We start from the raw sequence: 72,089 nt of genomic DNA on the forward strand, positions 1-72,089 counted from the left end.
AATTAGTGTTCATCACCTACACATCCTCCAACACAATTTAATAAGAAGTGCAGATAACTTGAGATTGAAAAGGAGTTCATGTTTTACAAGACAACGAACCCAAGCATAATTCTTACATTGTACAAGTATATCTGCTCTACAAATGCCCTAAAGTGCTTCATCCTCCTCTACAGTCGCCGGATTTGAACCCTATTGAACATTTATGGGAAGAACTTGACTGGAGGGTTCCATCAAGGCCTATTTCTTCTAAAGAAGGGCTGAAAGCAAGACTTCAAGAACAATGGGAGAAAATTCCTACAGAAAGAACAAAGAAAATTAGTACATTGCATGCCACGCCGTCTGAAAGAGGTTATTAAACAGAAGGGTGTCTTACAAGGTACTAATAATGACGAGCTGGATTAATATTCTTTGTTTTCAGAAAGTATCCAAATATTTTTCTTAGTTTTAGAAGTCACATGTCTTCGTTTATGTTTTATTAAGTAGAAGAAAATTAAGTTAATTGGAATTATGTTCAAAATGTTTATATGAAATGGGATACTTTTTGGGAAAAAATAAGAAAACTTATTTTTATGCATTTATATGTAAGTATATGTCATTAAATTGATAGTTGACGGATGTGCGAATATTTTTGTTACTCACTGTACTGTATGAACATGTTACATAGTTTAGAAATATAGCAAACATGTAAGACATTTATATTATAGTTAGATTTATTATAATACTATTGTGTTTACCTTCATCAACATGTCGACTATTTCAGGACTGGATAACTGTAGTTCACTGAAATGAATAAAAAGAAAGAAAGAACTTTAAATATTATTTGTAAATTTAACCCCTTAGCCGGTTTGCCGTACCCGTGTACGCAGCTCTCTAGGTTAATTCTGTAGCGGTTTTACGTGTACATGTATGCATCATGAACAATTGCACAAAACTGGCCAGATTTCGTAATCTATATGAGATATATTCATGCGATTTTTTTTTCAGTGTATTGCAGAGAATTTGATTTTTACTGCCATATGTTTGTAATATGTTTAAACGTTTCGAAGATAGAAATAAGAGTGACTTCAATAAAATACCGGACTGAAGGGTTATTGAACTTGCGTCTCTATTCCAAACATTAGGCGACTTGTGGCATGACTATTTTGATAAAGCAGATCGCCCTTGCGATACTTTGAAGAAATTACACGCGTTCAATTTTCCACAGACCTGAAGATATTTTACAGAATGTCATTTATTTGTTTTACAATTCATTTTTGGTTCTCAGATAAGTCAATTACACATATACAAATATTGTAACATGGAATCATGTATACATACATCATATCACGCACAATTTCGGCAATTTAGTAAATTCAAATGGAAATTAATTGAAATCAAAATACGGCTTCGTGGTCTAGCGGTAAGCTTTCGCGACTACAAATCGTGAGATTCTGGGTTCGATTCTCGTCCTGAACATGGAAATTTTTCCGTAACGAGACTAATACATTCACTGGTAAAACAAAATGAAGCGAAGTGAGTGAACACCATATAAATACATACGTTGATTTTTTAGTTCTGGCAACTATTATTTTTTCTCGATATAGAGCATACTTACATGGTTCTAAATTTTTCAAGCCTTCGATGTAATCACCAGCGCACTGTGGGCCAGAATTTAAATCTATCAGGAAAATATTCAAATTTGAAATGTTTTAAATAATGCTTTCTCGTTACATAATGTCGAAGTACTAAAACTGATCTTCACAAATCTGTATGCCATCAATTTATACCGAGGGAAATGGCAACAGGGCTGGCTGCTAAATGTGGGTAAGTGTAAGAACCCGAGCGCCGAGCACCAGACGGTTTATGACGGCAGTGATGTGAGGATGGTCTGTGTGTAGTTGATGTGGAGAAAAGTGTCTTTCTGTGATGGAAGTTTTAACAGAAGGTTCGTACTTCCTATTTTCATTATTCATACTTAAATTGTATACGTGAAATATTACCTTGGATGCGTCAAACATAGCTTTAAAATATTGCGGAATTTTGTCTTTATTTCATTTTAAATTAGAGGTATAGAAAATGTTGCACCAGGTGTCACCTTAAAATCTACATTAGGTTATAAAGCAATATTTAGAGTTTATTACAGAAGTTAAGGTTTGTTTGCATTTGCTTGACTTTTTTATGTTTGGGTTTTTTTTTTATTTCAGGGCTAGATCCCTATATCCATTCCACTATTACTCGAATAGACTTATATGAGGTTTGACTACTACAATGGGATCTACTCAAACTCTCACTGATTTCGTAGTGACAAAATTAGAAATACTACATTGTTCCAAGTATATTATACAGTGTGTCGAAAAAGTGGTGCGCACATTTAGAAGTAATTTAGAAAAACGCTTGAAGCAATGCTCCAGGAAAAAGGCAGGTCTTGGCGGAAATATTCGAAGTAGTCAGGAAGTGAAATCAAATTTCCCGAACGAGTTCTACAATAGATAAAAACTCGCCAAACGTCCAAGAATTTAATTCCATCTGTTTCAGGAGTGGGGTGACCTCGAAACTTGTTTGAAGAAAGTGACATGAAAGCAAAAATTAAACATGTACGCTCTCTGAAAGAGCAGCATTCTGAAATTGAATTAGTTCTCGTCTTTGCAGAGTTCAGGGAAAAGAGATGCAACATGCGTTCTATAACAAATCACACAAATGACTCCAGAAAGGACATCAAGTATATAGTAAATCTCCGATTTTGCCAAGACCATATATACCAGCAGAGGAAGCATTACAGTTTTTAATAGATAACAACCTCACTAAACCCAAATGAAATGTGCAGTATTACCTATAGGTAGGCCTACCTATACTCTCAGAAGAAGTCAAGAAAGACATTAGAATGTTACAAAGTACTGTGAAGATTATTCAAGAAAATTTTGACGAATTCAAACAATGCAGGATATCTTAAATCATCTTCTTGAAACTTCTGATCCTATCATATCAAGCAACGTTGTCTACTTGTAGCTAATATTAAGATTTAGTCGCTGTTATGATATTTTATTGGTTGGTAGTTGTATCATTTTGTAACCCTAAATTAAAGAAAAATACTTATTTTCCCATACATGCATTGAAGTTTATTTTCCAACCATTACTACCAATTCCACGAACATTTCTATCGTAGAATACCCTTTTTAAGTTCTCTACCGAAACTACCCGACCAGCACGTATTCAGCAAGGCCGCAACTCTAGACTCATGTATGTATGAACTTTTCTCCGCAATGATATCACAATCTTTTCGTAGAATATTACAAGATCGTCGTGAATCACAGTGTATAAAATGGTTATTAAGATTAAATACAAACCGTACCAATTACTGTTAACAATAAACAATTGTTTGAAAAGGAGAAAATTGAATACGGTAATGATTGCTTTTCATAATAGTCTGAATAGTAATCTGTAGGCCTATAGCTCAACTAATGAATTGTTTATGTTTGTAATTTTAAGTAATTTGCATGATATGTGTTATCAGTTTTTGTATATCTCAACTGACTGAATTGTTTATGCGTTTAAATTGAATTAACTTACTTGCTATGTATTACACTTTATAGCTTAACTAATGCGTAATCGTTTGTGTTTTTAAATTTAACAATCTGATTGCTATGTACTGTATATTTTTAGTAGATGTAGCTCAGTCGGCAGAATTACTGGCCTGCTGATCCGGAGCTGCGCTCGGGCTTGGTTCGGATCCTCTGTTTGGTCTAATTGTATGGTTTCTTCCGAGGTTTTCGCCAATCGTGGGGCGGGTGCCGGGTGCTCTAAGGCGAGTCCTCGACCTAACCTCACTTCATCCCATTTTGGTCTGATTACTTAGTTTTGTCCAAGGTTTTTCCCAACCACAAGGCAAATGCCAGGTAATCTGTTGGCAAATCCTCGGCCTCATCTCACTCGCCAATAAATTATAATCTTGTAAAATTTAGACTTGTTCCACATGTTATAGCTTCATGGCTAATATGAGGTCTATGGAATAAAATAAATGTAGTGAAATGAAATGAAATGTGATGAAATGAAATGAAATAAAATAAAATAAAATGAAATAGGCCTTTTGCTAGGTATTCACCAAGTAGGGAATATAAATATCTAATTATAAAGTTTTAATAACTCAAAGTTCCTATTCATTTGAAATATACTTGTAAATTATCGTAAAAGACAGAAATTATTCCATTTTGAATCTTGCGTACACTACTTTTAACACTTGAATATAATTAATTGATTAACTATTGGACTTGCTCGTGTTAATTATTAACACGAGTAAGTCCACTAGTTAATCAATTAATTATAGAAATTATTGTTAGTTTCTAGTAGAAGTTAAACTTCTGCAAAACGTCAGATAAACACACATTTAAGAAAATGGAGTTTGTTATTTTGTACTTACAAAATGCCTTTTATTTGAAGTGTGGGAAAGAATGTATATTCTTATTCGTGTGCACAATAAGCGACTTCTATGAATTTGAATTAAAGAGAATTATGTGCAACTGCGAATACTGTTGCTATCTGGATATAGAAATAAATTTAATGTGTAATTGTTAATTATATTTAAAATTATACTTCCAGTATTAAATAGTACCTATTAGAACTTTCTAAAATATTTTCTTTAAGGACCAGTAGTTACAGATATAGTCCTGTTTATTTCTTCGGATGCGAAGACAAGCCTTGTAACGTCAGATAACCGAAAACAACTGTGAGCCACATGAAATTACCTAAGGAAAAAACAGATTGGCATTAAAGTATAAGCTGAATCGATGCAATACGTGTTTGGAATTTCTTACATTGGACTTGGTAGAATGTTGTACAATTTAGTGACATTAAAATAATAGTCGACATACATATGTATTTTACGGTACACGTATGAAATATGTGATCCTTATGAAAGACGCAGAGTATGGAATTATGATTATTGTTCCTAGCTTGTGTTGTTAAGTTATTGTACAAGTCAACGTAATGGCACTTCAATTGTCTTTGTAATTTCCAAGCTTCTAAACTTACATACCACACGTAGCTAAACCAAGTAAAGGTGAGTTGAGTTCTTTAGGGCCACACATCTTACGCTAACTCGTTTTAAATTAGAGCTGTTAAGTAAAACGAAATCCACTTCCTTTTCATAGCCTTTTCTTACATCGTACGTCCCTTTCATAGTTGACATAAATCTCTTTTACATATTTAAGCTCATAATTACTTAAACAGATTACAAAGTAACCGAAACGCGTCAAACACTCCATGTCGAGCGTCTCGTAGACTCCTCATACGCAAACAGTTATTCACTATCGATGATACAGAGATCAGTCGATTTATAATTTATGATTCTGAATATTTATATTTAACGTAGTTAAAGATATTTTCATTTCAAAATTTTCACAATTTACATACATTTCTGTAACTGTAGTACTTCCAATTCAGTCTTAAATAATTATTTATTATGCCAGTTGTTAAAGTATATTCTTTTTGGTCTCGTTTCACAAACACATGGGGGACAAAAAGATAACTTTACGAATGTTTATCCTACAATGTTGTTTCTACGAAAGCACAAGTTTACATTTAACAAATATTTAAAGTTGGAGCGGTTATAATATTTCAATTTCACGGCCGTCTAAGCTTAGAAGAATAATGACATAACTATCCTTGGAATGACAACATTTTTTATTCATGGTCGTCTATACCGACCATATAATGAACAAAGCGGATAGGAAAAGTTGAATGCTACATCTTGTTGGACTGAGCACTTCAATATAATTAGGATGAAATGTAAATATGTATGTTGAATTTGTTACTTATTTGTGTTACATGTGATATTTATGTCATGAAAGTTCAAGGTAATGGATTAATTTCTTACTGAATGAAGTTTGTACATTCAATATTGCATTTTCTTTGGCAGTGTGTAAAGTGATCACTTACTGTTTCACGCAATAGAGTTTTAAAGGCTCACTTTACGCACTGATAAAGTGTGTAAAATGCAATTTAACTACAAAACTCTCGTACCAAAAACTAGGAACTGGCACTCATGGTCAAACAATCCTAGATGTAGTCAAATAAATGTGATACTCATTTGAAGCAAATGAAGGCAACGATTACCAGAAATTTACAACTCTGAAGAAACGGACACAATGCTTCAGAAAAATTTATCCAATGAATATGACCACACTGAATCCAAGGCCCAAACATAGCATACTAAATGAAGTGCTCATATGTTTTATGGACAAAGGACCATAATTATCTTCAAATGCCGATAGTATCACAATTGCTCTTCTGACACCTGTCGTATCAATAAATCTGAGTTGATTTATTTGGAGCCATACATCCTACGCCAACTCTTTTTATATTAGAGCTATTCAGGGGAGACTCCTTTTAACATCGTAAAAATTTTCCAAAAAAATTTATTTCACTTCTTCAGAATTTATATTTTCATACTCTAAATAGAGTTAGTTCAATTCTGATTACAAATATGTTTCACTTCTTTTTTAATGAAGGCTGTAAGGAGGCGTGGCATTTAAAGAGCTGTCAAAATTATTTTTCATGAAAGAATTTTGTTTACAAATTTCTGATTACTAAACTAGTAACTTTTTGTTCTCAGTTGGCTCCCTGAAGTTTCTAGTTGAATGTAGAAGAAGAATATTTTAATTTACGTTAATATTCATTTTACTTTCAAACCCATTTTTCCGTAAGTTTATTTTTTTATTCAACAACAACTTTTTCATGTCAATCTTAATCAATTTGGATGAAGTTTTTATTGCAAGTATTTCTGAGGAAACAGCATGTTTCTATATATTTATTTTGTGAGAAATGGTGCTAGTTTTTTAGTAATATTTCTTTCAAGAATTAAAAGGAAAATGACATTCTTAAAATTTCAAAAAAGAATATTTGAAAGTGAATATATGAGATATTTTATAAACTGAGCGCATGCAAATGTTGCTCTGTGTTTTGTGAATGTAACAAGAAACTAAGCTTAAAAATTTGAATATTCTATTACGAACTTAGGTTTGAAAGCTTTTGTAAAAGAATAGAAAAAAAAAACAAAAAAAATTGAGATTTAAATATTTGGATGTTGTTAATCCTTTACATAATAAACATGCTCTGAAAGTTCTGTTAAAAAAGATTACGAAAAAAGTTGTCATTTTTAGTGGAGTAGAATAAAATCCTCTCTTTTATTTTGGCTTTCTTCATAATCCGTTCCTGCCTCCTAGGTTTTCCTTGTAACCGACTTAAATCTATATTATATTTTTGACATACATTGATTGAACACATTTCAAAGAAACCCACCACTTACTGTAGAAATAAACAATGCAAAATTAGTTAAATATAAACATATTTTTTGCAAGTTATAAAACTCAATATCATTTCTATTTATATACAAATAATTACCGACACATCAATTTCCAAATCACTGCAAAGTCCACTTTTTGTGCATTTAATTTTATTTGAAGAACAATAATTCTACAACATACAATGATGAGATAATTACAAGTATTATCAGAGATTTGCATTTGCCCTTCAGTCAAACCCTTCTTTCGTGCTGGCACAAATGTAGAGATTTCAAGCTGTGGAAAATCTATCTTGGGATTTAAAAATAACATTATCAATACTAAATGTTTGTGATCATACTATTGTTATAGTAGAGGAGGCAAGACCTGTGCTGTGACTTTATCATGTGCCGTGGAAATCACCAATGGGTAGAGAGGGAGAAAATAGGTTTTTGTTGGATATGAACTTCCTTGTCGGTAAATTTTTATGATATTAATCATAATGAAACAAATTCACTTTATGGTAGGCATTTTTACCACTACCTTCCAGCTCACATGCCAGATCTCGCCTCCTCATCTGTACTACTCTTGTTCACAGAGACTTTGAAACACTGCTTGTTCATGTGCAGATAGGCCTACTCTTGATAACATTTTAAGAATGTGTCATTCAACCTATAAGTTATGTGTAAAATATTCCTTACAATTTGTATAGCTTTTATTCCATTCCATGATGTTGCGAAGATAATTTTTGTCAAGTAAGTTACTCTTTTCTTTCATATAATAATACATTCTGCTTTGATTTGAGAAACATAAACATCATCCATAAGCAGTACATTTCTGCATACATTCATTAACCAACAGGTAAACTTACTTAACGCTTAAATCGAAAATAGAACAAGAATAAAAAACAACATAATTTCTGAAAATAAATTACAATAAAGCTCTTTGCTTAGTAAGATGGAATTTTAATGCTATGTAGTTTAGTAAAACTTCTCATTCGAATTACACGTTATCAGGAGACTTGTGGTCTTATACTTATTATATTTAACGCAGTCTAAAATATTTAAATCTACAATTTGTACTTGGAAATCTTTAAAGTGACCATTCATTTTAATAAAATATATGATATTTTAATTCAATTTTTAATACTTTTATGGAGTTTGCTGATAGCGGTGTTTTTATTTCTGGCATGCAGTCCTTGCATCGGGATATATATTATGCTACATACAGTATACTGCATCAGTGACAACTAAAGACCTTTCTGATTTGTCTATTACTGTAGGTGCTAAGTAGATAAAATATTGTTTTATTTTGTATGGTTTATTTTTAGACTTGAACATTTTTCATTATGTTCAAATATTGTTCACACCTAGCGATTTTCAGAAACATGCTGCTTAAAGTAGCTACTTATTGTGATAGAGGAAATAGGATGGCTCGTATTGCAGCTGAATAATATTTATTTTATTTGTGCGTAATAATTCAACTGAATTACTGAGAATTAAATATGTTAATTGGACGGAGTGACGGAACAATAGACCAACCAACAATTTGAAAAAAAAAAAAAAAAAAAAAAAAAAAAAAAAAAAAAAAAAGAAAGAAAGAAAATTGATGGCAAGCTAATTTAACACGGAAAAAATCAAGAATGCGATATCAGAATTTTGCTATTATTTATAAGCAAGAATTCGTTTATAGTATAAAATTCATTTATTTATTTTGCTTTGAAATATTAATTCAACTGCTAGTCTCTTATTAAAATCGGTTAGCCTTTATTGGTATTATTTGTGCTATTTTTTGTAATAGTACGAATGTTATAATACTTCTTGCATAATCTGTTTTATAAAAAAAGAGACAGATTTATTTCAATGGCCAATATCACGAAAAAGGTTTTTGGCGCTTGGTCTCCTATTACGTAACTCCGTCCAATTATGCTCTTCTCAAATAAATTGATTTTTATTCGGTTTTGTTAATATAAACCGTTTGTCGTATTAGTTGAAAAATTCACAAACTGACAGAACGGCAGAATAAAGGAATAATATTCTCAATATCTACCAATGACACATAAATAATCCACTTTCTTTAAAATAAGTGATTTCTCTCGCATCCAAAACTTTACAATTTTCTTCATACTTAAATATAGCATTTCATGTGTGATTGTAAAATTCACAGTGATTTCTTCTACAGAAATAAAATTAAGGCCTATATAATATATTTCATACAAAATATTCCAGTTCCTTGATGACAATAATGGAATTACTGTCATTATTTATACCCTTCTTAACTCATAATAGAATAATAATGCAAAGAGTAGAATCTAGATAATCGAAACTAATTTTTACCGGTGGTAGTTCGAATTATCAAACATACTCGTATGGAAATATTCTAGCTGAAAAAAAAAAAAAAAAAAAAAAAAAAGACAGTCTACATAGTAGCACCGTATAAAAATGATAGAAATCAATGTTCTTCTTTATTTCTTTCTTACTTTATCTCTTTCTTATTCGCATGAACGTCCCCTTTTATCTGACTTGCACACCTCTTCGGATAGGAGAGGAGATTCATTGGATAGCACATTATAACTCTCATGAATGTGAAATTCCTTGGCTGTGGGCTCGACATGATACAGAGAAACTCCTGAGATATCACAGGGCAATTACAAGACAACTGATAAACACTCAATCCCATATACCAAAGACACTCTTTTTTTCCGTTGTCCATACTGAGAATCGAACGTGGGGAAGTTCATTAGGAAGAGCACACACGTAGCTACAACGCTGCACAGAGATCAATATATGAAGTTCAGTATTCAAACTAACAGTTCAAATACACACAATAGCAAAACAATGGCAGTTGTATAATTATTTAATTTAAAATACCAACAATACACAATACAGACAGCTCTAGTTACGTATCTTTGCAACAAAGTGTAACGAAAATAATAATTGTAAGCTATCTTTTCTCGTTTTCTCTTCTTTCCTGTAATGTATGTACATCTCGTACTGTTTTCGAATTATCGGTCATTCATAATACCGAGGTTCTACTCTACTTTAAATATTGAATATTCATTTCAAACTTATGAACAATTTTTTCTTGTGTTTTTCCAAGTCCTCATACTAACTTTACCATCATAATGAAATATAGGACTATTGTCATAAACAAAAATATCAGACGCAGTCATCTTAAAATACATATGAAAGATTACTTTAGCAAGCAGTATTTGCAACATATTTCACAGTGTTACTCATAGTGATAGGTTAATGCATAAAAAAATTCGTACCACAGTATACAACGTCAACTGCAACTACACATGAATGCAAAAGAGAACTTATATTCTGCACAATATTTCAGGAGAGCAATGAATAACTAGGTTTAGCGTGATCTGACATTTATTTCAAGTAAGTGTAGTCCATTACTAACACAAATTTACAACTCTGAAGAAACGAATAGGTTGCTTCAGTAAAATTTCTCCAAGGAAAATGACTTCACTCAATCCAAGACCCAACAATAGCAAATAGAAAGAAGTCCTCATATGTTTTATGGACAAAGGAGCATATTTATCTTCAAACCCTCTTTGTATCCCAATCCCTCTTCTGAGACCTCTCGGATCAGATATATCCCTCAGGAGTTTTTCAGCAAGTCCTGCCTCAACCATACGATCTACAAATCCATTAAGAATTTCTTGCAGTAAAGGATTCTCTGCTGTAAAGAAAGTACGGTATTCTTCTGCCAAAATGTCGCTAAATGCATAGAACAAAGGTGTATTAGATATTTCACAAAGATGTACAATAGAGTACGTAAACATTGCTTCACTCATAACTAGAGCTGTTTGGGTCGTATGGCTAGAAACACTTAAAGCATCGTCCAATGACACAAAACTGTAGCAACGATCTTGAACATCGTGAAATTTGGACTCCTTATAGAAAGATGAAAAACCATGAAAAAGTAATTTGTAATCTAGGTCAACAAGTTCCTGAAGACTACTAATTTGTTTAGGAGATCCCGGTTCAATGGCATCGCGGATAACAAAAGCCAAAAACACTGTAACCACACTGAAGGAAAACAACACCCAGGAAGCAAAGAAAACACGAAGTGGAGTGCTTCTGGGCATTGTGTCCACACCTACACCTAAGATTATAGCCCATGATCTCATAAGACACTGTCCAACATTCTGGTAGCTGGGAAATTCATTGAGAAAACTGGGTTGTGCAAAACAGCGGAGAATGATAGCACTGAAAAGAATAGAGGCGAATGTAAATACCCATGAAGCTGTACTGAACACTCGAGTAAAGCTAGTCCACTGAATATGTTCCTCAGCAATGGGTAAGAAAAATACAAGTCTCTGTGTGTACAAATAGTGTGAAGTCAAAGTAGATGCACAGCGAGATATCATGTGCTCCTTGCCAGAAATTTTTATCGTAGTGTTTCGAGACAAACAGTACTTTTGTGGAACTTCCATGAAATCGTTAATTGTTTGAGATATCCTTAGAGTTAACATTCTCTCAACGTCATTACCAGAGATTGTCAAAATATTAAAACAGCAATTATGTATGTATTTGGGAATTTTATTCTGATAAGCATTGGAGTGCAGAATGAGGTGACCTTTGTTGCACTTGCCTAATAAGAGAACGTTTTGAAACTTACCACACTGACCAAATGGGGGATCATAAGGGAGCCAGGTGAGCACATCCGTGACACCTAATTCATGATTCTGTACGAGTAGCGTCACATCCTCTGTATTTAATCTGGCTTTCAATGTTTTCAGGACATTCGCCGCCTGTACACGTGTCGCAGAATCTCCCATTATTATTACCAATATTGGAATCTTGTTATTAAAAGTACAGAAGAGTTTCTCTTTACGAATAAATCTGTTCAATTCATTTTGTAGTTGCAATGGATGTTGCTTGCTGTAACGAACAATCAATATGTTACCCTGGCTGTTTAACTCTGAGCCAGATGAGATTTTAATTGACCACTCAGATGTTTGCTGAAGATGAGAAAGGATTGAAGGAATGGAATCATTGATGTCTTCGTCAATTGGAATGGTCTTTGGACTGAATGGTAAATTTTCTAGCATAGAGAGATTAAACTGCAAGCCGCGTACATAAGTCTTCATACCAGTACAAATGGGGCCTTTGCTAGTTTTGAATTCTTTCGTTTTAAGAGCATCAGCTATGCGGCTATATATTTTTTCAGTTCCATTCTGTATGTACGGTATATTATTAAGGAACAGTTGAAGTGTCTGACGTTTGGGAAAAATTTTCTTGCTCGTTTCCAGTACCGGTACACATTTGGCCAGATATTCTGTTTTGTCGTCTCTTGTTTGCAGCATTGTATGTGTAACTCCCAAGGCGAATATGAGAAGCAAAATTTTCTGAAAGAAAAAAAATATATGTATATATACTTATGTAGTTTTTTTTTTTTTTTTTTTTTGCAAAAGTGTGTAACTGAAAGGAAATACGTGTCCACCATGAACCTGACACATTTCATTTGGCTGCCAAAAATCAATGAATGGAAATAAGTTGGTAACATGCATTGCAATATGTAGAGAAACTGTGGAAATTTCGTTGGCTATTTTTAAAAACCCGCGAGAGAGGTTGTGCGTGGCGCTGCGGTAGCTTAAGTCAAAATGGCGACAGCGCAAGAGATAGTACAAGCGATCTGGTAGTATGCTGAAACAAATTCGGTAATTCAAGTGCAACGCAACTTTCGGCGCGTATTCCAGAAGGACCCACCATCATGGAACACCATTAAGACATGGAAACAGCACTTTTTGGCAACAGGAAGTGTGATGAAATTGCATGGTGGCGGTAATGTGCGCGTATCAGAGGAGCGTGTAGCAGCAGTGAGACTGGCGTATGAACGAAGTCCACGCAAGTCAGTTCGACAAGCGGGACGAGAACTGCAGATGCCGAAGTCCACGGTACATAAGATACTGCATCGCTCTCTTGGGTTTCATGCATACAAATTGCAGTTGATTCATGAACTGAAACCAGATGACGGTAATAAGAGGCAGGCATTTGCTATCGACATGTTACAGCACATTGATGAAGACCCAACATTTTTAACTCGCATTGCTTTTTCTGATGAGGCCACTTTTCATTTATCGGGCAAAGTCAACACACGTAATGCGCGTATTTGGGGGTCAGAAAACCCACGCTGCATGGTGGAACACATTCGTGTCAGCCCGAAATTAAATGTGTGGTGCGGATTGATGCACAATTTGATCATCGGCCCCTTTTTCTTTGCAGAACAAACAGTTACGCGTGTACTGATTTTTTTAATAAAACTTGGTGAGTTACTCTTGATATTGCATGCATTCTTTTCTTTTTACCCCAAGCAGTATGAATTATACAGCAATTTCAAATGTGTCAGGTTCATGGTGGACACCCTGTATAATTAATGTCATTCCCAAGACTTAATAAATAAATTAATTAATTAGCAGACCACATTATTAACAATAATCATGACTACAATAATATAGAAACAGATATGGAAATTTTACATATCACACCAAAAAGTTCACAGTTAAACATCTTAGAACAATACTAAATATATAAACATACAATAACATACCCACAACATATACTTAATACATAATTACAGTTCAATACCCACACATTAATCGATGTCATGATACGTCATAACACACAAACAGCCAGGCCCCACCATAAGAACAACATACCCCCCACCCCTACAACCGACAAATGCACATCGCAGAATTCAAGGTCACCAGTAGTTCAGGAGACACTGATGAAGACGTAACATCACGTCGAAATGGGCCGTCTGTCGAAGGTATATACCTTTTTTAAACATTTTAACGCTTTTTAACGTGTGACTAAGTAAATTTATGTTTTTAACAAACAAAGTGTTAACGTGAACTTTAATCAATGACTTAATAATTGTTTTGTGCAATCCTTTATATGACTGCATTTATAATAATAATTCTCATCCGAAGCAAGACATCCCATGAAGAGTCATAACCGACCAGCCGGCTGCTGTCTCGCGCCTACATGCCGAAGGAGAGGTGAATGATTATCCAACCAGAATGGAGATCTCGTGTGGTTAGCGCAATGAGCACTCAGCCGTTATAGCTGACTTTCGTTACCGGATTTCGCTACCAATCGTAGCTCCCCAAGTGCATCACGATACTGGGTATGCACCAGTCCTATACACTGGCCAAAATTTTATGAGAAAATTTCTTTCCCCATGAGGACTGGAACCAGCGCGAATTTCGAAACGCAAGTCCTAGGCAGAATGCCTTAGACCACGACGCCACGGCGCGGGACTGATTGTATTTATGAACATGTTATATAGTTCAGAAATGTAGGAAACATGTATGGTATTTGTTATTATCGTTAGACTTATTATAATATTATTGTGTTTACCTTTATCAACATGTCGACTATTTCACGACTGGATAACAGTAGCCTATTTCACTGAAATGAATAAAAAAAAGAAAGAACTTTAAACATTATTTGTATGTTTAACCCCTCAGGCCGGTTTGCCGTAGCCGTGTAGCCTACGCAGCTCTCTATGTTAATTCTGTAGCTGTTTTACGTGTAAGTTACATGTATGCATCATGCACAATTGCACAGACCTGGCCAGATTTCATAATCTATCTGAGATATTTTGATGTGATTTTTTCCAGTGTATTGCAGAGAATTTGATTTTTACTGCTATATGTTTGTAATATGTTTAAACATTTCGAAGATACAAATAAAATAGTGACTTCTATAAAATACCGGACTGAAGGGTTATTGAACTTACATCTCTACCCTAACGTGAGGCGGGCGACTTGTGGGATGAATATTTTGATAAAGGAAATCTCTCTTTCATTACTTTGAATGAATTACACGCGTTCAATATTCCACAGATCTAAAGACATTTTATAGAACGTGATTTATTTATTTTACAATTCATTTTTGGTTCTCAGATAAGTCAATAACACATAGGCCTATACAAATATTGTAACACGAGTTCTATGTATACATTCGTCATATCACGCACAATTTCGGCAAGTTAGTAGATTCAAATGCAAATTAATTGAAATCAACATACAGCTTCGTGATCTAGCGGTAAGCTTTTGCGACTACAAATCGTGAGATTTTGGGTTCGATTCTTGTTCTGGACATGGAAATTTTTCCTTAACGAGAATAATTATTTCACTCGTAAAACAAATTGAAGCTAAGTGAGTGTACACATATAAATACATAGGTTGATTTTTTAGTTCTGGCAACTATTTTTTTCTCGATACATAGCATACTTACATGGTTCTAAGTTTTACAAGCCTTAGATGTAGTCACCAGCGTTGCGTACAACGTTTTCCGAGGCATGGGGAAGCAGTTGGATCCCGTTAGCACTGCCTAGTCTGTTGATGGTGCGAATAGAGCAGTCGGTTGCCTGTAAAACATCTTCATCTGCTCGGAAGCGAATCTCGCGAAGGGGGACCTTCATCTTAGGGATTAAATCGAAGTCCCAGGGGCTTAAATCCGGAGAATATGGTGGTTCATAGAACACTTTCCAGCCCCAGCGATTGAACAATTCAGACACAACTCCTGCTATGTGTGTCCTAGCATCGTCATCAGATTATTTCGCAAAATCAAACAATAGTACTCCGTATTAACATTCTGCCTTGGGGGAACGGTATGCTTTAAGATCACACCATCCAAATCATAGGCAAGAATCAGCATAGCCTTTACATTGGTGGGGGGGGGGGGGAGTCTGCCGAACTATTGTTTTTCGTAGTGACCCGTGATGACGTCACTTGTCCGATTGGGGTTTCAGCTGAGGTTCATAAGATGTTGCCCATGTCTCATTCGCGCTCATAGCGCTGCAAGAGAGTACGAGAACCGTCATATCGCTGCCATTTCTGCATGTCCGTTAAATCATGCGGAACCCATTTTGAGGCAATTTTCCGCATTTTCAGGCTGTCCTTCAGGATGTGAACCACAGTCAAAGGTGCCAATCCTGTATCTTGCGCTAACTCACGAAATGTTAAGTTCCGATCCGTTTCCACTAAGCGCGGACACAGTCTGTACATGTTCGTCACTTCCTGGCTGGTGACCAGATCGAGTTACGTCCAACACACTTTCGCGTCCTTGTCTGAAGGCTCTAAAGACTGGTTTAAATGTGAATGCTCACATTTAAATACATTTATTTTAACAATATTTCCGTTATCGTTCTCGTTGTCGTTTCCGTTTCCGGTTTATTGTGAACCAGCCTTAACCCACCTTGCTACCGTTCGGTAAGGTAACGCAGCCGCATTGCAAGCCTCTTGCAGTCCTTGACGACACTAGTGTCGTGCGACCTCTAGCACATCGAATTTTTAAACAGCTTCTCCGTTCCTCTTTCGAAAACATTGCGACTGTATTCTGCGATCGCTTGCTCACAATTACTCCTCTCATTGTTGTCACTGTGGACGGACATGAACGGGGAAGCTTTGTGGAAGGGGAAGCATGTAAACAACCTGTGGTATAAACGATATTACATGGCTCCTTTGCACGGCAACGCTGCAGCATAGTTGCCACTACTAAAAAATCAACCTGTAGGCAGAAGCACTCCAAAGTTCAAGTGAAAGTTCTTAGAATACGTTCTATGTCTGAAATGTGGAAATTGTACAGTACAAAAACCATAAACAAGAAATAAACGAAATACAGTTATTGCTTATCGATTACCATAACATAGTGGCAACTGAACACTTATTCCTTCATAAATGTAAGTAAATCAATTTGGACTGTTGTTTGTTTAGTCAACTGTCCGAAAACACATCTGAACCTCACAAATGATACCAACAAGACACCACTTATGAGGTAACTAGGCCAAAGATATTGGGGTAGGGTGGCCAGTTCCTTTCCTTCTCCATTGCACACATCGTCAACAAGCTACATATTACACTAGTTAGATTTCAGATGCATACAAACAGTTGTTTTTCCCCTGACACATATCGTCCAATATAAGATGTACTGCCTGATAATTAATAGATATACTTTAAATACAAAATTTTAGCCCAATGAATTTAATTTAGATATTGAATCAAATTATATAGATGAAATTAAAAAAATTAAACCTACTCTAACAATGAAATTTGCGTAATCGAACACATTTGTGACTACTCTAAACATAATTTCTAACAATTTAAATTTTTAACGTTGATATCTCATTTCTAATTAAATGAAATTGAAGATTAATTCTTATAGCTTAAGCTATAATATGTTTTTATCCTACTGGATGTTCATTTCAAAGTGTGTCATGACGTCACTGTTGTGAGTCAGCGATTTGAAGCGAGTTTCAGCTTTTATTCCAGAGAAGTTGCTTATTAATCAAGGCGTTCAATCTGAACTTGAGAACGTGTACGGTATAACTTGAACGTCGTAGCAACAGATGGCGGTCTATACTGTCTGTGTGCTACCATAACCTCTTTCGAACTGTGTTTTGCGCGGCCAAGTCGTACGCAGGGTATTTGTTATCGGTTGCGTACGGTAACATTCGACAATACAAATCAAATGCTCCGTGTCCATGTTGTCCGTCGAAGTTAATGTCAACAAATACGTAAGTAATCGTCTTAACCCTCTCCCCATATCCCGACAGTAAGAAAAAAACCCACCTCAGTACATGTTTCCAAACAGTTCACATTCCTGCTGATACCGTACTTATCGGTAAGTACTCTTCAGAATGAACGCCGTACTTGCTAGGCAACTACTCTGACACAAAGGTTATACACCTCTGCGGAAGTGTAGGAAGATTGAGTTCTCTAGGCTCATCGACTAGCCATATGACGGCATACAGCGGGCCATGACACACTTTGAACTGAACACCCAGTATATACACCAGCGATGTCAGAGAGGGACTAAACGGAGCGGAGCTCTCCACTAGACTGGTTTCGTGCTCCGGTGTTTCCACAGACATAAGCAAGTTCAAGCTCCGATCTAGCTCCACAACCGGTATTGGAGCTTACAACTCTGACACTACTGATATACACTGTTAATATACTATCACTCGAATAACTTCTGAAACTGTACGAATTCCAGAAAAATAGTATTACAGAAAAATCAATTTCTAATGATGGAACACTAATTATTATTAATAGCAAAATGTTATACCCCTTTCATGCGACTTAGTTCTTGTAGAGCTCGGCCATTCGCGCTAAAGCAACGTTATCTGGTGGTAATGTTAAGATTCGGTCGCTATTAGTGTTGATGGTTTAAATATTACATCCATCCAGACAAAACAGTAGGTTTAGGCACGAAGATGATGAGACGCATGAACAAAGTCACGTGAAAAACATTATAATGATTGTTTAAGCGAAATAACACATATTCTAGCTAATACCTATTTGATATATTACACATACGCTCAAATTACCATTCACATCAATTACAGAACCCATAACCAGCTTAAGCCCTATTAGGATATCCTACAAAAACATTTCATTCGTTGTTGTATCATTTTGTAATCCTTAATGAAAGAAAAGTACTTAGATTCCCATACATGCATTCAAGTTTCTTTTCTGACTAATACTACCAATTCCACGGTCATTTCTATCGTAGAATACCCTATTTAAGTATTTTACCAAAGCTACCCGACCAGTACATATTCTGCAAGGCCGGAACTTTAGACTCGTCTATGTATGACATTTCCTTTGCAATGATATCAGAATCGTTTCCTAGAATATTACAAGATCTTCGTGAATCACAATGTACATATAAAGTGGTTATCAATATTGGATACAAACCGTACCAATTAATGTTAACAATAAAGAATTGTTTGAAAATAAGAAAATTGAAGACTGTAATGATTGCCTTACGTATTAGGATTCACCAAGAATCAAACTCAAAGTTTCTGTTAATTTTGAATATACAAGATGCTATCAATATATTTCCGAACTGCATTTGTATTTATTGTACCGTTAAACGTTATATGCGCATTTCACTGAAGATCACTGCTTCCATGCCTGTTGAGTCAGTCTATAAAACAGCGTCAGATTGGCTTTAAGAACTGAGCTTTTACACGTGATTTTGTGCAAACATGTCAGGGACCTATTGCGATTTTTCCTGGAATCTCTCCTATACGCCTTACGACTAGTATTCTTCTCTGCCTTTCAAGTGATGTATTTAGTAAATATATCGGGCTTCTCCCTGGTTCTAAATGACTTCTCCGTTTCTTATGTTCTGTGTGTTGCCTACATTCAGGGTAGTTCGAAAAATTATTACTGTATTGCTCTTTGTAAATTACTTAAAAGACAGAAATTATTGTTAGAGTATCCAGTAAAAGCTAAACTTCTGTAAAACTACACACGCACACTTACGAAAACCGTAAAAGTTTCAAATAGAGTTTTATATACTTCTTGTACTTACAAAATTCCTTTATTTGCAGTTTGGAATATATAGTGTATTGTTATTTGTGTGAACAGTAAGCGACTTTATTTATGTGTTTATTTATTTGTTTATCTATCTATCTATCTATCTATCTATCTATCTATCTATCTATCTATCTATCTATCTATCTATCTATCTATCTATCTATCTATCTATCTATCTATCTATCTATCTATCTATCTATCTATCTATCTATCTATCTATCTATCTATCTATCTATCTATCTATCTATCTATATCTATATCTATATCTATATCTATATCTATATCTATATCTATATCTATATCTATATCTATATCTATATCTATATCTATCTATATCTATCTATATCTATCTATATCTATCTATATCTATCTATCTATCTATCTATCTATCTATATCTATCTATCTATCTATCTATCTATCTAACTATCTAACTAACTATCTATCTATCTAACTATCTATCTATCTATCTCTATCTATCTATCTATCTATCTATCTATCTATCTATCTATCTATCTATCTATCTATCTATCTATCTATCTATCTATCTATCTATCTATCTATCTATCTATCTATCTATCTATCTATCTATCTATCTATCTATCTATCTATCTATCTATCTATCTATCTATCTATCTATCTATCTATCTATCTATCTATCTATATCTATCTATCTCTATCTATCTATCTATCTATCTATCTATCTATCTATCTATCTATCTATCTATCTATCTATCTATCTATCTATCTATCTATCTATCTATCTATCTATCTATCTATCTATATATCGATCCATCCATCCATCCATCCATCCATCCATCTATCTATCTATTTACTTATTTGTCTGTCTGTTTATTTAATTATTAATTAATTATTTAATTACTTAATTATTTGTTTATTTATTTAGTAAATATCAGGGAGTAACGGTTAGCGCGTCTGGCCACGAAACCAAGTGGCCCGGGTTCGAATCTCGGTCGGGGCAAGTTACCTGGTTGAGCTTTTTTCCGGGGTTTTTCCTCAACCCAATTTGAGCAAATGCTGGGTAACTTTTGGTGCTGGACCCCGGACTCATTTCACCGGCATTATCATCTTCACCTCATTCAGACGCTAAATAACCTAAGATGTTGATAGAGCGTCGTAAAATAACGTACTTAAAAATAAAATAAATTTTTATTTATTTATTTATCTATTTATTTATTTATTTATTTATTTCATGTTCTATGAATGTGAATTAAAGAGAAGAAGAAGAAGAAGAAGAAGAAGAAGAAGAAGAAGAAGAAGAAGAAGAAGAAGAAAGTTTGCTTCCCTTATGAAAAGGTTGCCAGATTTGACAAAGCGTATTACATATAATTTGGAAACAGACCTAAAAGGTAAAATGATATGCATTTGAAACGATGAGGGAATCGAATATACAAAATGTCAGAAAAATTTACACCTAAGTAGCGTTTGTGTACAAGTGCGGATACTATTGCTATCTGGATAAATTAATTAATTTAATATATAATTGTTAATTATATTTAAAATTAGATTTCTAGTATTAAAGAGTAGCGTAGGTACTTATAAAATTTTTTTTTTTGAAAATAGCTTCTTTATGCACCAATACTTGCATTTACAGTCCTATTTATTTCCTCGGATGCAAAGACAAGTCTTGAAACTCCAGATAACCGAAGACAACTGTGGGGCACATGAAATTACCTAGGAAAACAATAGTTTATCATTGAAGAATGTGATAAATCGATGCAATACGTATTTGGAATTTCTTACATGAAACTTGGTAGAATGCTGCACAATTTGATGACATTAAAATAATAGTCTACATACATATGTGTTGTACACATACGATATATACGTTCCTTATGAAAGACGCAGAGTTTGGAATTGTGATTATTGTTCGTAGCTTGTGATGTTAACTTGCTGTAAAGGTCAACGTAATGGCACTTAAATTGTCTTTGTAATTTTAAAGCTTTTCAAGCTCACATACGTAGCTAAACCAAGTAAAGGCGAGTTGAGTTCTTCAGAGCCGCACATCCCTCGCTAACTCGTTTTAAATTGGAACTGTTAAATACTGTAAAACGAAATTCACATTTTTTGTAGTTTTTTTCTGACATCGTATACTTTATAGTCGATATAAATCTCTATTACATAAATAAACGTACAATTACTTGAACAGATTATGCCTAAAATAAACGCAACGCGACAAACTAATCATGGTACAGCGTCTCGTAGACACCCCCTATGCAAGCAATTACTCACTATCTGCGATACGCAGAACAGTAGATTTGTGTTTTATTATTCTGAATATTTATATTTAATGTAGTTCATAATATTAACATCTAGACTTTTAATTTCAAAATCTTTACAATTAACATACATTTCTGTAACTGTAGTACCGGTACTTCCAATTCATCTTAAATAGTTATTTATGATGCCAGTTTTTAAAGGTTCTCTTTTTGGTCTCGTTTCACAAACACACGAGAGAGAATGTGGTAACTTTACGAATGTGTATCATACAATGTCGTTTCTACGACAGCACAAATTTACATTAAATAAATAATTCAAGTTGGAGCGGTTATAAGATCGCGATTTCACGGCCGTCTAAACTTAGAAGCATAATGAAATAAGTATCCTTGGAATGACAGCATGTTTTGTGCATGATAACTGTTTCATGGTCGTCTAAACCGGCTATATAATGAACAAAGAGATTAGGAAAAGTTGAATGCTACATCTTATTGGCATGAATACTACAGATGTAACTTCAATATAAGGGATAAAATGTAAATATGAATGTTAAACTTGTTATTTATTTGTGTTGCATGTAATATTTACGTCATGAAAATCGAGATAATGCATTAATTTCTTACTGAATGAAGTTTGTACAATGAATATTGCATTTTCTTTGGCAGTGCGTAAAGTGATTAATTATTTTTACGCACTAGTGTATTAAAGGCTCACTTTACGCACTCATAAAGTGGGTAAAATGCAATTTTACGCACTTTCGTAGGAAAAAGATATCTATCTTCTTTCAACCTTACCAAATTCTATCTCTGAGTTTCTTATAGGCACTGTTACGATTTGATAGATATGGTTGAGGTTAATGGCGGTGTTAGGTCTTGATAGCTATGGTTGAGCTTGTTGACGGCGCCTTAATAATTGCTCCTATCATTGTAACGGACAATCCCAGTCCTTGTATCAGTATACATTTTCTACGTACAATATATTATAATACTGCATTCCATAATGTCTGATAAGCAAAGTAAACATTGCCGGCAGAGGAAGGAAGAAAGATAATTGCTACTCAACCAATGGCAGAGGTCACATTTCACGCTTATCATCAAGTTGGGCGGTGTGAAGCGTTCTATCTCCGCCCAACTTCAAGATAAGTCTGGTCTGTGAACTCTACCATTGGTTCAGTAGGACTTATCTTTCTCCCTTCCTCTGTCGGCATTGTTTACTTTTCCTGTAAGGCATTATGAACTGCGCCATTTTTCCTCTAAGAGATTTCCTCAGTTTATAAGCAGTTTATAAGCAGTGACCATGCGGTCAGCACCATCTGACGGCAGGGGGTACTCGGTACTGTACTCGAATCAACCGAGTAATGACGTCATTGTACCTGATCCAAACCGAACCGCTCCGTCCCCAGCCCTATTCTGGTCACGAGACATAATCATATACTTTGTCTTTTCTTGATTTAATTCGAAACCTATCTCTTTACTTGCTTCCGTGTTTTCCCTAACAGTCTGTGGATTTTCTCCTAACATAGTCACGTCATCGGCAAAAACAAGGACCTGATGTAACCCGTCCAATCCCTTACCTTCTCTGTCATTATGGACTTCTTCTTCTTCTTCTTCTTCTTCTTCTTCTTCTTCTTCTTATTATTATTACCGATATTATTATTATTATTATTATTATTATTATTATTATTATTATTATTATTATTATTATTATTATTATATACAGTAATATGTACAGACTGTCAGTGTTCACTAGGCCCACTTGACAGGTGATATAGAGGATGAATTCCTCTTAAAAAATATTAGGTTTCAACCCGCCTTGGGGATAAGAATGATCTCCTGTCGGAAATAATTTGTCCTGCAGCAGAAAATATTTAAATACAATAGTACATATGTCATTGTCTGCTAGACCTAAGTGAAACACGTGAACTCTGTTTGAATTGGCCGGTAACGTCAGTGCTCCGCTGCAAGCACATTAAACCGCTAGATCCGAGTTGCTCAACAGTTCTACTCGCAACGTTCCCAGCTCTAATTTGCAGAGAGTATGTAGAAATTTTGTTTGATGTCGCAAAGTGACCGTATTTGAATTCAAGTCTTTGGAATTTTTGAGCAAAGTATATTATGTTCCTTGGTTTTTCTTGCATTTCAGTTTCCTTTTAGGCCTTTTATCCTCTCAGGGCCAATATTTTATACTAATATTAACCCTTAATTTAAACTAAACTCAGACACGATATTTTTTCTTTTCACGTGCTGCAACGATTATACTCATATTTACGTCAGATTGGAACGGAGGAGGTCATGATCTGAGCGAGATCATTAAAATATGGCAGCTGGCGGGGACGATTTTGAGTTATGGCTTAGTTTAAAATTGAGGGCCCTAAATACAGATGAAGGGGTTTTCGGTACATACATAAAAGGTATATTAGAAGGAGAAGAAACACTTGAAGATAAAACTGAAGCTCTGGAAGGTATACTTTCAGAGATAACGGTATGTTAACATCATGGTCGGACATTCTTTGTAACAAATGAGGTTAGATAAGTTGTGTAGTTTCATGTAATTGTGCCAACTTGATATGAATGAAAATGTATAATTACTACTTTTAATTATAATGATTACTTTAATTAGTGAGGTGTTTATATCAGAAGTTCAGTATGTATTGATTTTTGCAGGAAGATGATATACCAACACATTGCCGAGAAATATTGGAAAAATGGAAACATGTCTCACAGAATGCAGATGCGGTAACTGAAAATAATGCAGGCTCAGGTGAAGATATGGATGTGAAACTAGTTCGACTCCTTGAGTCACAACCACGTCCAACCACCGTACAACGTACATATACAGAGGAAGAACGTCGCATTCGTGAAGCTATATTGGCACAATACAGTCAGGTATCTAGTTTACATGAAACGGGATGAATGATAAGTTAAGGTACACCATTGTACACTAATAATGTCTCTACACCACCATCTCAGAGTTGCAAAATCTTGCGCAAGGGTTCGTCGTAATGGGAATAACAGTAGAGGCAACATCTGAAAGACAAAAGAGCGAATGACAGATTAGTACAAATGGAAAAGGATCATTATAGCATATGATATAGCGATATGCCGAGATTTGTGAAAAAGGTTAGTGTGGGTTTGATGACGGGTTACTTAGTGATAGCCCAAGGTCTGTGATACATAGCCCAATGGTCTGTGATGCTAAGCCCAAGGTTAGAGTGGGTTAGAGGAGAGGATAACTAAGTGACAGGGGACCGAAAAGATTTGCTTAATAGCATATTCTTTGCATCTATTGATAGCACTGAATAATTTACGTCATAGCACGAAAGTTTTGTAATAATGGCGTAGAAATCTATCTGCTAGACGGTATTTCGGTATAACGGACATGGTTTGGAGTAGGTGGGTAGGTTTGTAGCTTTCACATTGTGTTGGTAAAGAGTGCTCTTTCATGTTCTAGGTTATTGTAGTGATTTCAGACGTGCTAGAAAATGGTGTAAATTCACTTGCCATTTATCCTACTTTTCTCTTTTTATTTTCTTAGTTTCACTTGTATTATAGGTACCAGTTGCAAACGTTTAACGTTAAGCCATGTATACACTGGATGAGCCAAGCATGTAGTTGGGACAGTCGTGCGAGCATGCTGCAATCACCTCATGAGCCGCTCATCTCTATCCACTTCTTGTAGGTTTTTGCTGCGAACACAAGAATATTCGTCAGTTTCTAGTGGAGATGTTGTCTTGACCACTTGTGTAGTTGGTATGTGCCACAAGTCACGAACATGCTTTGCCGTTAATCGACATGTATAAAACTCAGAGTTCTATGAGATCCTTTTTTCTATAGTTTTCTGTCCAAGGGCTGGTCTTTCACTGCAAACCCACGATTCTCCTATTTTCCACCTTCCTTTCAGTCTCTGCATATTATCCGTACATTTTTATTGTTGTCTATCATCTCATATCTTATCCTGCCGCGAACTTTTCTCCTGTTCAACATTCCTTCCAGTGTATCCTTTACCCTTCGGTAGGCAATTTCTTCTTAGCCAGTGACCCAACCAGTTCCTTTTTAGTTTTATGATCATTTTCAGCATTATTCTTTCTGATCCACTTCTTCTAGCATAGCATCATTCTTTATTTTGTCTGTCCATTTCACATTCCATACTTCTCCGTCTTCTCATTTCTTATGCTTGTCTGTTCTCTTCACTTCGTAATGGTCTTTATTTCTGCCCCATAAAACGCCACAGTCCCCACAAAGCATTTCACTAGTCTCTTCCTTAATTTTTTTCCAGAGGTTCGCAGAAGATGTTACTTTTTCTATTAAAGCTTCCTTTGTTATTGTTAACCTCTTTTTGACTTCCTGGCAGCAGCTCATGTTATTACTACTTACAGTACACTCCAAGTATTTGAAGCTGGCCTCTTGTTTTACTGTCTCAGTTCGTATTCGCGTGTTTACCTTCTTTATTTTTCTTCTGATAACCATGGTATTTTTCTTGTTTGCATTTATCTTCATCCTGTACGGCTCACAGCTGTCTTTGGTTCCATTAGCATATATCCCTTAGTATCATCTGCTCTTCATATCATCAGCAAATCTTATGCACTTTATTCTTCTTGCTCCTACTATCACCCCTCGCATTTTCTGACAGTTCTTCATTAAATCCTCCAAGTAGATGTTGAGCTGGGTCTGAAGGTGATAAATGGCTTCCTTTCGTACTCCTTTACCTGTTAAACTTTCCTTTGGCATTTCTTCTACTATTGACTTTGACTCGTTTCATGTAAAGATTACTGAATAGCCACTTCTTTTTCCAATTCATACCAATTTCTTTGAAGATTCGAGAGACATTAATTATTTTATAAAGAACCTGAAGGAAAATGCCTCGAAAGAGATTGCCACTCCAACAGGACAAACAGAATATTCGTGCAAGAGTAAAATACTCGGTCTTCTGGCATCCTACTGAAGAGAGAGGGGCAAGGAGAAGTGATAAAAAGGAACCGGAAAACACAAAGCTTTTGTGTAAATGTAGATAATGATAATGATTTTATGAAATTGATTTGTGTTAGCCGATTATTATAGGTTATTCTGTGTGTTTGTATAAATTGTCATTTAGGCCTATCATGAAATAGAATTAGGATATGAATTGTAAATCACTTAATTATATATCATGTTTAGTCAATATTTCATTAGAGGTATGTAAGCTTGTTAATGTGCATGAAACTTATTTTTATATTTAAGTATGACTATTAATATTACTATTTTTGTCATTGTTTCATTGTGTTTTACTTCTGGTAGTGTGGAAGAGAAGGCCTCATGGCCTTAACTCTAGCAGAATAAATAAATAAATAATTTACTTTTCTACATATTTCAGTAGTTACATGAAGTCATGTACAAATAAAATTTTCTATGTTCTCTCTTGAGACTTCTAGAAAGTACAGTTCATACTAATGACCAGCCTCATGGTCTAGTGGTCAGAGCTTCTGGCTGTAGTTCATGAGGTCCTGGGTTCGATTCCCGGTTAGAGAAAGGAATTTTTCCTTAAAGGGGATTATTCCTGTGTTCGTCCATGGTCTGGAATTTATCATTATCATTATCATAATCATCCTATCACATCATCGGGGTAATGTAACTCCGCCTTCCAGGCACCCCAACCTCAGAAGTGGGTTACAATTAAGCCACGGCCAGGAGAGAAGACCAGAAATGTCGAAAGACAACCTGGTGGCATTGGATAAAAAAAAAAAAACAGTTCATACTAACAGTATGGTTCTGTACACCTTAAAGATGTACCACCAAAAAGACTTTCAATCTGTAGAAGATATCTATATTCTGTTTTCAAATTCTGAAGTGGTATTAAGGGGCTAGAAAAAGGATATGCTACGGTTTCCCATGAAATTATTAATAATGAACATAATTTTGTTTCGGAATATGTATTATATGACTTTCTTGTGTTAAATTCTATCGTACCTGGTTTACAAGTTTCGACCTAAGCCAGAAACTAAACACAATAGAACAGTATGAAATATACAGACACACAAAAATACACCCCAATGAAATTCTCAACACACACACTCTTTGACTCCACATTACACCACACGAACACACCCTCACAGGAAACAAAACAAGAGGCACCAAGACCAACAACGACCAGTTCTGAGGATGACCCGATAGGTCGAAACATGTAAACCAGGTACGATAGAATTTAACACAAGAAAGTCATATAATACATATTCCGAAGTGATACAGTGTTAAAAGTTGTGTAATCAAGATGTATAATTTTGTTTGTTTAAATGGCACTGTGTATAGGCTACTAATTTTTACTGCTAGCATTTAAGTTCAAAAAGTTAGATTTCAGGGAGGTCTTTATTTCCTAAATCATATTCGACTAAAAATGTGGATTGTTCTCACCTTGCTTGCAGAGTGATTGGCTCGCTGAATGGCTCGTAGGATGCTCACAGTGCACTTCTGAACTGTGTGAATGTGCTATTCTTGTTACATTACACGCTTGGCTTTATAGAGTACAAAAATTTTCATTTAGCGTAATGTGTCAAAACATTAAAAATGTATTGTGTATTTGTATTTCAGATGTCTGATCAGGAAGATGATGATGAACCAGATCGTCCAAACGAAGGCAAAGAAAATGGTTTGGTTAAAAACACAAATGCCTCTGTGGTCCAGCAAGCTGAAAAAGAAAAACGAGAAAAAGCAAAACTAGAGAGTCAGAAAAAGAAAGAAAAGGATAAAGAAGATAGGTAGGTGCACATATTTCGTGTATTATAATATTCTAAAACTTTCGATGCATCATTAAATTAAGGATTAAATACAAATTTTGTTTCATATGAAGAAAGTCTGTAATGACACATGGATGTGAAACTGTGAAATTGCTTAATCCAAGATGGTTGCGGCCACTAGTATAGCTCAGTCAGTTAAGTGCTTGTCTGCCGATCCAGTGTTGCATTCGAATGCGGGTTCAATTTCTGTCTGCTGTATTTACACATTACCCTGATTCACAAGGTCCTTCATCCATGCCTATATTCAAACACCCTTTTTGCAATGCTTGCTTTCATCAGCCATTATAGCTTCATGTCGTGATACCATAAACATCAGCATTAATTATCACGTGTTCATATAAATATTGATTTTGTAATAAACCTATTAACTGTTAAGACAGCAGTTTAACAAATATACCAACAAAAAAAAAAGTATTTAGCTCGAGCAAATTTTATTTGGGAATTGTTAAATATTTTCATGTATTTTATTTATATTACTTTCACAATAAAACATTTCCCTATCTAGAAATACAATGCTCGAAGTAACACGTATTGTGAGTATGAATGCATACTTGTATGACATTGTTTAATGTGTTGACCACAGTCTACTATATACAGTCACGAAGCTTGAGTTTTGAGGGTGCTAGAAACAATTGACTGTGACGGTTCTATTTTGCATTGCCTGTAATGAGGCGATATTAGCGATTCTAGTGGTGAGCAACTATCTAATGTTTGCATATTTACTACATATTGAGCTTCGCGACTGTATATATTAGACTGTGTTGATTGTGATTCGTGTAAAACTTTCTTTTTAGGTATAATCTCTGAACTTCATTTGATAAGTCTCTTACAAAGTATTTGTTTTAAGATTTGTCCTGTAATGATGTATCGATGCACTCGTTAATACTATTGGTTCTCTCTAGTGTGAACAAGGCCTTTGTTTTGAACAGAACATTGCAGAGTTTGTTGGGTTGTGTAGACATAACAAAAATATTTTTCCTCTCTCCTGGCCTGTCTCAGTTGAGGCTTGCTTCATACTTTTTAGTTGTTAGAATTAAGTTTTACTTATGTGAATCATCTTATTGAGTAAGTCATTAACAAGTAACGGAGCCACCGACGTGGCTCATTTGGTTAAGGTGCTTGACTGCTGATCTGAAGTTGCATTCTGGTGCGGGTTTGATCCCCACTTGGGCTGATTACCTGGTTGGGTTTTTTCCGAGGTTTTCCCCAACTGTAATGTGAATGCGAGGTAATCTATAACGAATCCTCGGCCTCATCTCGCCAAATAACATCTCGCTATCACCAATCTCATCTATGCTAAATAACCTAGTAGTTGATACAGCGTTGTTAAATAACCAACTAAAATTAAAAAAAAAAAACAAGTAACGGAGTTACTGTATGGTATGGATAATCGTTGTCTTGTGTATAGTTGCTTGTGAAAATAATTTTGCAACAATTCAGGTCCTTTATGATGTGTGACTGAATTTACTAACAGTTTATTTTCTTTAACTCTTACTCAATGGACCTGAGTGATATATGCAGTGCTTGTCTTCTGGAGAAGAAGTGGTGGAACTCTGTATGTACATTATAGCGGACAGGGAGATGATTACTGTCCAGTGCATAGGAATTTTGTCGTTTTTAATCTCATTTTCGTTCAACTTTAAGATTTTCTAGGCCTAAGTGGAGTTCAAAGAAAACTGATGTTAAAAACGTAACTGTTAACACATTCCATGATGAAAAAATACAAGAAAAAGGTGCCGAAATGCTGTTCCAGCATATTCCATCAAAAAAAAAAAAAATGCATACGAGGGTTGGGGCGTAAGTCATGGCAACTATTTTTTTTTTTCAAAGGTAAGGGTCGGTATCACAAAATGTCATGTCACACGGAAGCCGTGCAGCCATAGGGTGTCCACAACACAAGATGGCTCTGTGCTTATCTTTTTTAGAACAGAGAGTAATGTTAAATCAGTGGTCAATGTAGCGCCATGTAGGATGGATGTAACCCGTGTTGAACAACGCTTCTATATCAAAATAAGCATTCTCCATGGGAGGAATGCCAGAGAATGCCACAGAGAGTTGGTAGAAGCTGTCGGGAATAATGCCCTTCCATACTGGACAATCGCGAGGTGGGTAGCAGCTTTTCAGCGAGGATGCGAAGCAACCAACGATTGGCAATGGGCAGACCGACCAGTGAGTGTGCAGACTGATGTGGCACATAAAGCAGAGTGTGTAGGGCGACTACTACGGTGCTGGAGTTGGGAAGAATTGGAGCATCGACTATACTCTCCAGACCTTTCTCCATGTGAATTTGACCTCATACAGAAGATGTGAACCATTATGTGGTAGATGGTTTGGGACACGAATGGACATTGTCAATGCTGTGCAACAACAGATGACCAGATTCACACTTGGTGAGGAAAATGGTGAAACAGATGGTATGTGGCACCTCCGACATCGTTCGCAGTGTGTTGGCAACATTCCAGGAGACTACTTTGAGGGCCTTTAGAACGGGTATGTTTGCTGTAATGATTTTGGCACAGGAACCCTGTAATGTTATAACAACGAACATAATAAACATGAGGAGCAAAATGTTGACATGTTGTTAAATGTCTTACATTTTGTCCATTCCTTGTCCTTTCATCTGTACATTTTACAGTTTCCACCAACACTCGAATTCTCACAAAAAAAAAGTTGTCATGACTTATGCCCCAACCCGTGTGCACACGCGTGTGTGAGTGTGTGTGTGTTTTTATTGCTACAGGTTCATGTCAGTAGATTTACTGGCATGTAAAAACTCCCACGGGACAAAATTCCGGCACACCAACGACACTGATATAACCTCGGCATTTGCGAGCGTCGTTAAATAAACTATGTATTATTACACCTCTGAATGACGTTGTTTGTGTGAGCAAGGGTGACCAACTCTTCCATATTTTCCCGGAACTCCCATATTTGAGCTAATAATTTTTTGGGGTCCTTCCAGCTCCCATATTGATCTAATTCTCTCATATTTTTCTTAATCAACCATGATTGCTAATTTTTTTATGTATTCTTAATCTTTAGATATATAAACTGACATTAATATTGATAGTTTAGTGGAAACCAAGCAATATAATTTTGTTCCAGTGATCCTGTAATCTTTGATGTAACTGCATAATTGTAAAAATTTCCCCCCCCCCCTTCCCAACACAATAAAAAAAAATGTTCTGCAGCATCTGTTGACAAATATAAATAAGTTTAAACTAAGATACATGCATATTTTAAAATAATATTGTACTCAATATTGTGTCTTAAATCATATTTATATTATAATCAAATTGATAGCTTTGTATTACAAATATAAACCATTCCATCAATGAATCCTGGCCTCGCAAAAATATTGCACTAAAGTTTGTCATGGTTAAGTCTCCATATTTTTGTTGTCAGAAGTTGAGTTGCCTGATAATGAAAGGCGAAAGTAACAAACTTTTTGTTAGACCGTGTCCCAAAGCTACATTTACAGCTGAAGTGAACTAGATAGTGGACAAAATAGCAGGATGTGAAGTCAGAAGCCAGGTTCCAAAGCTACATAATGCATAGCAATCAAGTCCATAACAGGTAGTAAATGAAAATGCTTGCGTGATTGATGACTTGTTCACTAAACAAACATGGATGCCTCATCAGCAATTGGAGCTATAAAATCTGAAGTTGCTTTGGAAGTAAAATGTAGAACAATATGTTAACTTTCAACAGCTTCAACATTGACATTGGTACTCCGGTACCTTCTTTACATTTTTTTAATATTGTAATATTTTAGGCCCTTATCTTTTCCATATACCATAACTCGTAATGAAATTACATTAGCATACTGCCTTCTTAATTCAATGTTGACCATGATGTGATAGTTTTAAGAAAAATAGAAAAATATATTATAAAACTGATTTTTAATATCATGTATTGTGGGTCCCTATCACCACGGCATGGCGCGTCCTCAGGTTGCGGATCGAGGAGACGGCCTCCAGATATGGAGGGTAGCTGCGAATATATTGAATAAGCAGTCGCGGACAGCCGATGAGGGGTGGTCCTCCAGCTTGGGGGTTGGGCGAAGGGCTAACAACCCATCACCGTAAAAAACAGCTTGTTACGAATCCTTCAAATAAGCCTCGGAATGGGACTGATTCTCTGGCACGACCACAGCATGAGAGAGGAACATAGGTTAAGGGTGTTTGTGAATAAGGTGCTTAGGAAAATATTTGGGGCTAAGAGGGATGAAGTTACAGGAGAATGGAGAAAGTTACACATCGCAGAACTGCATGCATTGTATTCTTTACCTGACATAAGTAGGAACATAAAATCCAGATGTTTGAGATGGGCAGGGCATGTAGCACGTATGGGCGAATCCAGAAATGCATATAGAGTGTTAGTTGGGAGGCCGGAGGGAAAAAGACCTTTAGGAAGGCCGAGACGTAGATGGGAAGATAATATTAAAATGGATTTGAGGGAGGTGAGATATGATGATAGAGACTGGATTAATCTTGCGCAGGATAGGGACCAATGGCGGGCTTATGTGAGGGCGGCAATGAACCTCCGGGTTCCTTAAAAGCCAGTAAGTGAGTAAGACTATGAATACCGTGAGTTTTAAGAAAAATAGACTATGAAGGCCGTGATTCAAGCATACATGTTCAGAGCTCTCTAGTGAATAGTTTACTATTCAGCTAGTTGCTAGTCACTAGTGTGTATTATGGACTTGAGCTTTGAGACACGGCCTTAGTATAGGCTCCTATTGTTACTTTTCTTCAAGAATGAAGCACTTTTATATAACGAACATGTGTTCGAGTTTGTTTATTTCAGGAATTATTGTTTTGCTGATTCACGTTTGCTGAAACTTGTATGTTTACTTTTAAGCTTAGTTTTCCATCATTAATAATAATACCACAGTCTAGTATATACAGTCACGAAGCTCAATAGTAAATATGCATCCATAGATAGTTGCTAACCACTAGGATCGCTAATATCGCCTCTTTACAGACAATGCGAAACAGTACCGGCACAGTCTATTGTTCCTAGCAACCTCGCAACTCAAGCTTCGTGACTATATACTAGACTGTGATAATACTTACAACAACAACTTACAAATGGCTTTTAAGGAACCCGCAGGTTCATTACCACTCTCACATAAACCCACCATCGGTCCCTATACTCTGCTAGATTAATCCAGTCTCTATCATCATATCCCAACTCCCTCAAATACATTTTAATAATCTCCCATGTACGTCTCGGCCTCCCCAAAGGTCTTTTTCCCTCGGTCTTCCAACTAACACTCTAAATGCATTTCTGGATTCGCCCATATATGCTACATGCCCTGCCCATCTCATATGTCTGGATTTAATGTTCCTAATTATGTCAGGTGAAGAATACAATGCATGCAGTTCTGCGTTGTGTAAATTTCTCCATTCTCCTATAATTTCATCCCTTTAATAATAATAATCATAATAATAGTAATAATAATGATAATAATAATAATATAGTTAGGCTTGAATTAGAGCTTAGGCTGTATCTCAAAGCTACATTTTCAGCTGAAGTGACCTAGGTAGTTGTATACAATGCCGGATGTGACGTCAGAAGTCACTATCCAAAGCTACATAATGCACAGCAACCAAGTTCGTAGTAGCTAGTAAACGAAAATGCTTGCTTGATTGATGACTTGTTCACTAAACAAAATTGGATACCTCATCAGCAATTGAGGTTATGATATCTGAAGTTGCTTTGGAAGTAATGTAAATATAATCTAGAATAATACATTAACTTTGAACATTACCATTGTTAGTATATGTTCAGGACCTTATCTTTTCCCCATAACTCATAATAAAACTGCGTTAGGACACTGCCTTCTTAATTCAGTGCTGCACCATGATGTCATGGTTTTTAGAAAAATAGTCTATGGAGACTGTGTTTCAAGCATACATTTCCGAAGCTCCCTAGTGCATAGTTTCCAAGTCATCTAGTTGCTAGTCACTAGTGTGTAGTATGGACTTGAGCTTTGAGACACAACTATAGTAGACATGTTTCGACCTCGTAGTCTTTTTCTAAGACTCTTTTTATCGTCTGTGGTCTTTCAATTTATATGTTACTGTTGTAATATGTGTTAGACGAAAAACAATTGTTTGTATGCATCTGAAGTCTGATTAGTGAAATATGTAGCTAATCGGCGATGTATGCATTGGATGGGGAAAGGAACTGGCCATCCTACCCCATTATCTCCTGGCCTAGTTGCCTCATAAGTGATGCCTTATTGGTGTTACTTATGAGGTTCGGACCTGTCTTCGAACAGTTGACTAAACAAAAACTATTATAAACATTTTATTTTGTTTATTCTGAAAATATGTACTATAATTATTTTTGTGTTTTGCTTTTAGTTAATGAATGGTTCTAGCTTTAATTCTTATAAAATTCACAAATTTCTCTTCTGATTCAAAAGTGTTATTGTTTTTATGAAAAGCTTAATTTTAACTATTTTGTCCACCTCCATCTCTTTGTTTGCAATTCGAACTTCACTATCATACAACAGACTGGAAAAGGAAAATGTATTGCATAGTTTTAGTCTAGAATACAGTATATTAAAACTAAGCTATAAAATATTTGTTACATTTGAATATCGATGATGAAAGATTTATTCAGAAAAACCATCAGCTTTCTAATGAGGGTGACTACAAGGATCCAGAACCTGCAGAGATATACTGAATGCATTGTATTCACAGTATCACAGTTTAAATTGTTATGTGTATTTCATATTAATGAATTTGTTTTGGTACAGAGAGAAACAGAAACAGCAGCAGCAAGAAAGGAAGGAGAAACGCAAAACACAGAAAGGTGAAAGACGAAGATAGCAAGATGGTGCAGAAGTAGCGTGTGAGTGTATGTGTTGTGTCGTGTTAATTTATTACTGTTGGATCATGTGTTCTAAAGCTAGCAATTCTAGTTTGAAATTCCAGTGCATTGTTGTACATCTGCATTAGTACAGTGATGGGCACAGCTCATTTGAGACCTCACCTGAAATAGCAGAATTAGATATATCATAATTTTGGGGCTCAGATTTCTATCTCAGTTTCTCACATGAAAACTTCGAGGTTAGCATTTTTTTTTTTCCAGAATGTTTTTCAAAATGTATTAAAGGTATAATTATAACATTGTTCATTGCACGTCTGGCAATGTCCTTGTTGCTGAAGGTTGATGTGATTAATATGGTAAAAATAGTTTCCATATATGCAGAAAACTGGTAATGTCAAAGGAGAATGTGCAATTTACAGTTTGCTGCTTATCGTCTTCCATGTATGATATCTGGTTTTAGAAGTTTTCACTATTTCCAGGAGTTCCATTGATCACTATTCATATTTACAAGGCAGTATTTTAATTAGAAGTTACTGCAGTAGTAGCCCAAGGGTGCTTGGGACAGGGAGTACAAAATATATAAACAAAAAAGATACTGTAACAAGAACTTGTCAATTTTCAGTGTATAAACCATCATCCAGCAGTAAGCTGCCACTACACATCCAGTGTACATTGAATTTAAAAGAGCAATCATTCTGTATTATTATTATTATTATTATTATTATTATTATTATTATTATTATTATTATTATTATTATTATTATTATTTCCCCAGCATTCTCCAGATTGAAATACCGTAGACTCTTACTAATCTGGCCATTCCTTGCACAGAGGGGTGCCGAATTACTGAGAGTGTATAAAAATGTCGTTAAATTTAATATTATAAGGTGCACCAACCACTCCACTTGCACCTCTAAATCGAAATTTTTTATAGAATGTTCCACATGTAACCAGCACATCTCTATGTAATTATATCTATACAGAGTGGATGGTAACCTCTGCACCAAAACTCTCATTAGAGATCTGAAAAATCTGGTAATAGATATGAGAGATTTGAAAAATCTAAATAAGTTTTTTTCTCTAACATTCACCATTTTAGAGGAAATTGTTATGTTTCTATGAAGCATTTGGCAACATCATGACTACTGCAATAACTCTACCAAGCACGGTCTGCATTCCTTACCTTCCCCTCCCCCTCTGCTGTACTCAGTCGGTGATGCGTGACAGTGCGCTGCTTTGCAAGGTTTATTTTAACGATTTTCGCAATTATTCAATTTAAATTCTTGGCTGAACAGTTTGATATGCAAAAAAAGATTCAGAACATTAACTGTTCAGATTATTTTTATCTATACTGCGTCGTGGTCTAAGGCATCCTGCCTAGTACTTGCATTACAGAATGTGCACTGGTTCGAGTCCTCATGGGGGGAAGAAATTTTCTCATGAAATTTCAGCCAGTGTATGGGACTAGTGCACAGCCAGCATCGTGATGCACTTGGGAAGCTACGATAGGTAGCAAAATCCAGTTGCGAAAGCCAGCCATAATGGCTGGGGGGAATCATCGTGCTAACCATATGATACCTCCATTCTGGTCTGGTTGGATGATCGTCCACCTCTGCTTCAGCATGTGAATGTGAAGCCAGCAGCCAGCTGGTCGATCTGGGCCCTTCAAAGGGCTGATGCCACCGATTATTATTATTATTATTATTATTATTATTATTATTATTATCTGCTTGCATAGCAATGAGCCATTGCTCTCAGGTCATTACCGCAATAGAGCGCTGCAAACATTGGGAAAAAACTAGTGTAATAAAAGTTCTGTTACATTTAATATATAGAATCACCTCTTAAATTTTGGTGCATCGGTTCCCTTCCACCCTGTCTAAATACTTGTATAAGTAATACAGTGTAACACATGGCACTGGTGCAAATTTCTTAGAAAACTATTACATTAGAAGTAATAGAAAGAAGGAGGCTGGATTAGCAAGAGTCTAATATAGTTCACCATCTTACTCACAAAAGGCATGTTTTTACTCTGTGCAGTACTTCGAGGGACAGGTGGCAGGCCTTTCGTATTAGATGATATGATGTTAGATGAGATGTGAGGGGTTAGTCAGATTTAGGAAAGGATCTGATCTATTTTTGTATTAATATCAAGAATACCTGATTATCAAAAACAAGGTAATTTTTCTGTGAGAAGTAATATTCTAGTAGTTCTTTTTTTTTTACCTAATTTAAAATTTTGCTACAATTCAAGTAGTTGATCAGTTTTCTTGTAGAATAAAAGAGATGGATTGATTAGAAGGGAGAGTGGTGACATCTATTTTTATTTAGTCTGTGGAGCCAAAAGACGGTCCATTTACTTCATCCTGCAATTCATGGCATTTGTAACGAGAAATTAACATGATGCAAGCCACTGGCATAGCTCAGATAGTAGTGTGCTTTCCTGCAGATCTGGAGCTGCATTCTGTAATTTCCTTCTTCTTTCTGCTGCTATTATATACACGATATTGAAATTTGAAAAGATGGCAAGATAAAAGAAGATGTCCCAATACTGCCTTCTACATAAAATATACCAGAATTGGAATCCATAACAGAATATTGGAAACTGTTATACTAACTATTCATCTGATGGTTTTGGTATAAAACAATATATGAACAATTTTGCATTCACATCTTATAATAAAGTAACCTTGGTGCTCGAATGATCTCCCATTTTTTAATCAGAACCAGAAAGGAATGAATTTTAAGGATGTTAAAGTCCTTAATATGACTTCTCAAAGAAAAAGTAGAATGAGGGACAAATGAGTGTATAGATTTATGGCGTAATGAGAGAGATGAGTGTATAGGTTTATGGTCTGAAGTAACTCTCTTTCCTGAATGAGACAGCTTCATACAAAATTTACTGGTCATTTCTCATCTATGTCAAAATTCATTCCCTTATTATAACATCAGAGGTAATGAATTTGTCTAACAACTGCCTCCATCTCAGAATTGAAACTTCTCCTATTACATACTACAAGTAGAGTTCAGACGAGTCTTTGTTGACCACATCTATAGATGTTTACAGCCATATAGAAAGTAGTTCATTCCCTTATGGTGATATTGGTTCTTGTTATCGTTATTATTATTATTATTATTATTATTATTATTATTATTATTATTATTATTATTATTATTATTATTAATAAAGGAGGTCAAGCCATTTTGGATAACATGATTTTTCAAATATTCGATGAAAAATATTTTCTGTAAAAGTAGGAAGGATGAGAGATTGTTAAGCATGTAAATTATAAACAAAAATTCAATGAATTTAATATTGTACTTGTACATCAATTTTACATCCAATAATCATTTTACTCGACATCACACTCGCGTAAATAAAAAAATAAGACATGCCGATAACACGATAACTGCAACACAACTAAAATGAATGAGAAATTTAAAACTTACCTTCAATACATACACCATAATCCTGTAATTACTGGGTAGGTAGGAAGAGTGGGGAGGCGAAAAGAATGTATCACTTAACAGACTGGCCATGCCCAGTTACTATACAAAACAAGTGTTTGGGGGATGAAGGTGGGAAATAGATGTAGCATCGCTGTGAGGATATTGACACTTAAATTTGTAGCCATGCTATAGGGAATGAGGAAAATATTGCAAGGATAAACAAAACGTTGGCTTTCTTCTTCTTCTTCTTCTTTTTTTTTTTTGCGCTGTGTTACTGAAGTTCGGTTAAGAGGAGTTTTTACTGTATTATTATTATTATTATTATTATTATTATTATTATTATTATTATTATTATTATTATTATTATTATTATTATTATTATTATTATTTGGATTATGTATTAGTACGGTCTGTAAATCATAAAGCACTGTAGTACATGTTTTTGGTGGGGGAAACCATGTGCAAGAACACATAACATGTGGGTTACGAAGTTCTTATTCTTTTGGATGTCTAACTAACATATCCAATAAATATCCTGATGTATTGTAACATTTGTCCCCCTCTGTAGCTGTGTGATGTAAGGCATAAGACTCTGGACTATCATTATAGAATGAGCTCTGGTTCGATCTTCACAGGAGAATAAATTTGCTCATGAAGTTTCGGCCAGTGTATGAGAGCAGTGCTCTCTCAGAATCATGATGAATTTGGAGATCTAGAGTTAGTAGTGAAATGTGATATTGCAAGCCAGCTATAACGACTGAGAGGGGGATCATACTAACCAATGTTGTACTGGTGACAGACTACAGCGCTAATCGCGATTACCGAAAATGTGGTGACACACTAGGTCACGCTTGGTCCCGTCTGGTCAACAGCTGAATTACCATAGAGGAAATAATTTTCTCTATGTACATACGTATATGTTTGTTTCCCTCCTGGACAACACCTAAAGTTCATACTTTCTTTTGATGTTTGTTCATTGTTTTTTTTTTTTTTTATTTTTATTTCTTGCAGCTTGATATGGAAACTTATTTGTTAAAATTGTTATATGCTTTACAATGTAAACTGATACAATTTATATCATTACTACAGTATGTATATTATTTTGAAAAGAGATTTTATAACCTATAAAATTTATATCATGCCAAAAATTTATATTATTTTGTAATAAAACATATTTTTAAATTAAACTATAGCGTCGTAATGGAGACTGAAATTGAAAATCTGAAAAAGAAACCAGTTCCAGTTTGTAATCCAGTATTTATTGAAATGAAACATCTTTCAGCAGCCTTCTATTGCTCTCTATATATATGAAATATGAATAATTCGTCTATTATTTGTGAATATATTTCTTTTTTACTTTTCTCACATCTGCATTAAATTTCTCCACTACGTCTAATAGTAGCCAAATTCATTTTCTAGCCATTCATTTTCTTTTTTATTTCATAATACAATAGAAGGGGTAACAAAATTCCACAGCAGAAGCTACCAAGACTTCCTAAATAATATAAATCAAGGTGATTCGAAACCAAAGATTACTAAAATGTTACTTTCGTCCACTGGGCCATGCCTCAGCGCAATTATTAGTTCTGAGAACAGGATTTAGCTCCTGATCGTGATCAGGACAGTGACACACTACAAACCCGATCGCGATTAGGTCGATAATCACGATTAGTGACTGTAGTCTGTCACCAGTATTACACCCATACTGGTTGTATGATGATTGACATCTGCTGAGGCATTTGGACATGAGACCAATAGTTGGCTGGTAGACCTTAGTACTTCATAGGTTGTCATACAATAGGATTTAATTTTTTAACAATCTAACATTGGATAAATAATTATACACCATCAGGATAATTTGTTATTGTCTTCCTATACACTGGGTCACAATACGTTGGCACATTATGTTGGTACATAAACACTTATGTCAACCTGATGAATTGAGAACAACTAGAACTAGAACTAGCACTAATACAACTAGAAACATGAAAATCCACTACATACACTGTAAAATACTACAAATTTTAATTAGGTTAGTTTAGAGTAGGGCAAGGTTAGGAGAGGAAATGTAGAATGGATAAGTAGTTACAATCATGGAGTTGTTATAAACTCTGATATTTTGGTTTCTTGTCATTGGTAACGTGAGAAATGTAGTCCTTGCTTTTACATTAGAATTAGTCATTATCACTCACAATGCAGTCAATGACAACACTAGAAATGGTACTTGAACTATATTTTTCACCATCTCATGAAATCTTTGTTTATTAGAGAAGTGCACTAAAAAGTTCTCAACATTCATTGATGTAATACATATCTTATGTATAAAGAATTTTAATATGTGAGAAACACTTCGTATACACTTTCATATATTTCTTATTCCTGCACTTGTGAAGTGAAAAAAAAAAAGTAGTACTGTTCCATCCGAGTGGTTATGTCGCATCCTGGTTTCCCCCCCACCTGTTTCTGCTCGTCCTTCTGTAAAGGCTTGTGGATGGCCGGTCTTAGCTATTTCCTGAAAACATTTGTTAATGTTATATAACTGTGTAAAATAATTTAAAGGAAAGGACCCCTGTTAAGTAACTGTCACGTGATTTCCTGTGTTTCAGTGACCCTGCAACATAGTCACTCAGACGGACAGTAGTTTTATTACTTTTGGCTGGTATTCTGGTCTGTTGCAAGTTTGAATTCCTTTCATTTAATGAGAATGTACTAACCTCATTCTTTACTAATTCGAGCAACAAGTTTGCATTCCTCTTCACATTTAATTCATTATATTTTGTTTTTAGAAATCGATGAACTCGTGTTTTATGTTATTTTAATAGTAACAATTATAAAATATTTAATTATATTCATGGGATAAACTGAAATTGAAATCTGAGCCCAGATATTGATGTATCTGTTGTGGATATATTTTTAAACTGCAAATAAAGATTTAAATTTTAAGTCTTGAAATTTTAAGGTACAAATCAAATTGTTACACCTGTATCCATGTAAAATAAAGATGTTTATGTTTTTAAACATAGTTGGATAGCAGGGTACAAATACGGTTATAATTCATATTGAAGAAAATATTGTCACTTTTGACGAACTCTTCTGATTCAGTAGTAATGAAATGTGTGGTCCAAACAGCTGTGTCCATTCTGCCTAATCGGCCCAAGAGGCTGCAATTATATGGCCAGCTTTATCCCTCGCCACTCCCTAGAAAAATGTTCATCTGGCAGTGTCTTGCCAATACTGTTGCTGATGTGACATTAAAGGGTTGATCCCAGTTCTGTCATGTTGCAGCTCTGTTAAAGGTTGAAATTAAGAATACATTTCCATTATTCTTCATTCTTATTTCAGTTTAAGATCAACTTGTTTGTATTTCAATGAAATATGATTGACTCATTTTTCTTTATTGATTGATTAATTTCTCAAGATTCTGTACAGCTTTGTATTAATATATTTGCAGAATTTTCATTAATAATAGTAATAATAATAATATCATAATTAATTGATGAACTAGTGGACTTACTCGTGTTCGAGTAAACTGAAAGTTCGAGATGACGCCGCGATCTAGTAGGCTCTGATGATGGTGCGTGAAGCACTGAAACAGCTGTAAGCCGGACAAATATTACATATTTAACACGAGTAAGTCCACTAGTTCATCAATTAATTATATTCAAGTGTTAAAAGTGATGTACGCAAGAGTCAAAATGGAATAATATCATTATTATTATTATTATTATTATTATTATTATTATTATTATTATTATTATTATTATTATTATTAAACACTTGGAATAACTTGAATAAGCGTTTTTTTGCTTTAGGTAGAGTGTATGCTCTCTATTCCTGCAAGAATGTTATATGTTCCTTCTACATTAAAATTATTTTCAGACGATTAGGCTGTTACATACATAGCAGAACATACAAAGTAGTGTTGCAAAGAACATTCTTTTACTGAAGGAGTACAGAAGTAAATTACAAAGGTACCTTGTTGAGCGAACTAACTGAATTTATGAATGTTGAAATTAATTTTTTGTGTTTAAAATATGTAATTTTGTGATTTATAAGTTTGATTAACGGTAAAATAAGAGAATTGTAATAGATTCATCTCAATACTAACAAGAAGAGGTTGTTACGTCTATGTCAAGGATTTATTTTGGGATTTTTAATATATATATATATATATATATATATATATATATATATATTAAAAATCCCAAAATGTGGTGAATAAAATCTTGAATTTTGGTATAAAATTTTGCTGTTATTTCGTACAAAAGAACATAATTCGCTGTTATTTAGCATTTAAAAAATATGACTTCGTGACCCTCTTAGTGCAAAATACATTACTGTATAATCCTACAAAGACTTAGATGTCTATATCATCAAGGGAATCTTAAAGTTTTATTTGTACATTGTAACAATACCTACTTTAGTTTTTCTGTTGACACTTAGAAACCATTCCACAGTGGTTGAAGCATGACTTTGAATGCACTGTGAGCGAAAATGCATCTACTCCGTAAGATTTTCCACGTGCTGCCGCCCACGTAACCTGCATGAGATGACAAGACCATGCTTCAACTATGGTGGAACTGTTTCTGCATGTTGTGTAGAGAAATTTGTATAAGTGTCTCCCATCCTCTGTGTAAATAATATAAACTAATAGACACCACAGAACATTCAGGCTATTTCTTCTTTATATTAAAAAATAAAGTCACTTGAAATCTGACTTGAATTTACATTCAAAATTCTGCATTGAAATAGGATTTGAATTTTAAATTCAAAATATTGTCCATAAATGTCAATATTTGAGCAGTTTAAATTAAAATTTCATGAAAAAAGCCAATCTGTAATTTAGTTTAACAATGCATACATAACGTACATATTTAGATAGATACATACATACATACGGGCTATTCCATATGAAATCGATCAGTAAAAAACCTCGCATTTTTTATACTCTAATTTTTTCCCTACTTATACAAGGTGCTGAGGGGAGTGCATTTTCAAAAATATACTGTCGAAAGTCAAACGGTTTTCGTATTATTGAGCGACAAATTTAGCATATTTTAAAAAACCAAGCCTCTTTCAGCGCTCAGAACTCTGGAACCATTTACTGCAGAACATTGAATGCGAGTTTATTTTGAAGCTGACATTTGGTTATGTTAAGAAGTAATCCATATTTTTATTGTACACAGAGAGACAGATAATCTGATTTTACTTGCTTTTAGGCTTTTTGGCCATTTGTAACAATGTAAAAAAATATTGAGAAAAAACCTTGCATTATTAAAAGGGATTCAGCATTGTTTGCTTAGTGGTATGGCAATAAGTTTCGAGGGTATTAATAGATTATTATTTAGACTTGAACGGTGCAGTACTGCATGCACTGGCCGGGAGCTGAAGATAAGCGAGCGTTGGGCGTCATTTTACTCCTGTGTTTGTGAAAACCTGTGATAAAGCTAACACAGTCATGCGCTGCTAGACGACACATCACGTGTTTGTCTCCTGGCCTTGCTTGTCTCGGCTAGGTTCTGTCTCACACTCAGCTGGTTACTTCACGCGCGTACTATTTATTTTCTTTATTTGATATTTTCAGTATTTTCTTATCAACATACCATCAGTAAAAAAAATATGTGTTTATTTGTACTTTCAATGCAGAATCTAACTATATATTTTAAAAATATTTTTTCCTAGCTAAATTTTTCCATTTCCATAAAAAGTAAGAAAATCTGTTTATATGTCAATATAAACTTTAATTTCTCAGCATCAAAATAAACCATGATTTTGATCATTGGGTGAAAGGGTTTCGGAGCTACATCAGTTTAAAGTTGCAAATTTTTTGAAAATACGATAAATTTTAATATTTTTAATTTAAACACTATGAAGTTCTGATACCTCAAACTTTGCACAAAGCATTGTATCACAGTTCTCTACGTACAAAAAAGTTTCATTGTATTTAGAAATTGTAAGGTCAATTTTCTCTATATTTCGTTCGATTTGAAATGGAATATCTCATACATACATACATACATACATACATACATACATACATACATACACACACGTACTTAGTCTCATGCTTTCTTTGTGAGAGTATTAATATCTATGTGAGAGAATTTTGGAACGCGTGTTCTCTTATTTTCAATGTATTTTTACTAAAAAATCTGAAATCTGTGACGTTCCTTGACAGCCTCTTCTTGAAAATATATCAAAGCAGAAGCATTGATTTATACACTTTCATCCATCATTGATCTATTTGCATATCTAGCTACAATAATATTTAACAATAATGGTTACTGAATTTAATGAGATCTTGTATTTTTCTGTCATTATACGAGCTTAATTCTTACTTAAACTGAAAGGCCTAATACTAAGATCCTTCATGTGATGTACAATGAGCTGCAGCATCGATCTGGGTGAATCCCTGTAACTGACTGGATTCCCCCACTTAAATAGGACCTGAAAACTGTAGAAAATGTTTAGCAACTGCAGTTGTGGAATGTTGAATCATAGTGTTTTCTCATATATATGTGATTACTATGTGATCGTAAAATTTGCACCCAAGTAATTATGAATATTTTACTATATGTTGTACATCTTAGACATAATAGTATATGTGTATGTAATTTCAGTACTGAAATTATACATAAAATGAGATTTAAGTAAAAACTATATTCCCAGAGATTTGTTGACTGAGAAAGGAAGGATGTGAATTTGATATAAGTAATATACAGTAATATGTATTAGGCAAATAGAATGCAAATGTTGTATTCTGGTTCCATAACAGATTCTGTTTTGATGATACTGCTTACGTTGCACAGGTACGAAAAGTATTGCAATGGCTTGTTTAATGTTTGAATGTAATCGGGCATGACCGCACAAGTATTGCAAACTTCTACAGTAATCATATTTTAAAAATATAATGTGTTAACTAATATGATACATTTTCGCAAGCAATACTCTGGAAGTTTCTTGTCTTACAATAAGTCCTCTAACATCTCCTATAATGTTTAATTTTTCTGTTTGTATTTTTAAGTTGTTTTAATAATGTTTGTAATAACAAGACTGGGATAAATTATATTGAATGTTAGAAATTTAAATAATTACGTATTACAAGAACATGAACCTCAGTATCAATAACAATCAATTAGCCGTAGTTCCCACCCATCCACTCTTCATTCCAAATCCAATCTTTTCTTTAGAGAATCGAATTATTTTTTCTTCATAATCATGTGTTCTAGTTGATTGGACTGAGAAGGTCAGTACACTATTATATGAAATGTTTGTTTGTTTGTGTCTGTATGTGTAAAAGAGGGTGGCAATGTCAGACGTAATCTTTTTCCAAGGTTATCTTACAAGATACACAAGTAGGAAACGCAATATTTAAATGAAACCCATGCCATGTTGCGAAGTTGGAAGAATATATTTCAGTACATCAAGAAATTAATTACTGGTACTGTTTAAAACTATGCTGTTAGTAAAGCTTCATTTATACGTTTTTATGGGGGTCTGAAGATAAAAACGCATAAGTGAGGAAAAAGTACCTAACTGAAATGACATTTAATATTTGAAATTGAATTTGAAGACTGTATGGGGTGAATAAGTTAAGTAGCTATATTTAGTAATATTTTCACAAGAGAAATTTAGAACTTCACATTTAAACCATTTGTGAGTCTATAATACAGTACTCAAATTTATAACACGTATTCTTGAAGAATGTAAGATTATTTGTAGAAATCCTTAGCTGCTTAGAGCCAAAGCTGACCGATATGTGTGTTACATTTCAAAACTTCAATCCAGAAAATTTTATGACATTGACTTACCTTGTTCTTCCAGTGTGATTTTCGTTTAATAACATCTGATTATTTTACAAAAAGTAATTTATTTTGGACTTATTGCTTCTAAGAAATAAATCTTGCCCTCAAATTATGATAATTGTTCCATAATTTGTTCAGTTACATCATGAGGTTGTGCTCAGGAGGAAGTTTGAATCCCACTTGATCTGATTACATAGTTAGTTTTCTAGCATTTTCACAAATATAAGGCAAATATCAGGTAATTCATGGAAAATCTTCTGCTAGATAACCTGGCAGTTGACACATTGGCATTGGCATTAAATAACTACAGTTGCCCTTAAACCTTCTGACGTTTCGCGAGCTCCAGTAACATGTGAGCGCAACGTTGTCACAACTACTCTCTCCATCTCTGTCTCTCAGCGGCAGTAGTTTTAAAACTGTGGAGCGTGTCCCTTTACTTGAGATTGTTTTGTTAGGGAGATGCAGAAGGCTTCTTAATAATTATAATAATAAAAATAATAATAGTAATAAATATTATCATCAGATTGCATCAAATGAACTTAAAAGTCACAAAATAAGAAAAATTAGTTGAGTCAGACGTAAATAATCACATTCGCTGAGTTTACATTAGTTTTTGTAATAATTTTACTTTTATTAGGGTTAATAAAATTGTCAAATAACACAAAGGCGCAGTGTGATAAAATAAATTGAATGATAGGCTTAATTTTAAATAGTAATTTTCTGTACAAATGAATTGACATGACCCTAAATAGCATTATGTCCATGCTGTCAAAGCATATTCTTGCAAAAGTAGTGGTTATTATAGGCCTGCACGTTTCATATATAACACCTTTATAAAATACCCCGTTTGTTGTGCTCAAGTCCCGCTTAATACACTATTTTTGTGGAATATTTTCGATGTAATTTTCAGCAATGAAACATTTTGGCCATTGAATGGAAATTTTTGCTGGTCAGTTTGTCGTCTTTTAGGATATTGAAGTGTCTGCTGTGGGTGTGATTACATTGAGTATTATACTTTCTGTGTCAGAAAAATTGGAAATCTTACGAAAGTACGATGAAAACAGTACTCTTAATCAGAAACAACTCTCTGATTCATTATGAATAATTGATAATAAAAAATCGCGACTCAATCACTGCAGCTGCGACGTCGGGAGGATGTAAGCGCAGGAAAGTGAAGTGTGGTAAACATAAGGACTTGGAGAACACACACGAGGCAAAGAACTATAAATGACTTTTTTCGAAAGAATTAAGTACAGTACATATTGTAAATGTTTTTGATGTAGGCCTACAGTACAGTAATTACATAATGGAGTAATATTGTATTATCTTTCATGAATCATGTATTTCAATAATGCTAATATATACTGTATATAAGTCAAAATTTGTATACCCGCCTAATATGCGGTCTCGGTTAATACGAATTTACATGCGGTCCCTTGAACAGCATCTTGTCGGGTTTTTACTGTATTAACCCATAAAATTGGAATCACTGGGGGTAGAAATGTGATTTTTGTTTCTGTGTGTTCAGAAAACATTAAACATTCATCATATATACAAGCAGGGTCCCTACAACATACCAATTTTCCGAGCGCACTTGTTATTTGATTTTGAGACTTTCTAAGCATGAGTCCATGTGCCCATATGTTGCAGCGCAGCACAGCCGTTATTGGCTATCACCGATAAGTGGACACACCTGCAAACGTCAGGAGGTTTGAACATGACTGTAATTGTAAATCAGTGATATGAAATACAGAGCATTTAATTTAAAAGAGGGCCTGTTATAGACAGCTACAGCATGTTGTTATGTTGTCCCTCAGTTTCAGTGCGTTTTTCACATGCCTCACCATGTTCCTAGCAACCTTATGAAGCACTCCGATGTCTGTGCTCTGGATGGCAGCAGTCACGGATGTATGAACTCCTCCTTGAACTTTTTAAAAAATTATATATTTAGATTTGAATATTTTTTATCCATAATCGTTTTCTCTAATTTTCCACTGTCAGAGTAACAAAATCTACATCGACATAAAACGTAGTTCTTCTACCCCTCCAATGTAATCCCTTGGTGCTGTGGCACATTCGGATTATAACAATGCTATCTTTATTATAGAGAGACATACTGCTTAGTCCAACTTTGTAATAAAATGAAACCGACACAATATGAAATTTAACTTGTTGTAAAACATATTGATAAGGTTGTTTTGACAGTTCTGCAGTGCAGATGTTAAATATTGTGCATTGTCTATTTTAAACTCATCTTAAGAGCGGTATTCATCCATTTGTTAGTCTGAGTTCTGACATTATTCTGATACATTTGTTTAACGTTTTGTGCATTTGACAGTTCATATTTTTAACAATAATAATAGTAAATAATAATACACAAAATTTAAAATACCGATAATGTAAATTGTAAACATATTTAATAATGAACCCCCACTTGACAATATTCTGCGTACGTCACTGACAGCAGTAATGTTAATCTTCAGCTCTTCCAAGGAATGTTTCACTACACATATTGTTCCCGTGAATTAGATTTATACATAAGCACAGCTTAAATGATACTGAAGGCTACTAGCCCAATGACTAATAATGCATTCAGTGTTGTCAATACTCTAAATGGCAAAATACTTTATTTCATTCAGATGAAAGCAAATATTCATCATAAATATTGTTGTCTCCAGTAAAATGAGCTCTAAGAAAATTGAAGTCCTTGAATTTTACTTAAAGTACATGTAATTCGGCAAACTATTAAAAATTATTATTAAAAAAGGATGCTACCAAACAATAAATTTACGAGACAAACCCCAAACAAAGAACTTATCTTTTTATTTTAATTGGAAGCTATGACTTGGACAGCAACTGTACCCCTATTGAAACAAAATACAAGACCACCTTTAACCGTAGAATCCTGTCTTCATTGAGTGGTACTGTGTTACTATTGATATGTAAAAATGATGTAATAGGCGAAAAAAGTGTTTTTGAGCTCTATATTCGTTTCGGAATATATTCATTTGTAGTTTTATTTGTTTAGGTCTCCTTTTTGCTTCAAATTTTTATTTTAATGAAAATAAACTTACATGAAATATAAAATCATACAGACCTAACTACAAGAAATTTTTTCTGAATATAATTTTTATTTATTTATTTTTTTAATAGTTTTATTTGTTTTTGTTTTCAATTTCTCTTTACATCAAAATAAATTTACATGAAACAAACAAACAAAAATTATAAATCTACCTACAAGAAAATATTTTAGAATACAATTTTATTGCTTTCTTTAATTTTAATTATTTGGTTTGTTTTTTGTTTGAGTAATTTTATTTACATGAAAATCAACAGATTGTTATGAATATTGGTATTAACGGCAGCGACAGATTTATTAACTTATCAACGACAACTACATTGAAGAACAGAACACAATAAAATATATAGCACAAGACAATGGTTACAACCCTAATATATATAATAGACACATTAATAATAGGCCAAATAAAAACATAATTAACACAAACAAAACATGAAAATAAATACATAACATTTTCATACCCAAAGTCCACTGTGGAGTAATGGTTAGCCTGCCTGACCATGAAATGAGTGGGCCAGGGTTAAAATTCTTATTTGGAGCAAGTTACCTGGTTGAGGTTTTTTCCGGGGTTTCTCCTCAACCCATTAAGAGTAAATGCTGAGTAACTTTCGGCACTAACCCGGGACACATCTTCCTAATATTATCATCTTCATCATACTCATATGCTAGTTAACCAGAGCAGTTGATAAAACGTCGTAAAATAACCAACTAAAAAAAATCACAATACCAACACATACAAAATTGCAGCTCCATTAAAAAAAACTAGAATACAAAACAAATAATACAGTCCAGAAATAACCTAAACAACCACATCTAACAAGCAAATAAAATTATTCAACTGGGATTTACAAATTAAAATGCAACAGCTGCTCACATTTCTACATAGGACAAACGAGAAGATCATTCCAAATAATATACAGTGGACACATTAAAGCAATAACTAACCCATGCAATTACACAGAACACATCCCTAATAACCATAATTACAATAACAGAATCAGATATGGGGATACTATACATCATACTAAAAAGTGCACAATTAAATATATTAGAACAATATGAACTCTACAAGCATCCAGTAACATGTTCACAACATATATTGTACTTAAAATTCAATTACAATTCAGTATACACATTATTCCATCTAATATACATAACAGACAAACCCCCACCACCACTAAAACAGCATATCTCCAACACAGCCAACAGGAAACACTGAAACTAGAAGCAAGACGAGTTGATGCAGCATAGTTCGCCAGATGCTGACAAAGACACACAAACCAGTGTTGAAACAATACCATCCTTGTACAAGGTATATTACTTTAACAATTTTAAAGTTACAAGTTTTTTTAGAGTTTTGTATTTCAACACTCAACTGAAGACTTTTCAGCAAACGATTTCGACATCTGGTAGCTCAGTCAGGTGATGGCTTCTCGCCAAAGAGGACCTGGTTTCGACTTTGTACAGGTGCTGTAAGATTTACAGTAGAGATAAAGTGATTCTGACACAGGTTTTGATCAAGTATTAGGTTTCTTGTGTCATCTCCATTTCTTCATTGCTCCATCATTTTTCTTTCATCCAATCGTCTCTGAAAAAGAATTCCAATTTGAAAGAAACGTTAAAATGAGCAAGATGCTGCAAACTTCGTAATGAACAAAGTTACTGCAGGATAGGTTTTCTCTGAGTACTTCAGTTTCTTTATAATTCTCATTACTCCATAGCTGTGGTGTTACCAGATAATCATCAGCTCTCTGACTGTAAGTTCCTGTAGTTTGAAATTGTTGTTAAACAGAAAATTACAACAACAATATTGGTATTGTGGATTCATCATCAAGATTTCAATAGGCATATTTATCCTGTGGGAAACAGAAATTCATGAGAGGGAATTGACTAAGGTTAAGTAAAGTTTATTTATTGAAGAATTAGTTACAACAATGGCCATGTAAGACCTAAGAGTTTCTTAGACTCACGAGTACCTTCCATGCTTTTCTATCCACTGCTGTATCTTCATTTTCTCTGATATGAGGAAGGTCCCCATATACTACTTGGTATTCCAAAATGTCTTTTATTGTCTTGTACTCCAAGCAGTGCTTGAAGTAGTAAATCTTCATTACACAGAATATGCCCTAACATATCGATATTATTTACTGAGGTTTATTTCAGTTAAATCAGTGTTACAAATTTTTCTGATCTCTTTGTTGCTTCGGATTTTCCATTGATGTTTTCATTACTGGCAACTGGCAACAAAATGTATTTGCAGCTATGTACTTGTAGGAGTTTCATTGTCAAAACAAAATTAATGGTTCACTGAACTTGTAAACATTTATATGGTTAAGTACTCTTTGTCCCTTGTGGCAGCTCACAGATAGTGAGAAGATTTCTAAATTTAATTTTCAAATGTAATTAGTGTAAGACAGCTTTTCAGTAATTTCCAATATTCATTACACGCTGATAACATCAGTAACAGGTTAGTTTTGGCTGAGGTTTTTGGTATGCTTTGCATATTAATGTTTTTGGTAGACATACCAAAACCTGAACAAACCAAACCTAACCTGTCACTAATGACCTGAAGTTCGTGTAATGAATCTTGGAAATTATCAGCTTTTCTTACTTATCTAGTTTTCTGAACAGGTAAAATAATTGATCAGTAAACCCAGAGTTTTGTGTTTGTAGATAGTAATTTATAATTTAACCCTAGAATGCTATTGTCTTAGTACTGTATTGCTATTGATACAAAGGACATAATAGGCGAAAAGAGTGATTTTGGGCTCATTATTCGTTTCGGAATATAATTTTTATTTCTTTCTTTGTAGTTTTATTTGTTCAGGTCTCTTTTTTTGTTTCTAATTTTTATTTTCATGAAAATAAACTTAAATATAAAATCATATCTAACTGCAAGAAAATATTTATAAATATAATTTTTATTTCGTTTCTTTAGTTTTATTCATCTTTTGTTTCTAATTTCTGCTTATATCAAAATAAATAAATTTAAAGGAAACAAAAACCATATAAATCTAACTACAAGAAAATATTTCAGAATACAATTTTCCTTCTTTTTTCTTTGCTTTTTTTTTTCTTCTTCTTTCTCCATTCACTTGTTTTTTACAATTGTTCTATTTCATTATGGTATGTATTTTGGACCCTTGTCATTGTTACAAACTTCATATTCAATCTCTACATTGCCTTCAGCACCATCATCTGAACTTTCATCTGTAATTTGTAGAATAGTGTCAGAATCATCACTTGAGTTTTCGTCTAATGTTAGTTTGTTTATAAGGAAATAAATAAACTGCACTGACAGAAAATTTTCCATTAATACTATTGATACGTAAATCTGACGTACACTTCCAAATATCTTATAATAACTTGGCTAAGTGTGTAAGTTGCAACCTGCTGTCATGACTGATAGCCAGCAACTGACAGATGGAGACATAGCTAGAAGAAGGAGGGGCTCACTTGGCGGGAAAAGTAATGAAGATCAATTACCCATTATACGTCAAAATTACGTACGTTGCATTCTAGGGTTAATAAATTATTGACCAGAAGACAATAAAACAACATTTTTTTTAATTTTGTGTGTTAATTGAAACTGTAATGGTATTTTACGTTAATGACTAGTTTCGGCTTAATTTCCTCCATCTTCGAATTTTTAGTGAGATCCTGCACTTGTTTGCACTTTCTTCTGGTTAGTGCTTTGGTGGGTGTGTGTTTATGATTGGTAGTGCTGCAAACTTCCAGTAAACAAATTATTTTGGTGCTTACTATTCTAAGCTCTTTGGAAAGATCAGCTCTTCAATGTTGGCATGAAATTAGGTGCCACATTTAACATCACTGCATATATGCCGATGACAAAGCATTACTGGTTGATAACAAAGATAATCTCATAAAATTACTTCACAAATTGATAAAGGGAACTAAGGATTCTGGTTCCAATGTTCATTAACGAAAAGTTAAATTTATGCACATCACAAGGAATTGTAGAACACACTTTGCCATGCTACTGCCCTGGATGATTGTCGTATATTTTTCAGTCGTAATTGTGTATTTTACTATGTAAGGTCTTCAATTATGCCTGTAATATAAAAACAGTATGGCACCATCAATTATTGTTCTATTATAGATGTTTTATTTGACCTCTGTGTTATGAACACATTACATTTTTTAACATGATACAGCCTCGTGCTTTTCTCTTTATTTGCATATATACCTGGCATTTAAATCGAAAATTATGTTTTATGAGTAAAACTGTTCTTTAATTCATATACTGTTCAGTTTCATTGTGATATCTGTCGAAATTCCAGATTGTATGTGCACAATCATTACAGACAGTTTCACAATGTATATGACTAATTTATATTAAATGGTACTATACTCGAATAAAATTTTCCTGTTGTCAAGTATAGTTACATATTTTTAAGTTCTACTATCCCCCCCCCCCCCCCCCGATTTTTAACTTTTCATCACACTTTATTTAAGTCATCCTCATTTTTGTGGACAAAAGATTGCGTTATAATTATATATTGTTATTCTGTTAAATGTCCGTGTAAAATGAAAAATAAGACAGTTTCCTTTCACCCAGAAATTATCGTCAGTCGTCTATAAAATTTATATTTACTGTTTAATGCCAGTACATTTAGCATAATGACGCGAAATAAAGAAAAATAGTATAAAATTGTGCAAGAGAAATTTCCAGTCTAATCAACTTATGAGTGCTAAGTATATGAAACTTGCTTAACAGCACCGTATTTGCTCGTGTATAGCTCGCACTTTTTTACTGAAAATACGGGGAAAAAATTCGTGTTTTTTATGCGGGGATTATTGTATGGGAAAGGTTTTATTGGAAAACAAAACATTTAAGACACATTATACTTATTTATTCTTATTTCACATACAGCTAACAGGTCTAATATGGCGGCTGGCATTCTCACCTTATTCATCTTCACTATTGTCACTGCTGCCAACCTCTGAGCTACTCTCGTCCTCGCGTGCATCATGTTCATTGTTGTCGTCGGCCCATACTGCATCATCTTAACTCCCATAGAATGCATTTGCGATGCCGGTTAAAAAAAACTCACTAGGGAATTTAAAACTTAAATTTGTGATCATACTTATGATATGCTCGTCTGCCAAAAAATTAATGCGAGATGTATATGCAGGGATTTTTTTCCCCTGTAATTTAATACTGAGAAAATAGAGTGTGAGAGATACCCAAGAGCGAGTTATACGCGAGTAAGTACAGTAATTTATTTTCGTTTTCATCGAGCTTAAGTGGCTTTAAATTACAGTTTATTCATACTAATCATTACAGGATATTACTACCTAATCTTCTTGTTTACTAGAAATGAAAAATGTGTAATTTTATCCTGTAGTTTCTCTATAGCCATAAATTTAACTTGTAAAACTGTTACTTTCATATCAGTGAACTATAAGAACAAGATTTAACACTTCATATTATAATTTTAAAGGGAAAAATTTCTCCGGGACAGAGTATCGATCCAGGGACCTTTGGAACAATTTTTCGCTTTAAAATTATTCAAGTCAGCTTTACAGGAAGCTAAACCTGGAAGACAGATTTGCATTTCATATTATGTTTGTATTTCATACACTTATGCTTGTAAGAATTCTGGTAATTTGTGTTATAGAACATTATTATTACTGTTTTGTGTTGTTCATTGTCGTACTATAAAAAGCGCTTAAATGATTTTATTAAGATTAATGATTATTTTAATATATTGCATCATATGTCTGCTATGCTACAGGTAACGTAAATCTATGTAGAATAAAAGTTACATAAGAAATTTATAATGTAGAACTTATTTATATAAAACTTCATCAAACTGAGAATATAACATAGAATATTGCTTTTTTTTTTTTTTTATTCCAAAGTAAAATCGTTAAGCTATTTGTAGATTAGAATTATTTTCCTTTAGTTAATATTTACTTAGAACTTTACCAAAGGTTGAGGTGATGTGGAAAAGGATACTTGAAATTCCTTCAGATATGAATTATAATACTAGCTTCTTGGTAGCTCCTTACGTAATTAAAAAAAATTGTGTTACAAAATAAAAAAGAAATCATATAAGAATCCTGTTTAGTCAAAGGTATGAATAAAGTAAATACTAATGGTATATAGATCGTAGAAGACAATAAGAAAGTTAAAGTAGTTGTTTTTACAAGTTTGTTTACTCTTTAATGTGATTACTGATTACACATTTACATGAAGACTGACTTCATTTATTTTAGAAGTATTTTGTAGGTAAAGAATAAAATTACACACCGACTGATGATTTGGTAAACTGCTTGAAAAAAAAAAATAAAAAAGAGCAAGTAATTCTTGGTCTTCCATTATAGTTTAGCAATATCTGCACAGCATTCAGTATTCCCTTCTGTAATGTTTGATGATGGAATTTTAAATACATTTGCTGATATTTAAATCTCTAGTAGAACTTTTTAAATTGGCCATCTACATAAAATTCTTTTCCATCTTATTATTCATTCTTATTTAACTTTATTGTATACATACACGACTTCTGCTCAAGTGTGTCAGCATTCAATCCAGGGCTTAAAGTGATGGTATGCAACTAATGTGAGTGAATACAGAAGGTTCGTGGCGTTAATTTCGAGAGACTCAATAATCATTTCGAAAAATTAACTTCAAAATGAAATAGGATATAACATAAGACCTTTTTAAAAACTTCAATTATAAAAACTACAAATAACCTCTTAGCAAGCAACATAATTTAATAATTGCACTAATAGAAAGTTATTCATTTCTTACTACATTATCTTATTTAAAGGGTAGGTACTTAAGATACTTAATTAACGTTGTTATCCAAAACTCATAAGAGCCATAGCTTCCCACACTTCCATTTTTTGCGTGTTGAACACATTGTGTAGTGTAATATAATACAATTTGAAACACGTATCTCGTGACTGTCTAAACTAGGCTGATACTTTTTACATATTTACACTATAATGAGAAATTAGAGTTTAAACGACAAGGCCTTGCATTGTTAAGATAGGAGGCTGGCTCGTCTTTCAGCTATCTTTTGTTATATGAATCATGTCTAATTGTCAACCCCGAAATATTAAAACTTGTTGATCCTTTATATGAAAAATTTATAACAATTTCATTAAGTAAACTGTTTGGAATGGTTGGTGGTAACCTTATATGAAAGTAATTAAATTCATAGTTCATCAGTCTTATTAATAGTATGCCATACCAGCTTGTTTCCAAGGTTTCGTATGCTTCCCCATCTCATACCATCCCACTCTAAGTGCTGATTATTCAGTCCCGAACAGATATAAATTTGTGATGAATAGAGATGATGTAATATGGTTTTCTCTGAGTATTTTGGTTTACCCTGATTTATACTGCTACCAGTACTCTATTACCACCGTTTCATTGTAACACTACCCTGAGTAGGTTCTGTTGTGTAAAAGGGACATTAGATGAAAGTGGTCTTGTCTTGTATATTATCTGCTCACACCCAATCAGGGGGTATTGTAGTGTTATGTTTTGACGAGCAAATTAAGAGTACCTATATACAGTAGTATATAATAATAATAATAATAGTTTTATTTTCCCCGGCAGAGTTAAGGCTATCAGGCCTCTTCCACTCAGTATTGCATGATAGCCAACACACAGGAAAACTGTTTTGGGGTATCGGGTTATCTCTAGTGCTTCGGTCTCCTCCCCTTATACCATCACCATTGTTAAGTTATCGGCTTATCATGTTTTTGTGGACTCGGAATAATATGTTTTTGTTAATAATATTGTTAAATAATTACCTTAGGTGTAATGCACATGCATTTAGAAGCGGGAAATATCTGAAGGTTCAGTTCATGACTTCAAAATAACAGAATCTATACAAATATCTATGTGATGTATTTCTATGAGAGAGCATAATTATTTTGTTCTCTAGCAATAGTTTCCAAACTTCATGACAAACAGTTCAGTGCATTTATTGTCAGTGAATAGGATCACTTATTTTATAAGTACCGGTAATTTTAATTTGTTCACTTTGCATGGAAGAGTTGCTAGAATTTTACACTTCTTTGAGCTTGAAGTATGTTCATTTGAATCGCAATAATTTAGAGTAAATTAAAAATTGGATACACAACTGATTTATACAGGGTGGATCAAAGAAATGGGAGATTTTTAAATAGTGAAGTGAAACTTTAGATATTGTATTAAATTAACTTTTATTATATGAAAATATAGAATGTAGTATGCCATTTGCATGTAACCCACTACTTCTTGAAAATAACATTCTTTGAATGCCCTCCACCAACGTGCATACATTCTTGTAATCGCTCTTTGTAGTTTCTCCACAAATTACTGTCTTCAGTTGTTTAATGTTTCGTGGTTTGTTTGCGTGAACCTTACTTTTTAGATATCAGTACCCCATAAAAAGAAATCACATGCACTTAAGTCGGGGGATCGTGCAGGCCAGGAAATCTCTATTTTTCGATATGATATGATTCCCAAAAAAATGTCATATTTCAGTCATAGAGATGGCTGCAGTTTGTGCTGTTGCACCGTCTTGCTGAAACCAAGTTGATCTGTTGATACGAAAATTTCTTCTTCTCTATTGACCACTTAACAATTTTAATCATTATCACATAACAGTTTTCGCACGACCATTGGCAGTTTTTTATTTACCTGGAAGCTTCTTTAGTGCTGAGCCTGTTTCTTCTAAATTGCGAACCCAGGTCAGTACTCAGCTGTTCAGTAAAAGACACATCAAAATTCATGTTTAAAAATACAATAATATATATTTGTAAAATAATAATAATAGTAATTTTGAGATCATCTCCTTGATATTACAAACATATTATGAATTCGTCAGCAAGCTATATAAGGCATTTTTGTAATATAAGTACCCTAAAATATTCTTCATGAAAATTAATCCCCATTATAATAATTATATAGGCAATGCCAATTGTAGGAATAGCTGTGATGATTTGGTTAAAAGAAAGAAATTTGAGAGAAGAGTTATGGGCTGATAGTGTTATGATTTCCCTGGAGAAATTGAGGACTAGAGTTTCATTGAAAGTATATCAGTACGTACATTGTATTCTATGTTTTTATGGAAAGTATAGCATAACTTGTTGAAGCTTTCTAGAGAACATAAGTTTTCGTACAATTTGGTATGAAAACAAAATCTTAGATGGCCAATATAAAAACGTTTTACTGAAATAATTATGTAATACATGTCTTTTATATTACTGACAGTATTGTACATTTTACTTATCCAGCAGTATATAGGGCTTTGGAATGACACATTGTAATTCGCTGTTGTGTGGATGATGCCGAAAGGCTATGTATGGTAAAGAAATGCCTAGAGTTCAGTTAAATATAAGGATAATGAATCTAGCAAACATTCGGTCGTTTTAATGTTGTATAACATGAAACTTTAGATTTTTATTTTTATTTTGTATATTCAAGATTTAAGTAATTCATATTTTTGTTGATAAAGTATAATTTTATTTATAACTGAAATTAGGACCTTAAAATTATATTTAAAAAAAATCGAATACTTTTACGCAAATTAAATTAAAATTGATAAAAGAATAAGTTATCTTTGATATTAAGTGTGAAAATTGGCATAAAATAATACGTACATATAGTTGCTCTTATGTAAAAATAATTGTTAATAGTTCAGCAGAAACGCTATGCCTATCTTTGTCTGTTGTATCTAATGGCTGTTCTTTATTTAGTAGCTTACTCAGTCTTTATGCTAGAAATGGATTAAATAAAATATCTTATAGTAGTTGTGTTGATATTCAGATGCAGTCATGTATATTAGATTTAAAAGATATGTGAATGTTCATGACAAGGTTCAGAATGTACTTTGTACTTACTGTTGTGTACATATGATAAAAGAGACTGTGTTAATGACTCTGATATTAAATAAATCAGATTACACAGTAATTTTGATTTCTATATTTATATACAGTAAAGGGAAAATATTCTCAACTTCTAGCTTCAAGAACTACTGGAGTAGTTCTTCAGGTGAAGTGACATCCTAGATAAACTTATTTAAGAAATTGTTGACTCTAAAGAAGACAACATATTTTATACGCCATTTGTCCATTTTTATGACATACCAGAGGTATAGTCGTAAATAAAATATCAGGGCGCTTCGTGAAAAGTTTATTATTATTATTATTATTATTATTATTATTATTATTATTATTATTATTATTATCATCATCATTAATTTTTTTAGTAATGTCGTGGGTTTCGGGTATTTACTATTAATCCATACGGTACTTATAAAACACGAAGTTGAGTAAGATACAACTAAAACAATTATTATTTTATAAATTAAAAATAAAGAAGCTGGGTGCTTCCACGTTGCAGAAAAAAGTACTGGGGCGACACCCTGGTGCATCTTGGCATGACTACACCCCTGACTTATACACACACACACACACATATATATATATATATATATATATATATATATATATGTTTGAGACCTTTATCATTATATTTTAAGCTTTTTTTCTTCCAAAACAACACCAGTCCTGTCTAAAAGTTTATGATATTGTTCATGTCACTTGAAAACTCGCTTAGTCTGTAGACTGATGGATAAAAAACTAGCCCAGTTCTTTCATAAAAATGGACTTAACCCATTTTGGGATTATACTCTTCAATTGCTTGTATACATCTGAAGTCTGATTAGTGTAGTTACTATAGGTTAACAACTGGGAAAACTCCGTTGTAGGAGGTTACTAAACCTTACCGCTGTGCTGGAGGTGGAGTCGGAGTTTCCCTCCATTAATCTGAATCATTGTTGCTACTGATTGACAAGTCATCTAATACATCACTGCTATAAGTGCGCGCTACTATTGGCTGATAATTAGGAAGGAGGAGGTGAATAGTATATTGTATTACTCTTTAAGATTTATGCATGCGCAGACCAACGGAGTTATCTAAGTTGTTCCCCTGTAGTCATCGATATATGCAATGTAGGAGGAAAGGAACTGGCCACCCTACGCCATTATCTCTGGCTTAGTTACCTCATAAGTGATGCCTTGCCTTAAGAGGTTCAAACCTGTCTTTGGACAGTTGACTAAGCAACAAACAATAATGTACTGAATACTGCTAATTTACAATCTGACGAGAAACTTTGCATAACTTTGTGATTTATCTGAAAGTGTTCACTATTAAAATACAAATATCAAATGCAAAAGAAATATACCATAAAATATTGTTTTCCGTACTTCTTTGTAGGAGATATTCTGGAAGAACGTGTCTGTGAAGTATAAAATCTTGGAAAGAGATTTACTGATCACAATATAAATTATTTTTGACGTTGACAAGTTGCGTCATTTAGTAGATTGCCCAGAGCATGCATTCATGAGGTGTGTCTACTGTGACAAGCAATTCTCTTTACAACATTTCATATGTTCACTTGCTGTATCTTCTACCAAAATGCGTCGAAAACAATTTTTTCGAACTAGTTGACTTAAACTTGAAAAAACCATTATGTCTGAAGTGCTTGACCATTGCAGATAACTTTTTTGTATTGATATTCTATAAGTGAAGACCTTTCAAATAAACTACAACTTTCATGTAATTACGAGATTAAATTGCATGAAGTCCTTCAATAACTTCATAAGCGGTACTTTTTTCTGACAGAACATGCAGAACTCCATTCTGGCAACCTTTTTGTTTTATTTTTTCCACTGAGATGATCCCTGCTAATTAACACCATGAATTCAATAAATTGAAAGAGAGGAAAATGGGAGGACATTTGTCTTACGCCTTAGGAAAACCACGGAATACCTTAGGCAGGATGAGACAACTCATCCTGCCTAAGGTATTCCGTGGTTTTCCTAAGGCGTAAGACAAATGTCGGGATGAGCCCTATAAGAAATGGGCCACGGACCTATATGCCCTTCCCCATATATATTCCCCCTTTCTTGTAAACGACGTATGCCCTAGTTCAGAACCTATAAATTGTCTATTAAATATACGAGGTCACTCAATTAGTCGCAATCTGAAAGGACAGGGACCTCTCAAATTGCAGATTTAGATTTCACGGCGCTTCTTCCGACGGCCTTCACATGCTTTGTCAGCGAACAACAGATGACAGCGTCTTGCTATCCTAACGACAAACACCAGCCATCTCCTCCCCGCCCCGTTCCGTGATCACTTGATCAAATCTCAGTCCCCCTCGCGTATGTGGTACCTAAGAGGTTACGTCCAATTTCGGCTTCCCCTTCAAAATTTTCTAGAGCTCCTTCAGTGGAGCAGCGTAACCTGGAGTGAGACTAGTGGCCAACAGGCTTGAAGCTCACATATTTAGTTTTGTACAGCCCCCAACCCCTTGCAAGGACGCGTTTTGCGTACCTTTTAAATTTGTCCTCCCAATTCTCTTTCGATTTTTCGATTCGATGGGAGGAAAAACATTAAAAGGTACGCGAAAATGCATCCTTGCAAGGAAGTTCGGAGCTATGAAAAACTGAATATGTGAGCTCCAAGCCTGTTGGCCATTCGTCTCACTCTGGGTTTCACTGCTGCACTGAAGAAGCTCTAGAAAAATTTTGAAGGGGAAAAGCCGAAAATGGACGTAACTTATTAGCTACCACATAGGTGTAGGGAGGGGGAGGTGTATGATGAGCTGACTGCAGGATGAGAAGAAGAAATGCTGGAAGGTAAGTGTGCACATTGAAAAATACCCATCCTTTTGCAGTGCAAGTGGAATCGAGTAAACTCGCTCGTGTAATAGTGTGATGTTCGAAGGTTAAGGGCTAAGGCATGACCGCCAGAAGAAACACCGGGCGTTGTAAGTCTGCACATTGAAAGGTACAGTCAAGTAACCTCGTTCGTGTAAATGAGCAATGTATGAAAGCTGAGCTAGGGCATCTATGTTTAAAATTTAAATTTGAAAAAATGCCAGAATATTTATGGGGAAGGAAATGTAGGTCCATGGCCCATTTCTTTCAGGACTCATCCCGACTTGAGGAACCTGCTTCTTATTAAAATTATTGCTGGGCCTCCTTTGATAAACTACAACCCTGTCAAGTAGTTAAATCTTGGTTGCTAAAAGCCGTCATGCTGCAATAGACGTCGCAATGAAAGAGTGTAACAGGAACGAGAGAATACTGAAGAAGTGACTATGCTCTGGAAGATCTTCTAATACTTTGGGTACCAGTATGTAGTTTAGTGCCTTTGTTGTAAACCAATTTATAATTTTGTTAACCCAAATTGAGTCAGTTTATACTAACATGGATTTATTTTGTATTTCTTCTGAAAAATACATTAAGATGTGAAAGTAAATAAGGATTAATTATGTTTTAACATAGTTTTTTTTTAACTCCGTTTAGGCCTTGAATTTCCAGTCCACTGAGCAATAATCATCTCACCGTCACTCCAATAAATTTTACACAGAGCTCCACCATCTTTTTCTCTAGGAAAAAAAGCATTGTTCATAAGTAATGCATTGTGTAAATATAGTGCTGAGGCATCTTGAAGTAGAAATGGAAAAGAAAAAACTCGAAATATCCTATCTTAAGAATTTGTTTGTAAACTTCCAGTATTCTAGGGCATTCGAAAAGTAATGGCAACATAGTTACTGTTTCACACTAAATTTATTTATGTTACTTTTTATATTACGTACTATAAAATAATATAGTCTCCTGCCATGTAAAAAATATGTTGCCAAATTCATGGAAGAAGGCAGAATCCATCTGCAGCAGCATTTCTGGATATCTCTCTCACTGATCAATGTAAAGCTCTTCGGATGTCAACTCTTGATTGAAAACGAATACCTCGCTTCCACCCAACTTTAAATAGTTCAGTATGATAGGACTTCTCTCCCAAAGGCTTCTTGTAATGCCCTAAAGCACTGACTTGCATGTTTTTCTCTTGCATCTTGGATTTTTATGAAATATCGTTGTTCGCACTTTTAGGGCTGTATTGTTTACTACAAATCAGAAACGGTCACTATATTTACAAAATATGGCTACTTCGAGACTTTCAATATTGCATTCGCTGTTCTATTATGTAGTACAAGATTTCAGTGGTCACTGCTAGGATCACTGATTTACAGCATTGTTGCCATTACTTATGGAATGCCCTAGTATTTCGAAAAATAACTCATTACAGTGAAACCTCTCATTTATGGACATCGAAGGGACGTAACAATCTGTCTGCATCTGGGAGGTGTCCTTTATTGGGAGGGAGGCTCCCCAATCTAACAATAAATTTATAATCTGCATTATGTATCCCTTCACGCTTTAATTGAAAGGTATTACTGTAGTTCAATTCTAAACACAAAATACTGTACTACAGTAAATTCTTTACAACTTTGAACCTCAGTAGATAAGACGGAAAAAGGAAAATACAGTACTGTGCCATGCAATTTTATTGTAGTCTACAGTTATGCAGTAGGGCCTACTGTAATATACAGTTTTCAGCTTAACCTTTACGTTCAGGTGCCATGTCTCTCGAAACAGAACAATTGGTTGTAGTGAAGAGAATAATCTTACTAACCCTATCATGTGTCGAATACAATTTCACGATCACGGAAACCTTGGACCCATCAAACAGGTTAATGACTTTGTTTATCCACCCGCTTCCAGCTAACATGGGGTAGCCGACTGGGCTAGTAGTAGCCTACGAGACCCTTATTGTCTTCGTTCATGTTAAAGAGTTACTGTACGGTTCTCAAAACTAAACTTTCCATTTTTGTAATACATTAAGTCTTAAAATTCAAGTTCTGTCCGCAGTCAGGAGGTAAAGCAAGCTTTAGGACTGTGAAACAGCTGTCCGTGTCCGTGTCTGAGAGTGTCCGTAAACGAGAGTTAAATTTATTATTATTTCTATATTATTTTAGTTGGGACATAAAAATCTGTCCGTATATGAGGAGTATCCATATCTTGGAGGTGTCCGTAAGGAGAGGTTTCACTGTAATATGATTGTCGTCTTGTTCATATGTTATCTTGTGCCATATACAAGCCACTGTGTGCTCTACCTGCAAGATTTGGCAATGTTCACCTTTTTCTGTCAGAGATAACTCTGAATGACAATACTCTAACAGTCAATGAAGATCTTAGGAGGCCACGTATGGTAAAAGAACAGACATACTTCTTTTTATCAACTCACTTTCTCTTTCTAAGACAGATCACTTTGTTTCTATAGTGATAGGCGAAATCCTTTGAAATAGCTTGTATTCAAAGTTTCAACTGCTGTTACATCTATTTTTGGAGATTGTTATGACAGAAAAGGTTTGTTTTTGGACATGTTTAGATGGCTCGTCACAGCTGAAAGCGAAAGTTGTTGCCTGCTCCTTGTAACAGCAGTTGGTGAATGTTTGACATTACTGGAAATTTGTTATGTTTGAGGCAGGATTCGAAAATAGACGCGTGTATGCGTGCGAGCACGCATGTGCGTGTGTTATGAATTAATAGTTCACAGAAAATATTGTGCAACAGTTTCCAAATTAATTCAGTTATGTACTACGTTATGTTAGTTCTACTGTAAATATTGCTGAATAAACAATACAATCGAAACGAAAAAAAAAAAAAAAGAATCAGAAGGAAATAGGAAATAGTGATGAATTCAATTGAGCAGTTTTGAAATTTATGTAGATAAAAATTATTTCTCAAAAAAAAAAAACTGAATATACACAACATTCCTAAAATCGAATTTTAGAAAGAAAAACGACGTTTCGGAAATAAATGTCTTAATCTATATTTAAAAATACAAATATGAACAAAATAATTTAAAATAGCATTATTATTATTATTAGCTCTATTGTAAATTACTGTATTTAAACTTTACTGATAGTGGATGAGAATAATAAGTAACATGTGTTTAATATAAACACATGTGTTTACTTTTTTAATTTTGTATGCTACAATATGATTCGCTACAAATTAAAACAGCTTATATTTATTTACGACTGTTATGTGAAGCATAAAAGCTTTAAGAAATTGTAAAGTAAGTTCGAAAGGGAGAAAAGTTTATTGAATGCAATAAAATACGTGTTCGATGATAACATAATTTGCAGAGAATTGTGGCATGCAAGATCACCGTATTTAAATCCGTGTGATTTTTATCTGTGAGGGAACATTAAAGATGAAAATTGTATGCATACAATAAAATAATAAAAAAAAATAATATTCGGACTAATTTAGGAAAGGAACGCTGGCATGAGACTGTAACAGATCCAGTTGGGACTAATACATAAAGGCTCATGAGGATGATTAAATTCGGACTATGCTAGCTAGGATTATACTGGTTGAACTTCAAAGTGTGACCCAGAACTTACCCAGGAGATTCCAATTGTGTCTGGGCTGTGATAGAGGACTTTTTCAGACTTTTACGTGAAAGTGGGAGTGAATTTATTTTATTAAATTTCTGTTGTTAATACACAGTCATCTAGTGGTTTCTTCTCACAGAATCTAATCTGCTTGATTGTTTTGCATCAATTGTTCTGACGGTGTGTAATTGACGCCAGTGACTTATTAATATAACAGGTCAAAATTGGCATGACGATGACGGCTTATAAATAGGGGACCCTATATATACAGTAGAGTCTCGTTAATTCGAACTAATTGGGACCAAGCAGTGGCGTGTGGTGATAAATAATCCTGATGGTGCACAAATATTTATTATGATTATGATTATCATATTATTATTATTATTATTATTATTATTATTATTATTATTATAGGTACTAACCACGACATAACTACTAATATATATTATATAGATATAAATTGACATAATTTTGTTAGTCAAGAAATTGCAGTTAGTCAGTTTCCTATGTGGTCCAGTAATAGCAAAGTAAAGTGTTCAATTTCTATTGCAGCATACCGTAAATAATATTGTTTTCGCTATATTGCGTTTTATAACACAGTTCAGACGTTCACAAGCATTCGATACGTGTGTCGTCTCCTCAGCCTTAACTGCTAAAAGTCAGCAGCTTTCTTTATTTCTTTGAAATCTCATCATGGCATACATCAAAATGGCTTGAAGGACTTCGTTCTGTATAGTGTTTGATGTGCTCTTAAACACTGTTGCTCTTTCCAAATGTTCCTTAAGAGTGCGTCTAATTCAGAACTAAAATTGATGAGGCCAGAAAAATACTAGCGTTTAAAGATGAGTTTCCGCCATCGTGACCTCTTAAAGGCAACAAAACCGCACCACATATCTGTTCTTGGTAACTTTATCATTGTGAAGTGCAATAATCCAATTGTGTCTGTATTTTTGTTTGACCCAACACTGCTAATTTAACATTATTGTTGAGTGTGCAGCTGAAGAATCGTGTTTTTATTTCTTTCATTCATGTGCTTCAAATCAATCATACCTACAGAACGATAATCAAAATTATTTAGTTACTATGCACAGTCCTAAATTCAAACAGAAAAATAAATACAATTCATAACACGTAGCCTACTTGTTTTTGTCAATGAATGTTCGCCGCCGAACAATAGGCAAGGAAAACAAAATACAGCGTCTTTTATATTGCAGCCACATATTGTATTTTTTGTAAGTCCGAATGTTGAATTTTCTTGTCACTTCTCTATTACTGTTCTTCGTCACTTATAATTTTAATTCCTGTGTACGTCTACCCATCTTCTTTATTTTTATCTTTTCGTGTAAAGTTCTTACAGAAAATTACATATTTAAAAGATTTTGCACACTATTCATTGCAATATTTATGATGGAACGAGTTTGAGAACACATCTGAAAGTGCTCCTAACCCCTCTTACGCACACTGTACTGGCTCCCTACCAGGCTCCAAAGCCTGCTAGTGAAACTCTACTACTGCGCATGCTCGAATGGAACAGTGTGCCGCAAGTGTCGAGTGGTAAACCTAAGTCTCAGAAGTCATCAAGAACAGTACACGTGCAGCGTTATTTTTACATAGTACCGTATTATAATAAAGAATTATGTCCCTCACATAGTCTACTGCAGCTCATTGATATAAATTTAAAAACATGTGTTATTTGAAGAGGTGGTGCACTGCTCCTGTGCTCCTTGAGAGAAATCGCCACTGGGACCAAGACCTATTTGGATTACAAGATTTTCGGATTAACCGAAATATTTCCTGTAATGCAATGCATGCTATTCACGAGCGCTGAGAGACAGTGATGGGAGTACCCTGTTGCTATTTTTAGAACCACAACCAACAGGTTCACTTCATTACGACAATAGAAAATTACTGATTTTATGAACATGACAGATGTGTAAATTATGTACAGAAAACACTAATTGTTGTAAGTACCTTTGAGTGTGCTATTTTCATAATTTTTAAAGTAAAAGAAATTGAGTGAATTTGTTCGTTTTTTCTTTTCACTACTTTGTACTATTACAATAAATTTGGTTTTTTCTTAAAATAATTATGTTTGGATTAACCACATTTTCGGATTAGTGTAATTCGGATTAACGAGACTCTACTGTACTCTTATTGAAATGAAATCACATGACTGACTTTCTTCGCCAAATTCCTTGTATTGAAATCGCTATGTTAAGGAAACAGTAAACAACCCTGAAATTTCACAACAGCAAAAATATAACTAACAAGGAAACTGTGACTTGTTTTAAGTAATCTAAGATGAACAGACGCAAGATAGTTTTAGTGGTAGTTCATTTATTTATATTACGAATTTCTATACTGGATTTGTCAGTAAATTTTGCGAGAGAGGAAAGACTGCGTAAAAATGAAATTAATTTTTTTATTTTCTTTTTCCTGCTAGAAGTTACTTTCAACCCATTATACATATGAAGAGTCCACTGCAAGAATGATGAATGTCACTTTCTAGTCGAAAATGAACCAAGACTGTCAATGCATAGCTTAAGACATATAGAATGTACATAGAGAGTTGTATGGCATTAACACTAATAGTCATTGTCCAGTAATGATCGGAAAATCTCAGTTAACCTTTGAGCACTAAGCATTTCAAACTTTCAATTGCTTCTTCTGAAAAATGTATTCCAAATGACATCCATCATTCTTGCAGTGGACTCTTCATATGGTAAAAGGTACTAGCTCCTTTTACCTGTCATTCAGATTTGCACCCAGATGGTATACATCTGTATTCAACACTATAAATAAGACTCAGTCAGCTTATAAGCTGTGTTAAAAGGAACTGAGGTTCGGGTCCTTGGAGATTCTATCACATTTATAGCGTAAAAGTCTTCTGAGGCAGATTTTTTTACACGGACTTAAGTTTTTCTGCCATTACTATTCCTTTATTGCCATGTCATAATCCCATCATATCCAAATATCCATGCAGTTTAAAAGGGATTTTGAAGAAAAAAATAATATTTGAGGATAAGTCATTATGTTTGCTGTAAATAAATTTATGTTAAATAATGAAAATAGAACATTTCATAATTCCAACATTGATTTAGAACTAAGAATACCTACTCTACAAAATCTGATACACTGGAACTCTCTGCATCATAATCCACAGTTAATTCCCGATTTACCGCGAAAATCGTCTGTAGCTGCATTTAGATTGGCAACAGATCATGACTGTTTGACCAAACACCTGCATAGAATTAGAATATATCAATCCCCTAACTGCCCATTGTGCAACTCAAACCAAGAAATGGATTCGGAACACCTCAAAATCTGTGCTTCAGTGGCTGACCATGATAATATCTTTGAAAAATATTGGAGTGCAAGAGGTCAAATGACTTTATTGTCAAACGCCTGGCATTAGAAAACAACAGCAACACTGTGTAATTAAAATACGATCTTTAAGACTGTAAATTACTAACCATTCTCCTGAATGTCGGATGGATAGGTTGCCAGAAGTAATGGATAACTGGGAATGCCCAGATTTTAGTGACAGAGAAAAAAGCCTCACCAGATGTAGTAAAAATTCTGCATTTTAGACATTTTAAATTATTTTAAATGTGCTTTAATGCTGGATTTTTAACAAACTGTGCTTATGAAGAACAGTATTCTGAGCTTCTGAAGATAGCCCAGTTTTAACTTTCTTCTTTCAGAGGATAATACAACATAGCACTATCAACAGTGGGACTAAGTCTTCATGTTTGTTATAAGTGTAGGCCTATGTTAGAAGATGAACATAGAATATCTTTGAATTTCCAGACTGATTTAAAAACTAAGAATAGCCTACTGTATGAATTTTGATGAGTTGTGTAGAGATATGGAAACGACTCTACAACACAGGTAAGTAACATTGAGAGAAATGGTGGCCAACTGTACAGAGAAATTCGTGAAGTCTTAATCATGCAAGATTAACATATTATTAAAGGTTGTGAAGGCCGACACATTGTGGAAATTGATAACTCGAAGTTCAGGAAAAGAAAGTACCATAAAAGGGAAACGATTGTGAAGGAAATTTTCTCCCCAAAAATTTGATTTTCCCTTTTTATTCTAAGAATATTCCATCATCGTATTATCTCCACCTCAACATATCTAGAGAGTTCTATCACATAAAATACTTTTTTGTTTTGAGGAGTGAAACTTTTGAGCCATTATTTCTCCTTTTGTGATGATTTTGAATCATTACAATATAAGATAGTTACAAGTACTGGCCCTCAGTGACGTTGCCAGGATCAGAGCAAGAGGGGTGTGAATGGGGTGCGAGCTGTAAAAAATGTGGTACATAAAAAATCCAAAATGTTGTCTCTCACTCACTTGCGCGCATACTATACAGGATACGGACAGAGTCGGGCTTATGTGAGGGTGGCAGTGAACCTCCAGGTTCTTTAAATGCCATTTGTAAGTAGTAGTAGTAATAATAATAATAATAATAATAATGATAATAATAAAGTTGGAGATATTAGTACAGTATAGTCTATAGTATTTGTATCCATATTAATCACTTTGTGGCTTAACCACGACACCATGTTTTTTTTTAAATAAATATTTAATTAATTAACATATTACATTTTCATTTTCTATAGAATGTTCTTTTAACCATTAAAAATTTCACTTAAACAGAGCGGTAAAAATTAGCTTGAATAAGTAAACTTTATATAAATTGTGAATGGTATAACTAACAACATTACAACTATACATTGTATTTTGTATTAGGATTAGCCATTGTTTTTTGTTTGTCATGTTTCTTCTCTCTTATTGCATACAATTGGGAGTCGACTTACAAAGAAAATAAAGCAACAATTTACTAAAATACATTAAACAATACTATAATTAATTAATTAAATACATTACATATGGTACTGTACCTACTCAAACTTCTTCCTAGGACCTCTTACGTTAACATTATGTACTTTCAGTTGTAGTGACATAAAAGGAATCGAAGTCTTAAAAAATTTTGAAATCAATAAAAATACTCAAAGCCGTCTCAGTGTTTTAGTGGCTTTTAATCCTGTAGACCTGGGTTCGATCCCTGGTGTACCCCTGATTTATAACTTGTAACAGGAAAGCCCATTGTCCAGGTAACACAGGGGTGTTTTTTCTGTAGCTCCAGTTCCTATCTGTGGGATCCCAACAAATCTCCATCTCCATCATCATCATCATCATCTCATGTCATTGCAGGTGTAGTGTAGACCAGCCTACTATGGGCACCCTGGGTAACGACTCTGTCAGTAAATGGTCTACACAGCTGACTTCATATTGGTAAATGACGAGAAGTCAAGTATCTACCATTAGTTTAAAATAATAACAATAATAATAATAATAATAATAATAATAAATAAATATAAATACACAGTACATTGCCCCTGTTATGTAAAAAGGGTCCAAGTGATTTTTCTAAAAAAAATAAATAAATACTAATAAATAACCATTAGTAAACTTTAAAATCTGAAAGATGTCATTGTTGCAACTAAGAATAGTCGTTATTTTGTATTAATGTAAGTCTTTTAGCTCAATGGTTCATTTGCAATAAAGAGAGAAGTTTGACTAAGGTAAGTTTCTTGCTCAAACTGTAAAATTAATGATTTGTTGGTTTTTCCCTTTTTACAAAAGAGAGAGGATATATAAAAATTAAAATATTCAAGTACCACATAACAATTTTTAGGTGCCATGGTGATCTGGCGACTGGGATTTATCTATCCTGTTCATAACTATCCATAATTACACTAAAGTTAGTCAATAATTATTGGAGTGTTGTTTATACTTGATTAACACCTTTGAACAATGAAAGTTATTGATAAAACTTACGTTGTAATATTATATTGGAAAAGGAACAATCTCTGGCTCTTTTGTCTATAAAAACTTATTTTATTGAATTCGACTAAAAATAATCAGATAAATATTTATGCATAGTTTTGAATCAATGTACATATATCTCCTTAATCCATCATGACATACTGGTATACAGTAG

At 34.1% G+C, this 72,089-nt stretch overlaps 1 protein-coding gene across 1 annotated transcript; it reads left to right on the top strand.

The window, feature by feature from the left end:
- The first annotated feature begins 24,114 nt into the window (after positions 1-24,114).
- On the top strand, positions 24,115-46,016 carry LOC138710881 (coiled-coil domain-containing protein 43). Its single transcript, XM_069842064.1, has 4 exons — positions 24,115-24,322; positions 24,505-24,726; positions 28,402-28,568; positions 35,380-46,016. Exons 1-4 carry the CDS (start codon positions 24,158-24,160, stop codon positions 35,450-35,452), a joined length of 627 nt encoding a protein of 208 aa, XP_069698165.1. The 5' UTR covers positions 24,115-24,157; the 3' UTR covers positions 35,453-46,016.
- The last annotated feature ends 26,073 nt before the right edge of the window (positions 46,017-72,089 follow it).

The sequence above is a fragment of the Periplaneta americana genome, chromosome 12 (assembly GCF_040183065.1).
Source record: "Periplaneta americana isolate PAMFEO1 chromosome 12, P.americana_PAMFEO1_priV1, whole genome shotgun sequence".
In the NCBI taxonomy this organism is placed as follows: domain Eukaryota; kingdom Metazoa; phylum Arthropoda; class Insecta; order Blattodea; family Blattidae; genus Periplaneta; species Periplaneta americana.

What these genes read in the sequence shown, in the direction of transcription:
- LOC138710881 (XM_069842064.1), top strand. Translation starts at nt 24,158, where the DNA reads ATGGCAGCTGGCGGGGACGATTTTGAGTTATGGCTTAGTTTAAAATTG. An exon ending in TATTGGCACAATACAGTCAG is followed by an intron (nt 24,727 to 28,401) that starts GTATCTAGTTTA and finishes TTTGTATTTCAG; the next exon opens with ATGTCTGATCAGGAAGATGA. An exon ending in GAAAAGGATAAAGAAGATAG is followed by an intron (nt 28,569 to 35,379) that starts GTAGGTGCACAT and finishes GTTTTGGTACAG; the next exon opens with AGAGAAACAGAAACAGCAGC.